Here is a 69,235-nt window from a genome sequence, read left to right as displayed (position 1 = left end):
AAGTGCTTACTGCTCTTCCAAAGGACTAGAGTTTGCCTCCCAGCAACCTTGTTGGGGAGCCCCTCTAGGAACTTCAGTCCCAAGGGATCTAACCTCTTCTAGCTTTCGTGAGTTCCCCGAATACATGTGGCATACACTCACACAGATACATATATACATAAAAATAAATATATAAACCGGTGGTGGTGGCACACGCCTTTAATCCCAACACTCGGGAGGCAGAGGCAGGTGGATCTCTGTGAGTTCGAGGCCAGCCTGGTCTACAGGCACCAAAACTACACGGAGAAACCCTGTCTTGAAAAACAGCAACAACAAAAAGCAGTGAATGAATATATTACTTCCCCCACCCCCACCCTTCTGGTAGAGGTGGTGGTGATGGGGGTGAACCCTACACCAGCTGGGGAAATGTTGTAGCACAACTACATCCCCAGCAGAGGATGACTGCAGCAGATGGATGGGAAGCAAGGAGGGCTCAGCTTGGGGGAATCAAGGTGTTACTGTAAGGTCAGGATTCAGGACCAGCCCACTGTGTACAAGCTGTGTGCACCTGAGACAGACATGTAAGCCTGGCTTCACTTGTGTGCATTATACAATTGGCTGCCTTGTCTACCGAGTTCTTATCCATAGACTCAATCACTCCCAGACAGTAAAATAGATGTCACTTTGGAATTTGGGAGACATCTGATGGTACAGTCCATATTGACCTTAAACACTACACAGCCTGGGCTGGCCTGGAACTCTCCACCCTCCAGATTGGGAGTACATATGTGTACCAGCACACCGATCAGAAAGAGATGAATGAGGCAGGTTTTTAGTTTTAGCCCTTGGGAAGCAGAGACAGGCAGATATCTCTGAGGTTGAGGCCATCTTGGTCTACATGGCAAGTCCTTGGATACCCAGAACTACATAGCGAGACTCTCCAAAAACAAACAAAACAAAACAAAAAAACAACCAAACAAGAGAAACAATTAGTTGAAAAAAAATCAGTGCTGAATATATTGACTTTTCTCATTACTTCCTAAATAACATAATACAATTATTCATGTACCATTTACATATTAAGTATTATGGAGATATTTGAAATATGCAAGAGGGTTATACAGGTTATATACAAAATCTATGGGGGGTGTGTGTGTGTGTGTGTGCGCGCGCGCATGATTCCCTCATGGACCCTGGGACCAGGTCTCTGGGTCTCTGAGGAGAAACTACACTGCACATGGGAAGGAATAATAACATGGTCTTCCAGGATGATTGTGAAGATGAAATAGCACCACATGGAAAAGCCTTTAGAAAAATGTTAACAAAAGAATAGCTGCATTTGGGGCACGCTGAGTGTATCATGCCATCAGCTCATTCACGTGCTGGGAAAAGTGGACTCAGGTCCAAGGGGAGGGGTCAGGAGCCATCCACAGAGACGTGACCCTTGCAGCTGTGCTGAGATGGGACTGTCCAAAGGAAGCAAGAGGTGAGGGAGGGGCTGTGAGGCTTTGGGCAACGGCTGGCCCTCCCTAGATGTACCTTCTCATCTGCATGTGATCCAGGCCTAGCAAGGCTGCTGCTGTGTCAGCACTGGAGAGCGGTTACCTGCCCAGGATTCAGCCCAGCAACATTCCACCCTGGCGGGGAGGGAGCACTCCGTCCCAGGAGGTGCTGTTCAAGGTCCTGCCCCTCCCTTGGGATATATAAGCCATTAATGGTTGCTGGGAGCAGAGGGCACTCTTCTTTGGTCCTGAAGCTGCCCGTACACTCCTGTCGGCTGACCTAAACTCATTGGGTCACCAAGCTAGGCTCTTGGGTTTGCGGCTGGTACCCTGTCTCAGGGTGGGCAGACATGTGCTCATATCTCCCCAGGGAAAGCTAGTGTAACCGACTGTAAGGGCATGGTAGCATGGATCCCACAGAGTAGCCATGAGAACAGTGCATCGGATTAACACATAGTGACAACATCATTGTCATTAACATGACAACATCATCACTAGATACAATAACATCGAGTCGGGGAGGAGAAAGACGAGCTGGGGGAGATAACCCATTCTATAAAAATGTTTGACACACAAGTACGTGGACTCAAGTGTGATGACGAGAACCCACATATAAGAAGCTGGACTTGGTGGTGGTGGTGGTGTGTGCACAGGCAAGCCTGAACATGGAGACCCTGGGGAGGGGCTCACTGTCCAGACAACGTAGCTGAATGAGAATGACCCCCATAGGCTCACGTGGTTGAATACTTGGTTCCTAGTTGGTTAGTAGAACTGTTTGGGAAGGGTTAGGAGGTACAGGCAGGCTTTGAGGTTTCAAAAGACTTGTGGCATTCCTACAGAGTTCTCTCTCTCTCTCCTCCTTCCCCTCCTCTCCCCCTCCCCCTCCCCCTCTCTCCCCCTCTCTTCCTCTTCTCCTGTTTTCAGGTCAAGTTATGAGTTCTGAGCTGCTCTGCCATCGTGTCTTCATCATCATGGACGCCAGCCCTCTGAAGCCATAAGCCCAATTAAACACTTTCTTTATATACACCTTTTTTTTTTTTTAGTTTCTCAAAGACAGACAGGGTTTCTTTGTGTAGTCATGGCTGTCCTGGAACTCACTTTGTAGACTAGGATGGCCTCGAACTCATGAAGCTCCACCTGCCTCTGCCTCCCAAGAGTTGGGGTTATAGGTGTGCGCCACCACTGCCCGGTTAAACACTTTCTTTTACGAGTTGCCTTAGTCATGGTGTTTTGTCACAGCCAGAGAAAAAGGTAAGACACTAGCTGAGTCCTCAAGCCCCACGTCCTCATGAGGAGCCTTCTTTCAAGAATGTAGACATCCTCTCAGGTGGGATAATCCTCATGTGTTCCTCCCTTCACAGGGCACATAGGGGATGATGGCTGGAAGTCCAGTGATGTGCGTTTAGTGTCTCCACATGATGAAGATCACTCCCAGATCACTCCCACCTGACAAAACTAAGGTAGACCTCTGGCCTCTGCATGCAGGTGTGCAGTGCAGTCATACATGAACACAAATAAGGAAAAGGTTCAGGTGCTAGGAGGGACGAAGAAAAGCCATGCAGAGGCTGGCAGATGTGGGGCAGCTCCAGTGGGAGCGTGTGTGTGTGTGTGTGTGTGTGTGTGTGTGTGTGTGTGTGTGATGCATGAGGCTCAGCTGGTCATGGTGTCCTCTAATCCCAGCACTCAGGGGGCTAGCGTAGGAGAATGACAAGTGTCAGGCCTGTACTGGACTACATAGTACAGTGAGTACTTTTTCTTTCTTCCCCCCCCCCCCTAGACGCTTTCTTTGTGTAGCTTTGGAGCCTGTCCTGGAACTTGCTTTGTAGCCCAGGCTGGCCTCCAACTCACAGAGATCTGCCTGCCTCTGCCTCCCAATTGCTGGGACTAAAGGCATGTGCCACCACCACCCAGCTTTTTTTTTTTTTTTTTTTTTTTTTTTTTTTTTTTTTTTTTTTTTTTTTGAGGTAAGGTTTCTCTGTGTAGCTCTGATTGTCCTGGAACTCCCTCTGCAGACCAGGCTGGCCTCTTGCCTCTGCCTCCCAAGTGCTGGGATTAAAGGCATGTGCCACCACTGACTGGCCCCAATAATTTTTTAAAAGGCCCTGGGTTCAGTCCCCAATACAAGAAGAAAGAAAAGGAGAAAGAGGAGGAGAAGAAAGGAGGAGGAGGAAAGAAAACAGAGATAAAAAGATTGAATTTAAGGATTAGGAATGAAGTGGAAGGGAAGCTGGCCCCCACAAAAGACACTTCCTAAAGCTGGGCCTGTTGACTCACACCTTCAGGAGGCAGAGGCAGTCAGATGTCTGAGTTCAAGGCCAGCCTGATCTACAGAGTGATTTCCAGGACAGCCAGGGCTGTTACAGAGAAACCCTGTCTTGAAAAAAACAAAAAGAAAAGGGAAAAAAAAAACTTTCTATAGTTCAGTGGTTCATAAGAAGTCCCTTTTGAGACAGGATCTCATTGTATAGCCCTGTCCAGCCTAGAGCTCAATATGTAGATCAGGCTGGCCCAGAACTCACAGAGATCTGCTTGCTTCTACCTCTCTAGTGCTGGGATTAAAAGAGTGCACCACTACACCTGTCTTTCTCTGTCTGTCTCACTTTCTCTCTCTGCGCACACATAAACACATGAGAGAGAGAGAGAGAGAGAGGGAGGGAGGGAGGGAGGGAGGGAGGGAGGGAGGGAGAGAGGGAGAGAGAGAGGGAGAGCGCTTCTGGGAGTTGGTTCTCTTCTAACACCAGTGGGTTCCAGGCATCAAAGTCAGGTCATCATGTGGTAAGCACCTTTTACTCCACCGAGCCCCGCCTCTGGCCCAGAGGTTTCTGTCTTGTTTACACTGTAGTCTAGTACAGGTTTGGGGACAGGGGCCCATCCTGTCAAGACACGGGGAAGCATGTCTTTTTTTTTTTTTTTTTTAAGATTTATTTATTTATTACATATACAGTATTCTGCCTGCATGTGTCCCTTCAGGCCAGAAGAGGGATCTCATTACAGATGGTTGTGAGCCACCATGTGGTTGCTGGGAATTGAACTCAGGACCTCTGGAAGAACAGCCAGTTCTCTTAACCTCTGAGCCATCTCTCCAGCCCCGGGGAAGCATTTCTTGATTCCTCTACTTCCTGAAGCATCCACATTGAGGGGTCAGCCTGGAGGACACTAACCCTGTTCCCATGAACCTTCCTTCCATGGAACAGAACTGCCACGTGGCCACATCTACAGCAAGGGAGGAAACACAGGTAATCATGAATAATTTCATACTTTAACTGTGTTCCAAATATTGCACAGGACACACTTATGCTGAGAAATTCTTGGTTGTTTATCTGAAATTCAAATCCTGTACTTTTACTTGCTAAACCTGGCAGTCCCTAGGAGGAAGTGAGGCTTGGCCCAGCGTTCAGGAAGACGAAGACTCAGATATTTGTCTGTCAGTGCCTTTCTGAGCCAAATACCTGTTTTTCCTGACCGAATACATTACCCCGAGTCCCATGTCGCCCTTGCACTGAGCAGTCTCTCAGGCAGTTGCTGGTGGTGATCTACAAGTCGTCTACACTCCACAGATACACCCAGCGTCCACCAGCAGGGGAAGAAAGGGTAAAGTCGGGTCAGACTTCATTCAGAAAAGGGAAGCAAGCGAGGGCGTGGCTTCTGATCAAACCCTTCTGAATTCTCACTGGTCAGGCACAGCAAACCCTTCCTAGGGTTAGGGCAAGTTCCTTGATCAGAGCCTGACTTTCCTTTGGAAGGACTCCTTGGTCCATTGTTGGTTTCGGCTGCCCCTCCTTCCTGGGACACTGAACTCTGGAAGTTTCTCTGTGCTGACTGTCCTCATGTGCACACCTGAGATGGGCCTTAGGAGTAGGGCTTCCTTGGGAAATGTTCAGCTTTCTCCACTGGCTTCCTATATGGGGGGTCCGCAGTTAATTGTAAGGCTCAGTCAGTTGGTGCCTTGTGGGGATCGGGGTTAAAACATAGCTTTAGGGCCAGCAAGATGGCTCAGTGGCCACTTGGCAGCCGAGCCCGATGACTTAAGTTTGATCCCCAGCACTCCCATGGTGGAAGAAGAGAAGCGACTCCTGACGATTGTCCTTCAGCTGCCACGCGGGCACAGTATGTGATATGCACATGCAGACACGCAATAAATAAGAAAATGTAGTTTTTCATTGCAAACATATGTAATTTTTAAAAATTTATTTAACGTGCATGAGTACTTTGCCTGCACGTAAGTCTGTGTACCATGTGCATGCAGTGCCCAGAGAGGCCAGAAGAGGGCGTCGGATCCCCTGCGACTGGAGTTACAGACAGTTGTGAGCCGCCTGGTGGGTGCTGGGAATCAAACCTCTGCTCTCTGGAAGAGCCAGCTGTCCAGCTCCATACACATATTATGAAGACCTCTCTGCTGTTAATTACTACGTTTTTAGCTCTGCTCTCCAAGTTCTTCTTTTACCCGCTCTGTTCCCTTTCCTGCTATGAGTGAGACACTGGAGCTCGGCAGAGAAAATCACGCAGCTGCCATCTGCAGCCTCAGTGTTTGGCTCTGCCAATAAAAGCCAGGAGAGGGCGATAGTGAGGCCAGAGGCGGAAGGGAGCGATTTGCTCCTTGAGCTGGCGTCTCCTGCAGCTGCTGTGGAATGAACTTTGGAGATGTGTTTCCCCAGCAACAGCCACAGAACCAGCCCCATAGCTTTCCACCACAGACAGCAGCGACCAGCTAGGTAGAATCTACTTCGAGGTCTGGGTCCACCGCAGGTGCAGAGACCAAGGGAGCAAGAGCACCGGACTTTTCCAAGGTCCGAGCGGCTCTGCCGGCCCCTTCAAGGGTCCCAGGTTCTGGAATTCCAAACTCGTGGCTTTGCTCTCTGGTCTAGACCTACAGAAGCTTCCGGCTCGCTTCTCCTTTGCTGTTCTTTGGTTTTGTTTCTCCGAGACAGGGTTTCTCTGGGTAGCCCTGGCACTCGTCCTGTAGACCAGGCTGGCCTCGAACTCACAGAGATCCGCCTGCCTCTGCCTCCCGAGTGCTGGGATTAAAGCTGTGCGCCACTATGCCCGGCTCAAGGAAAGGACAATTTTATCACCAACATCATTTGGAATCTCCAGGATATGGTGACGATAAAAGCCCCACCCAATTTCATTAAAGGGGGAGGCTATCACTGCCCAGTGACCTTGAGATTCTGATCATCTTGTTCTACCTTCCAAATTCTGGGGTTATAGGTGCGTGCCATCATCCCAGAACCAAAGCCTCTGAATGCTAAGCAAACACTCTACCAAGCGAGGGCTTCTAAATAGTTTTTCTCCTTTATCCATCTGTATAAGTTTTCAGTAACAGTTATTGATTTTTTTAGACAAGGTCTCACCATGTAGCCTTGGCTAGCCTGGAGCTCACTGTGTAGATCAGGCTAGCCTCAAAGTCACAGAGATGTGGGCCACCATACCTGGCTTATAGTTAACAATTTTGTATTTAATCAGTTGCTGTATTACATTTTCTGTGTAAATTACTGCTGTGGTTTCTGTTGCACTGACGAGGCCCCGATGGCTACGAAAATCGGTACTAGGAAGGGTCCCGAGGAAACAGACGAGAGGTGGAACCTGGCCTAGCGGTGTCGCGGAGTTTGAATGCTAAGCTCCATGCCAAGGCAGATTCAGTGCTCTCAGTTCCTGCCACGGAGCAGCACAAGGAACCAGGTGTCAGCTGTGGTTATCAGTGACAAGGTGTCAACTAAAGCAGGTGTGTTGCGCTGACAGAGATAACGGTGAGGGCCACTGACCGTCCTGGATGGCATCTGAATCTTTGCAGAAGAAAGAAGAAGCCAAGCATGGTGGTAACACGTATCTGTATTCTCAGCATTCGGGACACTGAAGCGGGAAGATCAGGAGTTCAAGGCCCACCTGGACTACACAGTTAGAGCATTGCTCAAAAGGCAGAGAACGAGAGGCAGACAGAGCGGCACAGTTCCCACTCCAGAAAACGGTGTTTTCTCTTCCTTCCCTCCCTCCCTCCTTCCTTCCTTTTTTTCTTTTTGTTTTGATTGTCGTTTGGGGACTTTGTTTTATTTTGAGATGGGATCTCTACATATCCCTTGCAGGCCTGCAATGTACCACATACACCAAACTTAAAACAATTCTCTTGCTTCAAACTTGTGACAGGGGCTGGTGGGATGGCTCAGTGGTTAAAGGCATTTGCTGCTCCTGCAGAGAAACTGGGCTCAGTTTCCAGCACCCACAAGGCAGCTAAAAAATCATCTGTAACTCCAGTTCCAGGGATCTGATGCCCTCTTCTGACCTCTATGACCACCAGGCATAAATGTGATGCACATACATACATGCAGACAAAACACTCAAAAGTCATACACGTAAAATAAAACAAATATTAAAAACTTTAAAAGCCCAGCACTTGGGAATCACATGCAGGTGGATCTCTGTGAGTTCGAGGCCAGCCCAGTCTACAGAGTGAGTTCCAGGTCAGCCAGGGCTACACAGAGAAACCCTGTCTTGAAAAAAGAAAAAAAGAAAAAGCAAAGTGTAAAAAAAAGCAGGAAGGAAATTGTAATTGAGTTTATTTATTTATTTATTTGCATGGGAACTACATGTGCCATTGCAAGCACATGGTGGCTAAAGGACATCTTGTGAGAACTGGGTCTCTCCTGCTGTCACGTGGGCCCTGGGCATCAGTCGCCTTTATGTGCTGAGCTATCTCACTGAACCAGAAGGAAACATTTTTTATTTACTTATTATATATATATATATATATTGTTTTGTTTTGAGACAGGTTTTTTTTTTTTTTTTTTGCATAGTCCTGGCTGTCCTAGAACTCACTCTGTAGACCAGAAAGACCTTCCTACCTCTGCCTCTCAACTGCTGGCATTGAAGGCTTTCACCACAACCAGCCAGCAAGAAAACATTTTTTTTAAAGATTTATTTATTTATCATGCATACAGTATATATGACTGCAGGGTAGAAGAGGGCACCAGACCTCATTACAGATGGCTGTGAACCACCATGTGGTTGCTGGGAATTGAACTCAGGACCTCTGGAAGAGCAACCAGTGCTCTTAACCTCTGAGCCAGCTCTCCAGCCCAAGAAAACAGTTTTAATGAATTCATGTAGCTTAAATACAGAGCAATGGTTCTCAACCTGTGGGTGGCAACCCCTTTGGGGGTCACATGACCCTTTCATAAGGGTCAAATATTAGCTATTTACATTATGATTCATAACAATAACAAAAATATAGTTATGATGTAGCAACAAAATAATTTTATGATTGGGGGATTACCACAATATGAGAAACTGTATTTAAAGGATCCAAGCATTAGAAAGGTTGAGAACCGCTGGGTAGTGGTGGCATGTACCTTTAATCCCAGCACTTGGGAGGCAGAGGCAGGCGGATCTCTGTGAGTTTGAGGCCAACCTGGCCTACAGAGCGAGTTCCAGATAAACAGAGAAACCATGTCTTGAAAAAAACAAACAAACAAACAAACAAAAAACCCAATAACCACAAAAAGATATGGCCTTGTGTAACCCAGGCTAGACCCAAACTTGCTGTATAGCCAAAGCTTCTGAGATCATGTTTCTCTGCCTCCCAAGGGCTGAGAAGCAGGCACGAACCAACCTTTGTATTTGCTGCATCTTTTCTGTGTCTAGTTGTGTGAAATACACAAACAACACTGTGTTGTATTTGCCTGTAGTAGTGAGTAGAGTTTTGGAGCCTAGGAGCATTACAAGATAGCTTAGATATGTATTCAGTTTTTTCCCTTAAGTTTTTTAAGGTTTTTTTTATTTTATGCACATGGGTGTTTTGCCTGCATATGTGTCTGTACCACATGTATGCAGTGCCTTTGAAGGCAGAAGAGGGACTAGAGTTTCAGACCATTGTGAGCCACTGTGTGGGTGCTGGAAATTGATCCTGCATCCTCTGAAAGAGCAGGTAGTATTCTTTTTTAATTAATTAATTAATTAATTTTTATTATTTCATGTGCATTTGAGCTGTGGTATGTCTTTCTATATGCTGTGAATATGTGTTGCTATGATTGGTTAATAAAGAAGCTGCTCTGGCCTATGGCAAGTCAGGTTATAGCCAGGAGGGAAATCCAAGAGAGAGACAGGAAGAAGAAAGGTGAGGCAGAGGAGACGCCAGCCTGCTGCCCAAGGAGCAACATGCCAACAGACCTGTAACCCACAGCCACGTGGCAATATATAGATTAATAGAAATGGGTTAATTTAAGATGAAAGCGCTAGCTAGGAAGAATTCTAAGCCATAAGCCATACAGTTTGTAATTAATATTAAGTCTCTCAGTGATTATTTTATAAATGGCTGCGGACTGAGGGTGAGAGAGATTTGTCTGGACTGCAGGGGTCAGGCGGGACCGGAGAAACTTCCAACTACAGTTGATGCCCACAGTCGGGCATTGATCCACATAGACCTGATAAAGCTTAAAAAGGATTGTTTGTTTTGTTTTTCAAGGCATAATTTTTCTGTGTAACTTTGGAGCCTGTCCTGGAACTCCCTCTGTAGACCAGGCTGGCCTCAAACTCGCAGAGATACTCCTGTCTCTGCCTTCCAAGTGCTGGGATTAAAGTGTGCACCGCTGCCGCCACACCACCACCACCACCACCACCCTCACCCCCACCACCGGGCTTTAAAAAGGATTCTGCACTGGGTTTCCTGGCCTTGCTGTCTCAGGGCAGCAGCTGTGCAGAGACATATCTGCCGACAGCCACCTGCAAGATGAAGCTGGCCACCAGCCACCCTGAGCTAAGTGGCACTGTGGGTTCCGGAAGTCTCTCCCACAGGTTGCAGTACAGAGAGGCTTCTCCCAGCCACTGCCACTGCCTGCTGCGGGCTTGCAAGTGCAGCCGAGGCATTTAGAGTACAGCTCCACGCTACTTAATACTGCTTCCCAGAGCTCACGATAAATGTAACTCTGCCATGTTGAAAAGCCGAGCAAGGGCTGAGCCAGCAGCTGGGGCTACAGTTTAAAACAATGGTCAGAGACGGGCGGTGGTGGCGCACGCCTTTAATCCCAGCACTCGGGAGGCAGAGGCAGGTGGATCTTTGGGAGTTCGAGGCCAGCCTGGGCTACCAAGTGAGTTCCAGGAAAGGCGCAAAGCTACACAGAGAAACCCTGTCTCGAAAAAACCAAAAAAAAAAAAAATAAAAAAATAAAAATAATAAAATGTCTTAAGAGGGCTGGAGAGATGGCTCAGCAGTTAAGAGCACTGACTGTTCTTCCAGAGGACCTAGGTTCATTTCCCAGCAACCACATGGCAGCTCACAACTGTCTGTAACTCTAGTTCCATAGAACCCTCATACAGACATACATACAGACAAAATAAAATGCACATAAAATAAAAATAAATAAATAAATGTCTTAAGAACTTAGACTTTTCTGGACAGTGAGACACATCTGCTCCTGGCAGCGCCAATTACTTCAAAGAAGATGATGGGCATCAAAGAAACCTACTAATGGATTTTGCTTTCTTTGTGGCAAAAGTTAGCCACTGGGCAAAAAAGTGTCCTTGCCTCGACTGCTTGACAGGATGTTGTATAAACTGGACATATAGGACCCATAGGAAAATAACCACTGAATTTTGCCAAAACAAGGTAAGGTGGTCCTTTAGGTTCCTTCTTTGCAGAGGAGACTGCCAGACATTCTACAGGACACAGAGAGAAGTGACTGAGAGACTCTAGGCCTGCGGGCTGAAGATGGATGCCCCACTGTTGCAGAGGAACTTGGGGTGACTGTCCAGGCAGCCGGCTGTCTCTGTCATTTCCAGAATTTTGGAAGTTGCTTACAATGCATTTCCTGTTTAGTTAGCTAATATTACATCCTTCTGGGGTCTTTGATGGAGTTGAATACAAGATAGTTATAATTGTCCTTACTTATGATAAAAGATAGATATGAAATTTTAGACTCACAAAAATAGGGTAGATGATAGAATGTTTTTAATTTTGCCAAATACAAATAGACTAGGTGTTGTAACTATAATTCTTGCTTAATAACTGTTCTATTATATGTAATTTTATTATGTTAAAACCTTCCTTTCTGATTAGACAGAAAAGGGGAAGTGCTATGGGATGTCTTTCTGTACGCTGTGAATATGTGTTGCTCTGATTGGTTGATAAAAAGGTGTTCAGCCAGTAGCAGGGCAGAATAAGATCAGATGGAACTGAAGAGACAGAAGAAGAAAGGGGAGGGGAGGAAATGCCAGCAGCTGCCAAAGGAGCAACATGATGCCAGCAGACCGGTAACGCGATGGCCCCACGGCAACATATAGATTTATAGAAATGGGTTGCGTTAAGTTATAAGAACTAAATCAGGAGGCGGTGGCACACGCCTTTAATCCCAGCACTCATGAGGCGGAGTCAGGCAGATCTCTGTGAGTTGGAGGCCAGCCTGGTCTACAGAGTGAGTTCCAGGACAGGCAGCAAAACTACACTGAGAAACCCTGTCTCAGGGGGGGGAAAAGTTATAAGAACTAGCTGGCAAGAAGCCTGACCCATAGGCCATTTAACTTGCAGTTAATATTAAGCCTCTGAGTGATTATTTTATAAGTAGCTGCAGGACCTTGGGACTGGGCAGGACTGGAGAAACAAGGGACCATGGGGCCAGGTGGGACCAGAGAAACTTATGGCTACACATTTATGTTTTGAGTACATGTATATCTGTTTGAGGGTGTCAGGTGCCCTGGAACTGGAGTTACAGGCAGCTATGAGCTGCCATGTGGGTGCTGGGAATTGAACCTGGGTCCTCTGGAAGAAGAGCCAGTGCTCTTAACTGCTGAGCCATCTCTCCAGCCCCCTCACTTAAGTTTTTGTTGCCAGTATACTTGATGATTATTGGTTTAAATATTAAGGCAACTCTACGCCACGTAGTTAAAAGGGAGGTTCATTTTGTGGGGTAACTTACAAGTAAAGGATAGGTAACAGGGTATAGGAAAGGTGAAGTGGAGTCCAGCCATGTTCTCTGGAGAACTCTGCTTGGTCTACCTCCAGCCTCCAGGATCCAGGAACCAAGAGAGCCGGCTCATCTGGATCTCGGGTCTTCAGGGGTCCTCTCTCAGTTTGCCTTGTAGGTGTGACAGTTACCGAAGCCTCAATGGGGGTGATACTTCCAGGTCAAAGCTGGACCGGCTACCCACTACAGATGATATTCACCATGATGATAAGATTACAAAGATTATAAGTTTTTCTTTTCTTTCTTTTTTGAGGCAGGAGTTTCTCTTCATAGCCCTGGCTGTCCTGGAACTCCCTCTGTAGACCAGGCTGGCTTCAAACTCAGAGATCTGCCTGCCTCTGCCTCCCAAGTTCTGGGATTAAAGGTGTGTGCCACCACCACCCAATGACAAATTTCTAAGAACAAGTTCCCATAATTAAGTGATAAATGACTACATTTAACAAGTAATCTATGGATAGAGAGGTAGCCCTGAGGTTAGGAGCACTGGCTGCTCTTCCAGAGGACCAAGGTTTGATTCCCAGCACCCACCTGATGGCTCACAATCATCTATATGTAACTCCAGTTCCAGGGGATCTGGCACTCTGTTCTGGCCTCTTCAAAGATGGCGCACAGACATTCACATCGGCAATATAATCTTATACATTACCACCAGCCCCCCAAAATTACCTGGTCCTTGTGATTCTGACCCAGAGAAAAAGGACCATATGGTAGGAACAACCAAGAGGATGCCCCCAGAACATGTAGATGGGACTAGCCAACCAGAAGTAAACTGTGTTCCAGAGTGTTACGGACTGAATTGTGTCTCCCACTAACTCATATAATAAATCCAAACCCTTCCGTGAGTGTCTAGGGATAGGTCCTTGAAGGAAGTAATTAAATGAGGTCTTAAGGAGGCACCTGATCCAATAGGCCCGAGACCCTCACACCAGGACGAGGCCCCTGGGGCGTGTGCCCAGGTCTTACGGAGACAGCCAGAGACACCCCCCCACCCCCACCCTCCACCCCCCATCCCCCACCCCCCACCCCGCCCCCCAGAGAGCAGCCCAGCTGGCACATTAGTCTTGAAGTTCTAGCCCCTGGAACTAAGGTAGAATCCTGCTGTTCAAACCGCGCCCCCTGTGGTATAGCAGCTCAAGTGCTTGTGACTAGGGGAGCTGCTAGGTGATGGAGCCGACAGCATCCATATTTAACCCACATGTTTGGTCTGTAGATGAGGCAGCTGGATCATGGCGACGACTTCAAACTGCCATGGATAATCAGGCAGTGACTCCAATCACAGACGATGTTTTGAGTGTGGTAGTACTCTTGCTGTTTGAGATCCGGCGGCTGACCTAACATGATTCTTTTCCTCAATATAAATTATAAGCCATGCCAGGAGCCATCTGCTTTTACCTTGAGGACCCAAAGCACGCCTTTGTACTCAGCACTCCATCAAGTCTTTGGTTTTCTGTCCTGTCACAGAAATTGGGGCTGGAGAGGTGGCTCAGCAGTTGAGAGCACTGGCTGCTCTTCCAGAGAATCCAGGTTTGATTCCCAGCGCCCACATGGTAACTAAAGGCTACTCTAGTTCCAAGGAATCTGATGCCCTCTTCTGGCTTCCTTGCGCATCACACACACACAGTGCAGACATACATGTAGGCAAAACACTCACACCCATACAATTCGAAAAATAAATCTGAGAGCCGGGCATGGTGGCGCACGCCTTTAATCCCAGCACTTGGGAGGCAGAGGCAGGTGAATCTCTGTGAGTTCGAGGCCAGCCCGGTCTACAGAGTGAGTTCCAGGACAGCCAGGGCTACACAGAGAAACCCTGTCTCAAAAAAAGAAAAAGAAAAAAGAAAAGAAAAAGGAAAAACAAAAACACCACCAACAATTCTGACGAGTCTCCTACTTTAGAGGACCCCTTGGGGGCCGCATCCAGGCTGGATTCCAAGCTGCTTTTGAACCTAAGCAGCCGGGAAACTCAATGGGATCCAAAGTCTTCCTGTCAAACAGAGAGCCTGTGTGGAGTCACTGGCAAGCCCCACTTGGTGAACCACCACACAGAACTCTCAGAATTTGGAACAAATCCGTGTCCTTTTCTGGAGATGACCTCTCTCTTCATCCTGGCTGCTGTACTGGTAGAGCTGAAAGCCTAAGCACAGGCTATTCCGCAGTCACGTGACCCGACCTGAGCTCCATGAAATAGCTCAGGAGGTAAGGTGCTCACTCACCCCCACAGCTGAGGAGCTGAGTGAGATCCTTGGAACTCACATGGTGGAAGGAGAAAACTGACTCCCACAAGGTGTCCCCTGACCTCTACATACATATAGGCTGCTGCATGTTCACACAGAATAAATAAGGAAGTGTTAGGGGATAAAATATAAAGAAACAAGGTGTGTGGAAGGTGAAGGCGTGAGCAAGCCGAAGGGCAGGTAATTTTCCTTTGCCCTCCATTTCCGACTTCGCACTTCCTCCTCCCAAGGAGTTCCTGCTGTCTCCAGCCTGGTTCCAGATGGCATGGGAGGGGACAGCTGACACATGACAGCTCCATGCAGAGGCACTACTGACGGTCTGCGGTCTGCGGTGTGCTCCCCCTGGAGATTCAAAGCCCTTCGAAAAGAGATTTGGATTGCCCTACCAGGGAAAGAATTATAAAGAGCGGAGATCCTGACAGAGAGCAAAGGAGATGTGGAATGGATAGTCAGGAAAGCACCAAATACCAACTAGCGCTGGTGACCAGTTCCAGACAACTGTTCAAGCAGCTTGTATCTCCTTCGTTTGTTGTTGTGTGTGTATGTAATTATGATTTATCAATATTAGAATGATAAAATAATTATAATTGTGAACATATAAATAATACACATCATTTTCTCTTCATATTATGCAAATTTTTGTTCAAAATTAACTTTTTTTTTTTGAGACGAGGCATCACTATGTAGACCAGGCTCTCCTCCAACTCAGAAATCCTCCTGCCTCTGCCTTCCAAGTGCTGGGATTAAAGGCTTGTGGAAGCCAGAGGAGGGCATCGGATTCCCTGGAACTGGAGTTACAGACCGTGGTGAGCGACTGTGTGGGTGCTGGAATGGAACATGTGGTCTCGGGAAGAGCAGCCAGTGCTCTTAACTGCTCTAGCCTTTTTCTCGTTTGCTGGTTTTGTTTTGTTTCTGTTTTTGTTTGTTTGTTTGTTTAGGTTGTTTTAGTGCTGGGAATTGAACCTAGGGCCTTACCTATGTTAAGCATGTGTTTGCCATTGAGCATGAATACCCTGCTCCTCTTGTTGTTGTTGTTGTTGTGTGAGTGTGTGTGAGTGTGTGTGTGTGTGTGTGTGTGTGTGTAAATCGACTCTATCTTGGTTTAGCATTGGATGTCACTATTTTGAGTGCTCCGGGGAGGACTCCCACATGCTCCAGCACTGAGCAGTTACTTGCATCTACAAAGAATGCCCTTCCTCTCAGCATCGGGCTGTGTAAAGTGGAAGGTCACAGCTTTTGGCTCTGTGTTTTGTTTTGTTCTGGCTATGTTGACCAGGCTAGCATTTAACTCATGTAATCAAGTCATCCTCTTGCCTCAGTCATCCAAAAAGCTGTTTTGTTTTGTGACAGGGTTTCCCTGTGTAGTCCTGGATGACCTGGAACTTGCATTGTAGACCAGGCTGGCTTCAAACTCAGAGATCCATCTTCCTCTACCTCCCAAGTGCTGGGATTAAAGACATGGGTCACCACCACCCAACTATTTTATTTTTAATTTGAGCATGTAATTGCAACCTCAATGAAAAGAAATTCATATAGGACAGGATGAGAAAGTTGGGGAGTGGATACAGACAGGAGACTCCCCTCTTTCTCTTTTCTGTTTCGTGCGCGCACGTGTGTGTGTGTGTGTGTGTGTGTGTGTGTGTGTGTGTGTGTGTATGTGGTGTGTTGGAACATGGTCTCATAAATGCTATGTTCTACCGATGAACTACATCTCCAGCCCCACATCTTTTTAGGTGAGCAGAATGGAGAGATGGTTCAGTGTTGTTTACCCCCACCCAGCTCCCAAATAAATGACTCGCGGAGGCTCATTATTAGTTATGAATGCCTGGCCTTAGCGTGGCTTGTTCCTTGCCGGCTTTCCTTAACTTAAATTAACTTGTCTCTGGGCTTTCCTCATTCTCTTAACTTCTGTAAAAAATCTTGCTGTATACCTGGGTGGCTGGCCCCTAGAGTCCTCCCTCCTTCTCTGGCTACCTGATCTCTCCTCCCTCTATTTATTCTCTCTGCCTCCCAGCTCCACCTATCCTTTCTCCTGCCTTGCTATTTGGCTGTTCAGTTCCCTTATTAGACCATCAGGTGTTTTAGACAGGCAAAGAATCACAGCTTCACAGAGCTAAACAAATGCAACATAAACAAAAGTAACACACCTTAAAATGATATTCTGCAACAGTTAAGTGGTTAAGAATGCTTACTGCTCTTCCAGAGGACCAGAGTTCAGTTTCCGGTCCCCACACTGGCCAGTTCACAACTGTCTGTAACGTTAGCTCCCGGAGGATCCAAAGCCTCTGGCCTCTCTGGGTGCTTGCACTCAGGTACACATGACCACAGGAAGACACAGGAACATGCGCATAATTAGAAATAAATTCATTTTTGAACAGATGAGCAGAAAGGCTGTCTGCAAATAGACATTATGATATAAACAGGAGGGGAACTGAGTAGGACAGTCTGGGCTTCTGTACAGTGACAAGGATTAAGATGGGGATTAGGGGCTGGAGAGGTGGCACCTTTAATCCCAGCACTCCGGAGGCAGAGGCAGGGAGATCTCTCTGAGTTCCAGGCCAGTCAGAGCTACACAGAGGAATCCTGTCAAAAAACAAACAACAACAACAACCTGTGCCACTATATTTTTTTGGTGGTGTGGTGGTGTGATAAGAGAGGGTCTCATTATTCAGCCCTGTTTGCCCTGGTGAGGGACTTGCTGTGCAGACCAGGCTGGCCTCATACTCACAGAAAGCTGTCTGCCTCTGCCTCCTGGTGTTGGGATGACATGACCACGTGTCTGGCTCCAGTTAATGACTGTGTGTTTGTTCGTAGACATGGTCTTGCTGTGCAGCCCCGGCTGGCTTCACACCTGCAATCCTCCTATGTCAGCATCCCAGGTGAAGAGATTCCCAGCGACATCCACCATGATCCACTCCATTGTGTATTTTGTCTTCCTTTCTCAGCTCTTCCAGTCTCAGTCCCTGGGTCTCTTGTCCTTGGGTTTTGCAGTAACTTTGGCTTGATGGACAGACTCTGTGATGACCACCAATGATCTCGCCTTCTGACACTCACACCTTTGTAGGATTCCGTCCGTTCGATTGTCAGTAACACCTGTGACTTGCTTCCAATCACAGACTAGAGCAAAGGTGACGACATGTCATTTCTGCTACACAAATAATAAGTGACACATGCTCTGGCTTGGGCACTGGAAAGACGGCCCTGTCGTTAAAAATACGTGAACAATCATGACTATCAGATTTTGGATCCTGGCACCCATGGAGCAATTTAGGCATTCTGCATATGCTCCTGGACTCCAGCCCTGAAGGATCTGATACTTTCTTCAGGCCTCCATGCATGCATGGGCCCACACACCCTGCCTCCCCATGCATACATTCACTCACACAAGCACAAATGCTCTGTCTTAGGGCTGGTGAAGTTGCCCAGCATGTGAGGCCCTGGGCTGGATACCCAAGTCACGCAAAACCAAATCAAGCTCTGTTTTAGCAAATCGAAGTTAAATTCTCCTTGTCAGGTTCATGAAGTACGAGGCTCCTTTAGAGAACTCTCCCTGGTGAGTCATTGGATAATCTCTAGTAAGTTTGGGTGGAGTTTCAACAAAACTTCCAGGCCTCAAGTCATGTCACAAGAAATAAGCTCTGCCAACTTCCTGAATGGCTCGCAAGGGGACTGGTCCCCATTTGACTCTCGGGATGAGAATTCAGTAGAAGCCCTACTAGTCTTGGGGCTGCATGTAAAAGAATTTGCTAAACTATTTCTGGACTCCTGACCTTAGGCATATGAGATAAAGTGTGAGTATGTGTGTGTTCATGGTCTCACTTGTAGCCCAAGCTGGGCGCAAATTCTCCCTGTGTCTTAAGTTGGCCTTGAACCCTCATTGTCTCAGTCCCCGGATGCTAGACTTACAAAGAACTGCCCCAGCCTTCCTGGCACATGGGCTACCCCACTCGATTAGGTGTGTTGTGAAAACCTCCACCTGAAAAAGCCTTGGGGCCCTCGGGAATGATCCCCGTTGAGGGGATATCTAGTAACCCAGGGTTGGACCTGCGTCCAGGTCTAAGACAGCTTGGAGGAAAAGACAGCATCTTTCACTCGCACCCCTTCAGACACTCGGAACTTTCAAAGCAAATTGTGTACCACCCTTACCAGGCTGCCCGCAGAGGTGGGCGAGCCTGGCCTTGGAGTTACCGTCTGGGCGGGCCCCCTGACTCTCCTGGCTCCGCCGAGCGCCTGGCACACCGCTCTGCTAACCCAGGGTCTCCATGCCAAGCGCCCCCCACCCCACCCCCGGGAGGGAGCCCGGGAGGCCGCGCCTGCAGTTCCCGTGCCGGTCGCGGGGGGCGCTGCGGAGCGAACCGGGGGCGGGGCGGCCGCGGACGGGGCCAACCCGAGCGAGCCCGCCCGCCCGCCCGCCCGCGCCGCGCGCGCCGCCGCTACCTCCGCTGCTCGGCCCGGTCCCGGAGCGGCGCGGCCGGCCCGCGGGGCGCGGAGCCGAGGCCCGCGGGGCGGCCGCATGAAGGACTGCGAGTACCAGCAGATCAGCCCCGGGGCCGCCCCGCCGCCCGCCTCCCCCGGGGCGCGTCGCCCCGGCCCCGGCGCGCCCCCCGCCCCGAGCCCCGGGCCCGCGCCCGGAGCACCGCGCTGGAGCGGCAGCGGCAGCGGCAGCGGCAGCGGGAGCCTGGGCCGCCGGCCGCGGCGTAAGTGGGAGGTGTTCCCGGGCCGCAACCGCTTCTACTGCGGCGGCCGCCTCATGCTGGCCGGCCACGGCGGCGTCTTCGCGCTCACGCTGCTGCTCATCCTCAGCACCACCGTCCTCTTCTTCTTCTTCGAGTGAGTGCCCCCCATCCCCGCTGCGTGCGCTGTGGCCCCCGGCCGCCGCTCCTTCCCGGCCCGCGGCCGTGTACCGTCGGGCCTCCGCCCGCCCTGGACCCCCGCACCCCTCCTCGCCACCCGGACTTGGGGTGCCCGGCCCCGGTCACCGGCCTTTGCCGGGTCCCTCAGGTCCGCCTGCCCCCCTAGCCTTGGCCGGTTCTTGCCTATCCCAGGCTCATTCTGACCCCTCTAGGCGTCTTTTATGCCTATCCTCAGACAACTAAGTTTTTGTGTCCCTTGGCTGTGGACACCTCGCATCTCCTAGGCGGCTTCTCAAGTCCCTCCAAGGTTCTGCAGGGTCCTGGCTCCCTCAGACTGTCCCCCACCCCCGCTTTCCCTCAGTCACGCTCGCCCTAGGCCCCAAGGCATCCTTTCTAAAGCATCTCTGGGCCTCTTAGACTGGCCCTTCCCTCTCCGGCGCTTCCCTTAGTTTCTCCGGAGCTGCTTCCTGACCCTCCCGTACCTTCCTAGAACCCCAGGTGTCTCTCCAACCTTGACCTGGCTCTCTTGCCCCTCTGGACACTCTGGAGCGTCCGTCGGTCCATTCCCCCACCCAGACAGCTGCACCACTCCTTTTCACGAAAGAGACCTTAGCACTTTCACATGACAGGTCTTTATTGCCCTTACGGGCCCTTGACCTTTTTTCTAGTGACCCAGGGCTGGCCTACACGGCATCTCCATCCTAGGACCCAAGGATGGAGGACTGGCTGCTTAGGGCTTTATCAGGGCCACTCATGCATCCAAAGTTCCCACCCCACCCTCAGCCTCTAGCTGGAGCCACCACACCAGCCATGTGACTTTTTGCACGCACCCCCCACACCCACACACGCATGCACACCCACCGGGTGAGCCCCATCTTCCCCTCCTGCTTCTCTCTGTTCTTTGGGGTTGAGCCTAGTTAAGACCTCCGACTCTGGAGCCAGGGAAGCTAGCCTAGCTCCACCTCCCACTAGTTGTGTGGCCTGGGGCAATCACTTCACCCACCCCCTCCCCACTTCCTCCTCGACAGAATGGGGACCCACCTCCGAAGGCTTTATTGAGATTAATACCCAGTCATGCATGTGAGCTTTCAGCTTTTTTCAAATTTATTTATCATTTATTTATTCTTTTGCATGCAAGCTTTTAGCACTTGATGTTGGCAGCTATTAATTCTCTGTTTGCCAAAAATCACTTCCTGGGGGGCATGCGGTTTTCTGAAAGATCAGTTCTCAGGTCACTTTCCAGGACGTGGATTGTGTGTCTGCAACCGCAAGGTGAAGGCTTCCTTCTTTCCCACTGTCCCCCCAAATGCTCTGCGTTTCATACTGGGTCAGGATGGGGAAAGGTCCGGAGTGGTTTACACAGAGAAGCGCTGGGCCCCCAGCGTGGCCCTTAGACAACCAAGTTTCATTTCCACCTTACTAATGCCTCTTGGGTGCTGTAGAAATGCTTTTTCCAGAGCCCTCGGGCCACTCTCCGTGGTGCTCAGGCCCAGGGTTATGGCCCAGGCAGGAGGAAGCAATGCTGGCTGTAGTTGCTCTGTGACCCTTCAGTGTAAGATTTGGATCACGCTTCAGAGCGTGAACTTCTGATGAATGTCTTCATGGCGGTCCTGAGCTGTTCCCAGCCTAGGAGGAAGGGAGGACCGACCATCAGTCAACTTGGCCTTCATCTCTTGTTCTCACTCTTGGGTGGTGACTTTGGGGGCAGGGCTGGGTTACATCCCATAGTCCTGCTGGGTGTTGGGGGCTTGGAGGACTCCAAAGAGGAGCCAGAGCGGTGGACAGGCTTTAGTGAGGACAGGGATGGTAGGAGGCGCTCACTGCTGAGACTGGGGAAGGTTCGGGTTACTCTTGGGGGAGACCCTTCCCGCTGGTTTTGCTTCCCCGTTTGGAGGGTTGTGACACAGCTTCCCAGCAGGCAGGGCTCCCCGCTTCTACCCCACTTCCCACGTTACACAGCAGCCACGGCCCCTTGACACCAGATTTCAGGCTCCCTGCTTCTCCCTCTCGGTGAGAGCCAGAGCTCTGATAATGGCCTCTGCTCGCTCTTAGTCCTCCGGCTCAGTTCTCTCTGCGGAGTTAGCCTCTCAAGCTCATTGACCTGCTGCCTCAGGGCCTGGGCACTGTTTGGAGCACCCTCATGGTTCACTCATTCTTTTCACTGTTTCCCCTTCTGCTAACACACACACACACACACACACACACACACACACACACACACACACACACACACGTTTGGTCATTTTGTGCTTGTCTTTTCCGTGAGCATAGTAAATATCCACACTGCTGTATATTTGGTACCTGGAGCCAGTGCACAGGAGATTCTGGTTGGATGAATGAATGGTCACATCACTTGCTGAGAGTCTTGAGATCCAGCTTGTAATTGGCATCCTGGCTGGATGACCTTGAATCCAGCTGTGGAACTCAGAGCCTAGGACTTGGTGTTGGTGTCTCCCAAGGGCTCTACAAGTCCCAGGCTTTGTTCCCCAGGCTCGCCTTCGCCTTGTACATGAACTAGGTGAGCTGTCCGTCCACACTGACACTGAGAGGGGCTGGTTCTTTTGGAGGCTTAGACATGAAGAGATGAGTGAGCAGAGGGTGGCCCACTTGGAGCCCTTGGCTTTGGCAGGCTCTGGTCCTTAGGGGCAGGCCGCTGCAGGCTTCAGAAGCAGTGTTCACATGCTCTGGCCCCAAGCCTCCCAGCAGATGCAGTGCCCAAGCAGCGACCCCACCCACCACAGCCCCTCTGGCTCCAGTGGAAAGGCAGCAGCTGGCTGCCGTTGGTCAGCGTGAACTTCTCGGTCACGTGAACACTCCTGACCTGTGCTGTCTAGGTTGTTTAAGCTTTCTCAACTTCCTCATGTGTGAAGTTTGGGGCATAAGGTTAGAGGGTCACCGTGAAGACGAGAATGCCTGTACAGTGCTCAGCAGCGTGTCTCGCACATGGTGATTGTTATGTACGTCAGGCATTTAATTGATTAGTTAATTTTGAAACAGGGTCTCACTGTGTAATCCTAGCTGGCCTTGAACTCACATAGACCCACCTGCCTGTGTCTCCGAGTGCTGACTGAGATTAAAGGCATGCCCCACTGTGCCCCCACAGAATTAATGTTTTTAAGATAGCATTCCCTCTGTAGCCCAGATGGGCTTCAAATTCTCAGGATTCTCCTTTCTCAGCCTCTCAAATGCCATGATATTGGCATGTATTTGATATTGTCATCATGACTATTGTTATTATTACTTTGTGCTATGGGGACTGCTGGGGATTGAACTCGGGGCTTTGTGCATGGTAGAGAGTGTTCTGCCACTGAGCTGTATCCCCAGCCTGTAGGTATTAATTATAATGACTTATTGACTAGGGCAGTATCTAGCATATAGTAAATCTTCAGAAGGTGTCAGGTGTTAGGGCTGGAGACAGCAGAAAGGCCAAGTGCTTTCCTAGCATGTACAAGGCAATGGGTTTGGTCCGTAGTACTGAAAAATAAAATATATGGGAGGTACTTTCTCTCCATGAGGGGTGCACCATTTATATGGTAGATATTTCCTGAGTAACATGTGAGGGATGCTGTCTGTGTCCACAGAGAAGCTTGTCACTTAACAGGACAAAGGCAGGTAACAGCCACACAAGCAGTGAACTTTTTTTTTAGATGAGATCTTACTCTATGGTCCTGGCTAGCCTGGAACTCAATGTATAGACCAAACTGGCCTCAAATTCAGAGCTCTGTCTGCTTCTGCCTTCAGAGTGCTGGGATTAAAGGGGTGCGCTGCCATTCCCTAAATTAGTTAATTTTTGTTTGTTTGTTTTGAGCCAGGGTTTGTTTGTGTAGCCTGGCTGCTCACTCTGTAGACCAGGCTGGCCTCGAACACACAGAAATCCGCCTGCCTCTGCCTCCTGAGCACAGGAATCAAAGGTGTGCGTCACCACAGCCCGGCTTGTTTATTTTATGTCTTTGAGTGTTTTATCTGCATGTATATACGTGTACCACGTGGGGAGTTCAGAAGGGGGCATTGGATCCCCTGGAACGGGTATTAGGGATGGTCGTGAGCTATCTATCATGAGGATGCTGACAGCTGAACCTAGGTCCTCTGGGGGGGGGAGGAGGAAGTGATTATAACTGCCAAGCCATCTCTAGTCCCCACAGCTAACATTTTTAATAAATGCTGTACAGAAAATAGTCCTGGGGGAGGACTGCTTTGTGTGAACTGTCAAGGAAGGTCCTCTGAGGAGGAAGAACATTCCAGAGGAAATGAGCAGTGAGTGCAAAGACCCTGAGGTAGGAAAGAGTCACGGCTGTGTAGAAACTGCCGGTGTGATGTTGGGTAGAGGGGGTGAGGAGAGTTTGTAGGTTGAGGCAGGGGAACCTCAGCAAATCTCAGGACAAGGCTGGCCTAGTAGGCTGATGGAGAGTCTGGATCCCATCTGAAGCCATCAGAGGGTCTCAGGCAGGGACCTGACAAGATTGATTTCCATTTGCAGAAGGTGGTTGGCTTTGGAGTGGACCGCAGAGTGACAAAGAAGACCGGCCATAGCGCGCCCCAGTAGGTCCACTTTATCCTGAAGCCATGCCCCCGACCATTACAGCCCTAAAATGGAAGTGAGAGCTTCAGGAGGCACTCGGAAGCTTGTGGTGGGCAGCCTGCCTGCTGGGAGGGAGGAGCAGGGCATCCCACAAGCTGTTTCTGGAACCATCCTGGATCAGCCTGGAGTTAGTGTCTAGGGTGGCAGGGGCAGGGGCATGCTGCTTTCCTTAGCCCTCTCCTCCTCCTTCTGGGTGTGGCTGCAGTATCATCTCCTTCAGGGATCTTTTGTTTGCAGTACACGTCACCACGTGTGGCAGTTCCCTGTTTGTGGGGCTCTCTTCCCCAGTCGACCATAAGCCACACGGCAGAGACTCTCGTCATGGTCATAGCCACGATTCCTGCTGTTTATTGAGAGTGTTGCCTGGCACAAAAAAGAACTCAGTAAATATTTGTAGAGAAGCTTTCTGAGTGAGTGAGTGAGTGAATGAATGAATGAATGACATTGCAACATTGCCATGGATGGTCATCTCAAGTAGCAGCCCCCTTAATTGGCAATGGCTTCCTGAAGTTCTGTGTCTACTAAAAGGACTGAGAGCTGAGGCTGCAGCTAAGTGCTGGGATAGGTCTGGAGAGTGATTAAAAGCACTAGCCGCTCTTCCAGAGGCCTCGGGTTCAATCCTAGCACCCACATGGTCACAGCCATCTCTGACTACCGTTCCAGGGCATCCAGTGTCTTCTTCTGGCCTCTTCAAGCACCAGGCATGCACATGGTGCACAGACATGCATACAAGCAAAACACTATCCATAGACAGGAAATACTAAAATGCTGGGTACTGAGCTGGACACAGTGTTGTGTTCACCTGCGGCCCCAACTCTTAGTAGGAAGATGCCTTGGGTCCAGGGGTTTAGAGCGAGCCCAAGAAGCCCCTGTCCTTCTCTGTTTCCATCTCTGTCTCTTTGTCTCTCTCTTTGGTTTTTAATTACATTTTATTTACTTTGTTGTTGTTTGTTTTTTCCAGACAGATTTTTCTCTGTGTAACAGCCCTGGCTGTCCTGGAACTCGCTTTGTAGATCAGATTGGCTTTGAACTCACAGAGATCTGCCTGCCTCTGCCTCTAGAGTGCTGGGATTAAAGGCGTGCGCCACCACCGCTGGTGGATTTTATTTATTTTGTGTATGTATGCATATGTGTTGCCATGGTGTGCATGTGACCAATAGGACACCTTGTGAGTCACTCTTCTTCTGTCATCCTGTGGGTTCCAGTACCACACTCAGGCCATCGAGCTGGAGAGCAAACATTATATGCTGAACCATCTCAGTGGCCTGGGTTTGTTTTTTGTTTTTTGCTGCCACAAAAAAAAAAATTGAAGGCTAGGTATGGTGGTGTGTGTGTGTGTGTGTGTGTGTGTGTGTGTGTGTGTGTGTGTGTATTCAGGAGGTGGAAGCAGTAAAATCAAGAGTTCAAGGCCAGCTTAGAAAGTTTCAGGCCAATTTGGGCTATCTAGCAAGTTCCTGTTGGAAGGAAGGGATGGAGGAAGAGGGACCTGCCTGCCAGCGTCGGGTGAGGGAGAGTATCTATTGACCTCATCTGACATTGGAAAAGGTCCAGGATTAACTAGTAATGTCTGCTCTGGACACTTACGGGGAGGGGCTGCACTCACCTCCCCTGCCCTCAGGGAGAGGCTCTTTTCAGGAACGAGGTCCCCGGGAGCCCTGGGTAATCTGCATCTCTTCTCTCCTAGCTGTCCCTACCTGGCCCGCGAGCTGACCCTGGCCATCCCCATCATCGCTGCCATCCTCTTCTTCTTCGTCATGAGCTGCCTCCTGCAGACCAGTTTCACTGACCCTGGCATCCTACCCCGGGCGACCATCTGTGAAGCAGCCGCCCTGGAGAAGCAGATTGGTGAGGCTCTTACTCCCAGCCCGTGCTAGCTCCCCAGCCCCACATCCCGGACAGATGTGAAAGGAGGCCTGGTTTTCCCTCCTACAGCCCTTTGCTAGGAATTAAGGAATTGAGCCATGAGCAAGGCAGGCTGGGGCTGACCTGTAGTAGAGGGAGACCAATGAGCAAGCAGGCGAATAAGTAAGCAAGAAATGCTGGCATCCAGGGTGCAGGGCCGCGCTTTGAGCTGCCCTTGCATGTGTGCCTACTGATAGGCCATTAGCCTGTGGGGTCAGTGTTATTACTCTTTTCCTGTTCATTCATTGAAAGGAGACACAGAGAGTTTAAGTACATGGTTCAGGATCACACAGCCGAAGCCAGGTGGCGGTGGTGGTGTGTGCCTTTAATCCCAGAGACAGAGGCAGGCAGATTTCTGTAAATTCCAGGACAGCTTGTTCTACAAAGGGAGTTCCAGGACAGCCAGAGCTACATAGTGAGATCCTGTCTGGGGGGGGCGGGGGGACCTAGCAAAAAAAGAGCGCACAGTTAGTCAAGACCTGTGATGCACCTCCAGGCAGCGGTTGGCCTGAGCCCACTCTTAGGTGTTCATATACCCTCCCCCCACACACAACAAGGTAGCATGAAGTCTAGGCTGGCCTTGAACTCACCATGTAACTGAGGATGGCCTTCATTTCTGATCTGTCTGCCTTCACCTCCTAAGTGCTAGGATTCTAGGCATGCTCCCCAACACTAGGCTAAGTGTCTGTGTACTCTTTACTCATTCAGTCATGAAACATTTATCGAACCCCTGCTGTGCGCCGTGAGCTATTCCAGATGCTGGAGACAGGGAATGAAGGAGACTGACAGTAATCTGTCCTCATGGAGGTCGAGGGGACATTCCAGGGTACAAGAAAGACAGTAAACAAATAAAAAGGATGTTCGGGAAGAGGCACGGGACTTGGGGCTGGCGGGGGTGAGGGGGGTGGGGGTGGGGTGGGGGGCGGGGGCGGGCTCTGAGGGAGGTGGTGTATGAGCGAAGAGGGAGGCATAGGCCTGGGCAGGGGACCAGGCTGGGGGGCAGCAGCATGGAGCATGGACTAGTTTAGCCTAGAGGTCAGGCCAAGCCCTAGATGCTATGTGAGGAAGGAAGGGGTCTGTCTACCGAGGTGAAAACCTGGAGGAGGGAACTCTGGGAGCCCAGAAAAGAACCTGCCCTCCCAGGACTCTGCGTGGCTAGCCCTTTATTCCCCCGAGGAGAGAGCTGTCTGCCCAGGGCCAGGACCTGCATCTCAGCTGGCCCCACCCCAGCTCCTTCCTGCTGAGAAGTGCCTCGGATGTTTGCACACCTCCAGGGTTTCCGGTCATGGCTGGCTCCTTGCCCTAAGAAGGCTGTATACACACAGGCTTTTAACCGCCTAGCTGGCCTGGTGAGATCTAGTGACCTGTAAATGTCAGAGCCCAGCCACATCCATCCCCAGGAATTGTTTTGCTGATTCTGGAGCAGCCAGGGAGGGCCCTGGAGAGGCTACCTCTCAGCTTTGCCTCTGCCTCGGCCCAGGAAGGGGGTGGAGCATGGGGGTGGAGCAACCACACCCGTGGTCTTTCTCTAGAAGCTTCCTTCCCCTTTGCACGGCTCTGGCCTCCCCATGCATCTCCTCAGTGTATGACCTGGGCTGCTCAGCAGCCTCTGGGTTCACGGCCACTTCAGTCAGGCTAATCCTGAAGCAGGATTAGTGTGCAGCTCAGCCAGGCCTCCGTGTCTGGCTGCCTGGAATCCCCTGGCTCCCGAGCTGCGTGACCAGTAACAACAGTAATCCCCATGTTTAGGGAGAGCTGGGGTCTGTGTGTCCAGCACTGTCCACTGTTTTCCCCACAGATCTTCACATCTGCAGAGGGTGACCCCAGATGTGTAACTGTAGACTCCAAGCAAGGGGTCACAGGGCCAAGGGTTGAAGAGAGGGAGGGAGTAGGGGGCCCTCTTCCCACACCCGGGCTTTGTGTTTCGGGATGGCAGCAGGGATACACCCCCTCCATCCTTTATCTCCACTTTAATGTGCTGTATCCTGGGCTAGACCTTCTATGACATTCCCACGGACCTACATGGTGGTCATGATGAAATTGTTCTCTGCTGGGGTGTTCAGGCAAGGGAGATGAAGACATGGGTGTCTGGTTTACCTTATCACCGTGCAGGAAGCTCAGTGGTGTTAGCTGAAGGAAGGGGTGGACGGAAGGATGGCTGAGGAATGAATGGGAGCCTCCGGGAGCTCTATTTGCTGCACTGGGGACATGTGAGAGGTTTTGGTGTCTCCCAGGGAGGACAGGGTGGGTTCATGCAGTTAAATGCCGGCTCTATACAATGCCTCCTGGCAGCCAAATGGATGGCAAGAGTCTTTTCCTTCCTTCCTTTCTTTCTTTCTTTCTTTCTTTCTTTCTTTCTTTCTTTCTTTCTTTCTTTCTTTCTTTCTTTCTTTCTCTCTCTCTCTTTCTCTCTTTCTCTCTTTCCTTCTTTCCCTCTTTCCCTCTTTCCCTCTGTCTCTCTCTGTCTCTCTCTGTCTCTCTCTCTCTCTCTCTCTCTCTCTTTTCCAACACAGGGTTTCTCTGTGTAGCCCTGGCTGCCTGCCCTAGAACTCACTCTGTAGACCAGGCTGGCCTTGAACTCAGATCCACCTGCCTCTGCCTCCCGAGTGCTGGAATTAAAAGCATGCACCACCACCGCCTGGTTGCTTTGAACTTTTTTTTTTCTTTTCAAGACAAGGCTTCTCTGTGTAGCCTTAACTGTCCTGAAACTTGCTTTGTAGCCCAGGCTGGCCTCCTCAGACTCCCAAAGATCCCCCTGCCTCTGCCTCCTGAGTGCTGGGACTAAAGGTGTGCGCCACCACTGCCGGGCTGGATGGCCAGAATCTAAAGATGGGGATCTGATAGGAAGCCTACACTGTGGGGTCGAGGCCAGTGTGAGGTGGAGAGGTCTGACCGGAAGAGCCTTTGGAAGCTAGTTGGGAGGAGTCAGGAGTGTGTTGTGTATGTGAGACTTGGAGAGGGGACGGTTGGTACCCTGTGAGGCTGCGCTTCAAGCAGGAGAACCTGCCTGAAGGGAGCCCTCCAGGCAGATGGCAGGGCAAGAGGCGGAGCAGGAGGGAGCGGGGCCAGGCCCGGGGCCACCGAGCAGGGCCCGTTAGCCGAGCATGCGGAGTGGTGCCGTTAGGAAGCTGTGCTTGAAAGGGTGGTGTGGAGCTGGGAATGAGACTCATCTGAGAACAGCAGAGTCTGAGAGTGGCATCATTGCCACCTGCTTGAATTGTTCCTAGATTTTGAAATGTGGCCAGGAAGCTTCTGTCAGAGTTGAGACACATTTTCTTGAAAGGGTCTAAGGTCCCTGAGCCCTTCTGGCTCTGAGGCGAGTGTTCAAAGGAACAGGAACTGGGGGGGGGGGGGGGGCAGGGCAGGGACTGAGCCTTGCTGCTCCACCAGGGACAGCAGGGGACCAGCTCCTCCCAGTTTGCCCAGCACTAAAACAGAATCTAAAGATGGGGATCTGATAGGAAGCCTACCTACCCTGTGGGGTCCAGGCCAGTGTGAGGTGGAGAGGTCTGACTGGAAGAGCCTTTGGAAGCTAATTGGGAGGAGTCAGGAGTGTGTTGTGTATGTGAGACTTGGAGAGGGGACGGTTGGTACCCTGTGAGGTGGCACTGCACTTCAAGCCTGGATATATATAGACTCAATATACAGACCAGGCGAGTCCCCCCCCCCCTTCTGTCTTCCTGGGTGCTAGGGTTGCAGGCTCCTAGCCCACCTAACTCCCAACTCTTTTGTAAATTTCTGAGTGTTTTGCCTGCGTGAATATATGTGCACCATTCATGTGCATGCCTGGTATCTGCAGAGATCATAAGAAGGTATTGGATCCCTTGGAACTGGAGTTTGGGTGGTTATGGGCTACCGTGTGGGTACTGGGAACTGAACCTGAGTCTCTTTCGAGACTAACATGGCTCTTACCTGCTGAGCCTTCTCTCCAGCCCCTCCCATCATCTCTTTAGTGTTTCCCTTCAGGTGGCTCACTTTGGTTGGTTTGTTTGTTTCTTTGTTTTTGAGATAGGGTTTCCCTGTGTGACAATCTTGGCTGTCCTGGAACTCACCAGGCTGGCCTTGAAGTGGTAGGGACCCACCTGCCTCTGCCTCTGTGAGCTACCACCGCCCTACAAATGGCTCATTTTTTTATGAGACTAGTCTACATAGCAAGTTTCAAACCACCATAGTGAGACCCTGTGGAGTCCCCTCCCAAAAAATAATCACTCTTAAATAAGCCTTATGCTATATAACAATGCTTTAGTCACTGACAAACTCCGTTTATAACTGAGGTCCCCATTAAGCCACCTAATGGAACCAGAGCCTCCTTAGTTTGAGAACTTTCTGTGACATTTGCATGGGGAAATCACCTACGGACACAATGACGTATTTCTTGAAACTACTTTTATGTGACATGTGACTATACATTTTAAAAGAGAAATTTATGTAGGCCCCGTGAGGACAAAGCCAGGCTTATTTGCTGTGCATGGACCGTGATCACGTAAGAGACAGCTAGGATGCAGGGTTCCTGGCCATTATGGCGGCCGTTGAAGCAGGTACCTGGAGGTGTGTGAGGTTCTCGGTGTAGGCGGAGATTTTCCCTTTGCTGGAGTAGAAGGATGGAGACTGGAAGGGGAAATAACTTTCTCGACCATGATTCTCAAGCCTAGCGCAGGAAACTCCCTGCGGGGGCAGAGCCACCAGGAGGCCAGCAGCAGCCTCCCCACTTCCTCCCCCCACCCCCATCCCAACGATGTGGGACCTCAGGGCCCCTGGGCCTTTTCCTTTGCTTGCCCTGTTCCCCTCCTGGGCGCCGCCCACCCATCCCTGCTGAGCTGGTGTCTGATTCTATCAGGTATATTGCCACTTTGTGTTTTATTTTAATTTGGGGGTTTTGGTTTGTTTTCGTTTTGTCTGGGGGGGGGTCTTATGTAGCTCAGGCTCACTAAAGATGATCTGGAGCGTCTGATGCCTTCACCCCCAGGTGCTGAGGTTACTAGGGTGGGAACCACTGCACCCAGTTCACATGGCCCCGGGGATCAGAGTCAGGCTTAGTTAGGCAAGCACACTACCAGCTGAGCTTACCTCCCCAGCCTGGGTTTAGGTTTTGAGACAGAGTCTGGGGTAGCTGGGCTGGCCTTGAATTCCCAGTCCTGCCTTCACTCCCCAGTTGCTAGGGGCACAGGTATGTGATGTCTTACCTGGCTCTCTTCTCTATTCCTGGTGGTGTTTGGGGTATTTTGTTTGTTATTTTTATTTTGTTTTGGTTTTTGAGACAGCATCTCCACCATGTGTTAGCCTGTCCTGGAACTCGCTCTGTAGAGCAGGCTGGTCTCTAACTCACAGAGAGCTGCCTGCCTCTGCCTCCTGAGATTAAAGCCATGTCCCGCCACACCTGGCTTTTCGGTATTTCCCTTCCCGTTAGATGGGTAATGTGCTGATGTGGTTGTTACAAGGTTTGTGGGGGGCATGTATTACACAGTGGCGAATAACCAATCATCATGCTCATGACATCCCCCCCCCCCAGAAAAAGAGCTCTATTCTTTGTTTGTGTGTTTGTTTTTTGAGGTAGAGTCTCACTGTGTAGCTCTGGCTGTCCTGGAACTCGCTCTGTAGACCGGGCTGGCCTCGAGCTCACAGAGATCTGCCTGCCTCTGCCTCCTGAGTGCTGGGATTAAAGGTAGAATCCACCACACCCAGTTTCTGTATTCTTTTTTTAAAAAATATTTTATTTTATTATTTTATGCACATTGTTGTGAGGGTGTGAGATCCCTTGGAACTAGAACAGACAGTTGTGAGCTGCCATGTGAGTGCTGGGAATTGAACCCGGGTCCTCTGGAAGGGCAGCCAGCTCCCTTAACCTCTGAGCCATCTCTCTAGCCCCGCTTCTGTATTCTCAAGATTATAGACACCAACATCGGAGTAGCTATGGGTTGAGCTTTAATAAAATGCCGTCTCTTGTTTGTGTACAGTCTTACAAGACTCCTACTGCCCATTTTAAAGCAAAGAAACTGAGGTTCTAAACGCTGACAGGCAGCCATGCCACGTTTCAAGAAGAAATCAAACTGGTCCCAAGTCACCCCATGGCGTCAGTGGCATTGACTCACTCCTTTCTCCGTGGCCACACAGTCACAGCCTCTGTGTCATCTTCCTGTGTGTCCCCCCCCCCCCTTGCACTAAGCTTGGTGGGTGGCAGGGCTCCCTCAACCTTAGGGATGAACAGAAGTGGTCATGTGGAGATTACAGAGACCAGAACTTGAAGGTTGGTTTATGGTTAGCCTTGAGCTGGTGCTGGGGACAGGTGCTAACAGCTGTGGTGACAGCTGGGTGGCAGGCAGGCAGGGCCTCCCTTCCTTAAGCCTTCTCTGGAGTTGAGACCAGTGGTAGACCACCTGTGTGTGAAGCCAGGGCTCCACCTCTAGCACTACGAAGGGAAAGCCTTTCCAGTAGCCCAGGCCCGCCCTGCCCTGGTGGAGTGAGGTCTTGGTCCACACCAGTACTGGCTCCCATTGACAGTCCCAGCCAAAAAAGCTACTTTGAAGGTGTGGTGGGTCCTGGCAGTACCTCAGGCAGGAGGAAGCTGTGGGGAGGTCATCTGCTTCTCACAGCCGTGCACACATGGGGAGAGGCGAGCCCCAGTTCTTGAAGTGACTTCCTCTAGAGTTTCCTGTCTAGAAGGTGCACTGGCCAGGGTGCTCACCAGTGTGTGGGCATCTGTTTGCTTTCCTGGGGAAGAGTTGGTCATACAGAAAGCTCTGAGATGCTTCTAGAGGCCCAGCCAGGAAGTATTCCTTTTTCTTTTCTTTTTTTTTTTTTTTAGATGGAGTTTCTCTGTGTAGCCTTGGCTGTCCTGGAACTCACTCTGTAGACCAGGCTAGCCTGGAACTCACAGAGATCCGCCTGCCTCTGCCTTCCAAGTGCTGGGATTAAAGACATGCGCCACCACTGCCCGGCCAGGAAGCATTTCTTAACCACTTCCTTCTTCCTTTAGTGAGTATTTTTTTCCCTCAGGTGGTGGCCAACCTTGCTGTGAAGCGAGGCCTTGTCTCACACCCTTGCATGAGGATGATTTGTCTGCATGTCTGTCTGTGCGCCATGGGTGTCCAGTGCCCACTGAGATTAGAAGAGGGCAGTGGATCTTCTGGGACAGGAGTTATAGGTGGCTGTGAGCCACCATGGGTGCTGGGAATGGAACTCAAGTCCTCTGGAAGAGTAGTCAGTGCTCTTAACCACCGATAAATATATATTACTGTGGTGTGCCAAGCAGGCATAGAGTGAGCAGACATTTCTGGCTCATCTATCTGTATGGGTCCCTTACCCACCACACCCAGGCCTGTACAGTATCTTGCATGTAGTGAATGCTTGTGTGTGTGAAGGAATGGATGCCTTGGGAGACAGAGATTCTGATCTCAGCCCCGCCTTCTAATCCGGGTTAATTTGGTTTCGCATCTGCAGAATGTGGCCTTGTGTCCTTGCCCAGCCTGCATACTCTGATTCAGGGAGATGGTCTCAGTGCACCTTGGTAATCATGTTTCCCTCTGGACCCTTGACAGACTGAGCTTTTGGTCCGGAGTAGCGGTGGACTGCTTCCCTTCTCTGTCACGGCTCTGGAGGGCAGGGAACCTCACTCCCAGAGACTGGAACAGGCTGCTAGGGCTCCTCCCTACCTTGTGGGAGAGACCAAGGTTCCCGTATGTCCTGAGGAGGATCTCTGGGATCTGGTGAGATTCCCAGGAGGGTCTCACAATACTGAAGAGGGCCTGGATGTGCCCTTCACTCCCAGAGGTTTCTTTATAACTCACTATGTGTCTGTGGTGTTCCTATAGCAACAATAGTAGTGTCAGCTTCTACTTACAAGGCTCAGCATCCCTTACCTGAAAATCCTAAATGCTTCAAAATCTGATACCCAACCAGAAAATTCCACAGCAGACCTCACCCAGCAGATTGCAGTCAGAACACAGGTGCACTAAAAATATTCCATAAATTACGTCTGAAGCCAGGTGAGGTGGCTCATACTTTAATCCCAGCAGAAGCAAGCTGGTACCGCTCTGCGAGTTCAAAGCCAGCCTACAAAGTGAGATCCAGACCAACCAGGGCTACCTAGTGAGATCCTGTCTCAAAACAATAATGAAAAAAAAAATTGCCTTCTGGCTATGTGTAAAAGACCTGTATAGACCCCGTATGTAAGAGAATTTCACGTGTGGCTTGCGTTCCACTCTCTATACATGCCATTATGTATATGTAGATATTCTAAAATCTGAAAAATGCCCAAATCTAAAACACTTCTGGTTCCCAGTATTTCAGATAGGGGTGCATAGCCTCCCCAAGGCTCTTGCTAAATGCTAGACATGGTGTTGACCCCACTTAGTAAATTCTTAGCTCGTTCTCCCAGCAACCCTGGGGGGTGGAGTCAGTTCTGTTCCGTTTTATTGATTTCTTTGGATCAGAGAAGCCGAATGGTTTGATCTGCCTACCTCAGTAAGTGGTTGGGCAGAGATGTGTAGCCATGTATCTTACCAGCTTGAAAGCTCCTGTACAGGACAGGGAGACAGCAGTGGGCAGCTGGCCAGCGCTGGAGCCCCGGGGCAGTGGTCAGGACCTGGGGTCTGGTGTGGAGCAATGCCAGGAACTTGGAAAGAGCTGGCCTTTTACCTGCTGGCATGTTCTGGCCCGTTGGTCAGGACCAAGGTCAGTGACTCACGGGCCACCAGCATTGTGCCTCAGGCGGCCTGTACTTCTCCCCGCCTCATCACGGCAGAGAGCATGGGACCACCTGGTCTCTGTTTTACTGAGGGAGAAGTGAAAGGACTTCCTTCGTAACAAGTAGAATTCCAGGCGGGATTCAAGCTCAGTGTTCTCAGACTTGTGAGCCCGGGCCTCTGGGTTCTCCTGTGAATATCTAAGTAGGTACCTCCCAACCGTCCAGTCTGGTCTTTATACCCTTATAGCCTTGGGCATTGTGGTGCTCATCTGCTTCTGTGAGGCAGCGGTTAAGTACCCAGAAGCACCTGCTCCTAAGTGGAAAGGTCAGGACTTGAACTCCCAGCCTGCCTCAACCTTAAAGCTTGTCTTCTTCCTCAGCTCTCTGCCTCCTAGTTCTTAGCCCCAGGACTGCCCTTGTTTTGCCTTGTTACAGTCTAGCTCGAGGGAGGAGCGCGCACACACACACACACACACACACACACACACACACACACACACACACACAGGTCCCACTACAGCATCACGCAGTGACAGGTGTGGTGTGAGGAGCAGGAGTCTACAAAGCCTGAGGTGGCTGCCAAGGGTCATGGAGAGGTTGGGCTTTGGTGAAGCCTGGTGAGAGAAGAAAAAGGAAGTGCTAGGGTTAGGGTGTCCTGGGGCCAGAGAAGGACATCCAAAGCAGCAGCAGCAGCCTGTTAGGGAAGGGGTGTGGGAGAAAGGCCCTGAACACCCCTGCAGGAGTTGGTTCTTTGGGCTGTGGATGTAGCTAGTGGCCTTGCAAGCACTTCCCTGGGATGTAAAAGGTATTGATTGGATTTGATTCTCCAGTACCCCAAAGAGAAAAAAGTGCTGGGTCCACACACACTTTTAATCCCAACACTTGGAAAGCAGAGGTAGGCAGATCTCTGAGTTCCAGGCCAGTTAGGAAGGGAGAGAGGGAGGGAAGGAGAGAGAGAGAGAGAGAGAGAGAGAGAGAGAGAGAGAGAGAGAGAGAGAGAGAGAGAGAAAAGAAAGAAAAGAAAAGAAAAGAAAAGAAAAGAAAGGGGCTGGAGAGATGGCTCAGAGGTTAAAAGCCCTGGCTGCTCTTCCAGAGGTCCTGAGTTCAACTCCCAGCAGTCACATGGTGGCTCACAACCGTCAATACTGAGATTTATAGCGTGCAGGTGTACGTGCAGGAGGAACACTGTCTACATAACAAATACTTAAATCTTAAAGAGAGGCGGGAGGATGGGCTGGGGGCGGCTCAGTGGGTAGAGCACTTGTCTAGCATCATAGGCTCTGGTTTTAATCTCAGCACCACAAAAATTTAGCGCTCAGGAGGTAGAGGCCGGCAGGTCAGAGGTTCGAAGCCATCCTGAAACACAGCAAGCTTGAGGCCAGCCTGGGCTACAATGAGACCCTGTCAAAAGAATAAAGCTTGTTTCTGGGTGGTGGTGGCACATGCCTTTAATCCCAGCACTCTGGAGGCGGAGATAGGCGGATCTGTGTAGCCTTGGCTGTCCTGGAACTCACTTTGTAGACCAGGCTGGCCTCAAAGTCACAGAGATCCACCTGCCTCTGCCTCCTGAGTGCTGGTTTAAAGATGAGTGCCACCAAGCTCGGCTGTTTATTGTTGTTGTTGTTTTAAGATTTATTTTTATTTTATGTGTATGGGTGCTTCACATACATGTATGTCTGTGTATCACATGCATGCAGTGCCCATGGATTCCAGAAGAGGGCATTCAATTTTCTTTTTTTCTTTTCTTTTTTTTTTTTTTTTTTTTTTTGGTGGTGGTTTTTCAAGACAGCTCTGGCTGTCTTGGAACTCAATTTGTAGACCAGGCTGGCCTCAAACTTACAGAGATCCACCTGCCTCTGCCTCCTGAGTGCTGAGATTAAAGGTGTGCTCCGCCACCATCTGGTAAGAGCATTAGATTCTTTAGAACTGGACTTACAGGTGGTTGATAGCCACCATGTGGGCACTGGGAACCAAACCCAGGTCCTCTCCAAGAGCAGCACATGCTCTTACCCACTAAGACAGCCCTTCAGCCCCTAGGTTAATTTATTTATGTTGTTGTTGTTTTTGTTTTTTTCGAGACAGAGTTTCTCTGTGTAGTTTTGGAGCCTATCCCGTAGCCCAGGCTGGCCTCGAACTCACAGAGATCCGCCTGGCTCTGCCTCCCAGTGCTGGGATTAAAGGCATGTATTGATGTAACCAACCGTCTTATTAAATAAGAAACACAGAAACAATGTAAAAGAGAAAGCCGAGAGGTCAGAGCTCAGAGCTAAAATCTCACCCTTCCGCCTGCGGTGTCCCAGCTTCCCGAAAGAGAGCTACTTCCTGTCTGTACGTCTTTTTTATAGTATTATTGTTCTGCCTTCTCATTGGTTGTAAACCCAAACACGTGACTGCCTCGTCACTGTCTGAATGTACAGCCCCCTAGGTCTTAAAGGCATATGTCTCCAATGCTGGCTGTATCCCTGAACACACAGAGATCTATGGGATTAAAGGCGTGTGCCACCACCGCCACACTCTGTCTATGGCTCTAATAGCTCTGACCCCCGGGCAACTTTATTTATTAACATACAATCAAAATCACATTTCAGTACAATTAGAATACCACCACAGGCGTGCGCCACAACCGCCTGGCTAAGTTTGTTTTTTTAATGGTTGAAGATGTTGAGACAGGGTCTCATGCAGTCCCAGCTTCCTTCAGTCTTGCTAGGTAGCCAAGGCTGAGCTTGAATTCCTGAGCCTCCTATGTCTACCTGCTAAGTTCTAGGATTGCAAAATGCTGCCTGGACAGTGTAGATGTAACCAATCGTATTATTAAAATAAGAAACACAGAGCCAAGGTAAAAGAGAAAAGCCGAGAGGTCAGAGCTCAGAGATAAAATCTTACCTCCTGCAGTGCTCCTAGCTTCCCCGAGAGAGGGAGGTACTTCCTGTGTCCCTGTTTAAATAATCTTTCTGTTCTGCCTTCTCATTGGTTGTAAACCCAACCACATGACTGCCTCATCACTGCCTGTAAGTACCGCCCTCCAGGTCTTAAAGGCGTATGTCTCCAATACTGGCTGTATCCCTGAACACACAGAAATCTACCTAGCTCTTCTAACCACCATGCTCTTACTATGGCTCTAATAGCTCTGACCCCAGGGCAACTTTATTTATTAACATAAAATTAAAATAACATTTCAATACAAATAAAATATCACCACATTTCCCCTTTTCTATTTTAATAAAAAGAAAAAAGGCAAGAGGTTATAACTAACAAAAGAAAAACTATATACAAAAGTACAATAACTATATACAATATATACAAGTAACAAATACCTAAACGATGTCTAGTCCATTTGTATTTGACAAATCAGAGAAAATAATTCCCTTATCTATCCTATTTTAGTAAGTCCAAAATGTATCTAATTCACTTTCTATCCTAATTAATCTTCAACTATAACTAACTAATCTTCAACTCCCTCAGAGACCCAAGAAGGAAATAATATTAGCTAACAAAAATAAAAACAGGAAGTGCACAAAAGCAACTTCCAAAAATTTTGTGAGTTGACAGAAACAGCCAGCTGCCTGGACAGTCACCTGAGGTTTCTCCACAGTGTTGGGGCATCATCTTCAGCCTATAGGCTTAGCGTATCTGACAGACTCATTTGTGAAGTAGGTTGTACACAAGGTCAACAGTTCAACCTCCATTTGGGTGAGAGCAGTCCATGTACCAGAAACACCTGAATTCCACTAGTGTCATGTCATGATTCAGGATTTTAAATTCTGGAAATTGTTGATGGTTTTTGAATTCAGCTGTCCATTCTTCTTGGCTGTGTATATATGGCTTCATCTAAGCATGCCCTTCTCCACATCCCTCTATTAAATGCCAGTCTACTATTGAGAGGCGTGAGCTTTCAGTTGCTGTTCCATTGCACAACAGAAGCCATCGGCCCACTGCCTGTTCAGCTGCCTTCAAAGAAAAGGGCACTGTACCTTTTCCAGATTGTGAAGGCCACTTCAGGGATGGTGCCATATTGTCCTGGCCTCAGAAGATGCCGTCTGATAAAGCCATAACCATACTTGTTTTGGCAGGAATCGGTAGTCCTTTGTTTCGTGTTCTGTCTGTCCATTTTGTCCTGTTGATTTGAGGATACTTTGTTGTCCAGTGGCTAACTTTTGCCACAATGAAAATTAACTCCATATGCAGTTTCTTCAATGCCCATATTTTCTCTGAAGTAGATTGGTACTGCCAGGAGCCGACATGTCTCAAAAAAGAAAAATTTCTAAGTTATTAAAACATTTTAAATGCCATATTCTGTAGATCTCTGAAGGGTTTGAAGATGACCTGTCTAAAATACATCTGCTCAATTTTTAAAACATATCTAATATGACTACAATTTCTATTGTAATGTCTAACTACTAACTTTCATTTCTTTATATCCTAATAGTTGGTAATAATGTAAAGTATTTAAAACTAGTAATTGTCTTTTTCTTTTCTTGTGTTTCTTGTTTTTTTAAGATTTATTTGATTTCTGTGTATGTCTGTTTGCCTGTTTGAGTCTGTGCGCACCATATGTCTTCAGGTGTCTGAGGAGGCCAGAAGGATGTCCGATGCAGGTCGTTGTGAGCTGTTCAGTGTGGGTGCTGGGAACTGAATTTAAGGCTCTTAACTACTGAGCATCTCTCTAGCCCTCCGTCTTGTCTTAAAAGGGCTCTGGGAAAGTGTTGGAGCTAGGAAGTAACTTGGAAGGGGCATTAGGAAGGATGTGGCTGTGTAGAGGGGTGGGAAAGGAAGTCTTCTGGAGCAGCTCTTTGTGATACGGGCCTGGCCTGCATCAGGGCGATGCGAGGAGGGGGCAGAGGGCTGGGGAGGACACGCAGACCGTTGACTGGCCAGGCAAGGATGAGGACAAAGAAGCTGTCTGCACAGAGGCTCTAGTAGTTACTTGTTGCTCCACAAATGCCCAAGAAAAGTAACTTAGGGGAGGAGCAATTTAACTGGAGAGATGGCTCAGCGGTTAAGAGCACTGGCTGCTTTTCCAGTGGACCCAGGTTCAATTCCCAGCACCCACATGGGAGCTCAGAACTGTCTGTAACTCCTGTCTCGGGGGATCTGATCCCTTCCTCTGGCCCCCATGTACACCAGGCACACATGTGGTGTACAGGCACACATGCAGGCAAAACACCCACACACATAAGATGAAATGAATTGATTCTTTTGTTTATTTGTCTTTTCTTTTCGAGACAGGATTTCTCTGTGTTATAGCTCTGGCTATCTTGGAACTCACTCTGTAGCCCAGGCTGGCCTCAAACGCAGAGATCTACCTGGCTCTGCCTCCCAAGTGCTGGGATTAAAGGCATGTGCCCCCACTGCTCCCCCCCCCCCGCCACTTTATTATTAAGACAAAGTTTTATGTAGTCCATGTTGGCCTCAAATTTGCCATGTAGCTGAGGGTAGCCTCAAACTCGTGAATCTCCTGCCTCTACCTCCCAAGCACTGGGCTTGCAACTTGCCCAGCAGGAATCTGGATAATTTCTATTATTTATTTATTTGGGGATGGTACTGGGGATTAAACCTGAGGATCTGGTATGCTGGTCAAAGTGCTTTTTTGAGCTGCAAACCTACCAGGGTGCTACAAATTGTATGAAAAGACCTCAAACCTGAACTTTGAAACCTGGGTTCAAATCCTGGTTTTGCTGTGTACTGTGTGGCCTAGGGCAAGTCACTTAATGTGTTGAGCAAGTCTTAGCTGTAAGGTAGGGATGCTGAAAATGATCTTACCTTTAAAGTATGTGTTGGGGTAAAGTAGATGTGTCTGCCTGAGTTCAAGACCAGAGTCTCAGAAACCAAACAGGACAAGGTGTGTGACTCAGTTGGTAGAATGTGTGTGCCCAGCCTCAGTTCCCAGCACCACATAGAGCCAGATGTGGTAGTTAAATGTCTGTAATTCCAACATGTGAGAGGTGAAAGGATCAGAGTCATCCTCAGCTACATAGTGAGTGTAAGCCAGCCTGGACTACAGGAGATCCTGTCTCACAAAGGACCAAAATGTATTCACCATTCTACCGGTGAATCCTCTTTTACAAATTAGAAAACAAAGACTCAGAGTTCACTTGACTCAGTCTCCTGGGCCCCAACCCCTGCCTTTTCGTACTTCCTCTTCTAAAGAGGAAATCTTTAGGTGCTTAATTGCATTTTAAACATGTGTGGTCAAGGTTATGATAAGAGTCTCTTTGGTGGTTGGAACTGAGATCAGAATGCATGTGCCTCACCAGTGCATGCTGGGTACCTGGACTAGTGCCCTCAGATACTACTCACTGGAGGTGAGCACTCAGACACTACTCACTGGAGGTGAGCACTCAGACACTACTCACTGGAGGTGAGCACTCAGACACTGCTCACTGGAGGTGAGCACTCAGACACTACTCACTGGAGGTGAGCACTCAGACACTGTCACTGGAGGTGAGCACTCAGACACTACTCACTGGAGGTGAGCACTCAGACACTGCTCACTGGAGGTGAGCACTCAGACACTACTCACTGGAGGTGAGCACTCAGACACTGCTCACTGGAGGTGAGCACTCAGACACTACTCACTGGAGGTGAGCACTCAGACACTGTCACTGGAGGTGAGCACTCAGACACTACTCACTGGAGGTGAGCACTCAGACACTACTCACTGGAGGTGAGCACTCAGACACTGTCACTGGAGGTGAGCACTCAGACACTACTCACTGGAGGTGAGCACTCAGACACTACTCACTGGAGGTGAGCACTCAGACACTACTCACTGGAGGTGAGCACTCAGACACTGTCACTGGAGGTGAGCACTCAGACACTGTCACTGGAGGTGAGCACTCAGACACTGCTCACTGGAGGTGAGCACTCAGACACTGCTCACTGGAGGTGAGCACTCAGACACTGCTCACTGGAGGTGAGCACTCAGACACTACTCACTGGAGGTGAGCACTCAGACACTGTCACTGGAGGTGAGCACTCAGACACTGTCACTGGAGGTGAGCACTCAGACACTACTCACTGGAGGTGAGCCCTCAGACACTACTCACTGGAGGTGAGCACTCAGACACTGTCACTGGAGGTGAGCACTCAGACACTGTCACTGGAGGTGAGCACTCAGACACTACTCACTGGAGGTGAGTACTCAGACACTTTCACTGGAGGTGAGTACTCAGACACTACTCACTGGAGATGAGCACTCAGACACTACTCACTGGAGGTGAGTACTCAGACACTACTCACTGGAGGTGAGCCCTCAGACACTACTCACTGGAGGTGAGCCCTCAGACACTACTCACTGGAGGTGAGCCCTCAGACACTACTCACTGGAGGTGAGCAGGCAAACTGGAGACTGCAGTAGACTGGTGTTTAGGAGCCCGGTTGATGAATGTCCCCAAGCTCAGCACCCATATCAACACAATAAGTAACTGGGCTGGTGGTTCCAGCACCTGGCAGGTGAGTGCAGGAGGATCTCTGTGAGTTCAAGGGCAACCTGGCCTACATAGTGAATTCCAGGAGCTAGGGATACATGGTGAGACCCTATTTTGTGTTTTTTTTGTTTTTTGAGACAGTGTTTCTCTGTGTAGCCCTGGCTGACCTACAACTTTTTCTGTAGACCAGGTTGGCCTTGAACTCAGATCTGCCTGCCTCTGCTTCCCAAGTGCTGGATACCTGGCTGGTTACACACTCTTTTTTTTTTTTTTTTTGGTTTTTCGAGACAGGGTTTCTCTTGTGTAGCTTTGCGCCTCTCCTGGAACTCACTTGGTAGACCAGGCTGGCCTCGAACTCACAGAGATCCGCCTGCCTCTGCCTCCCGAGTGCTGGGATTAAAGGCGTGCGCCACCACCGCCCGGCTGGTTACACACTCTTGATCTGAACTCAGATCACGTGAGTTCAGTTTGGAGACACTCATCCAACAGAACATGTGGAATGTGTAGACTTCGGGTAAACTTGTTATTCCTTCCATTAAAAAACAAGAAAACAGACAGGTGGTTCTTCTGTTACCTACTTCTGTCGTACAGTGTGGTCAATAAACATCTTTTTCTAAAAAAAGAAAGAGGAGGAGGAGGGAAAGACACATTGTAGTCTAGGCTAGCCTTGAACTCACAGTTTTCCAGTTTCACAGTGTCGGATTACAAGCACGAGCTACCATCCCAGCTCTGACATTCTGTTGATGTTGTTGTTTTGTTGTTTGTTAAGATTTTGTTTTTAATTATGTGTGAGGCGAGGGAGGTGTGCATGTGACTGCCAGAAGAGCTGAGCCGCCTGACATGGGTGCTGGGGACAGAATCAGGTCCCCTGGGAGGGCAAGAAGCATCCTTCACTAACACTGAGCCGCCTTCTGTCCAGCTCTTCTCTATAAGTATCATTGGCTTTGGTGAGCGGTCAGACCAGTGGGTTGTAGATGTCCAAGTTCTAGATCCAGTTGCTTCCCTGGGGCGCTCATCTTGTTCCTTTAACTGGGAAGTTCTCATGGATTAGAGGCACATGACCTCCCTAAACCTTCCTAGGAGCTCTGTCCCTGATGGCCTTTCTCAGGGTGAAGGCTGGCCCGCGGGTATGTGAGCAGATGTGTGAGATATGAGCACAGTCCCAGGCCTGAATGGAGTGCTGGGCCTGTAAGCAGTTCATAACGTTTGACCCTGCATTAGTGTGTCGTCCCCCCCTCCCATCTGGGCATCCTCTTTCTCTCTCTTCCCACCCCCAGACAACACAGGCAGCTCCACATACCGACCGCCCCCTCGGACCCGGGAGGTGATGATCAACGGGCAGATGGTGAAACTGAAGTATTGCTTCACCTGTAAGATGTTTCGGCCACCCAGGACCTCACACTGCAGTGTCTGCGACAACTGTGTGGGTGAGTTGGAGGCCTTGGGGACCCCTGAGAGATTGAGTCTTGGATGCAGGAAGTCACATGTAGGGCAAGACGGGCAACATCTGAAATACTTAGGGCTGAGCCGGAAGGCTGGCTCTCCCGGATTGGCTGGGACACCTCTTGGCCCAGGGTTGGTATATCCTGTCCCCCAGTCCCCAAGTATTTCGGCAGACAGAGGCCTTGAACTTGTCTGGAGGCTTCAGTCCACTCCTCAGTAGGTCCGTGATCCCTGAGGCCTGGACAGTAGCATGGAAGACAGAGAGAGGATGATGGAACTGAGAAAGAGGGCGGGGAGGGTGAGAATCTGGAGGGTGAGGTGGAGAGCCTGGGCCAGAACGGGCAGGTGGCTCCTGACCACCCTCCTCTGCTAGGTCTGTTCCCTCACCCTGCTCCTCGGAGGCTCTACAGCTTGATGAGGACCCAGGATGGTCCCTTGGGAGGGTGTCATAAGGGAGAATGTATATGACACCCAAGTGAGCTGAGCGATGGTCACAGTGCGCAGTTCCCAGGGCAGTGACTTCATCTTGCCAGCTCAGCACTCCCTCAGGAGGAGAGCTGGGGCAGCAGCAGAGAAGTGGGTGACTCAGTGGGTGTTATTCATCCCTACCAGTCTGCCCCACCCACCTCCTTAGAGGGCACCAGCCTTGGCATAAGGCCCAAAACGGGCTTATGACCCAGATTCCCACAGGGACTTTCTTCATCAGTTGGGTGTGACTCCCACCCCCAGGGACTTAGCGCTGGTATGAGCTCAGTCCCTTGCCCTGGCCTCTGGTGCCAGCTCTCCGTGAGTTACCTAGCGGCCCAGCCCTCTCTGGGCCTTAGGCCCAGAGTTGTGGGTATGGAGCTGGTAATAGGCCATGGTCTGTGAATCTGTGAACCAGACACTCTCTTGGATCCTGGAGATTTCAGGGGTCTGAGGCCAACCATGTCTTGCATGAATGTCAACACTCAAGGGCAAAGCTATGTAAAAGAGAGTAACAGAGCAGATGACAGAGGACCCCTACCTAGTTTGAGGCCACAGGAGACCTTTTAAGGGAGTGGCTTTGTAGTTGACATCTGAAGGAGTTACTATGGAGCTAAAAGAATAGAGGGAATGTGTCAGGCAGTGGGTGGGATCTGATGATCAAGGACTACAAGTAGGGTGTGTCCAAGGGAGGGACAGGAGTCAGCTGCTGTCGGGGGGAGAGGATGGGACAGTGCCAGCCTGGGGGGGGGGGCTAGCCACCAGTGCTGACTGAGACCCACACTGACTCCTTTCCTTTCTAGAACGGTTTGACCATCACTGCCCCTGGGTGGGCAACTGTGTCGGGAGACGGAACTACCGCTTCTTTTATGCGTTTATCCTGTCCCTCTCCTTCCTGACGGCCTTCATCTTCGCCTGCGTGGTCACCCACCTGACTCTGCGTGAGTGGGGGGACAACAGGGGCAGAGGAGGCCTGACCGGTGAGCTTGGCCCTAGCAAGGGGCGGTGGTCACCACCCTGAGCTAGGTCTCTGTCCTTCCTTCCTAGGTTCTCGAGAAAGCAACTTCCTGTCCACTCTGAAAGAGACACCAGCAAGATATCTTTTTCCAGTTGTCGCCCTGGGTGGGAGTTGAGGCCTCTTCATGGGGCGGGTCTCCAAGTGGGATGGTAGGGCCATGCTCCCTAAAATCCACTCTGCCAGTTACTGTGTCAACACCCGGCCTAGAGCTGATCCTGAATGGATCGTCATGGGGAGGGGCTGAGCAAGCAACCTCAGGAAACTGTCCCTGTCTATAAAGGCCCGGCAAAGAGTGCATTTATTTATTTATATATATATCACACACACACACATTGTTTTTGTCTGTATGTATGTCTGCGTGAGGGTGTCAGGAGTTACAGACAGTTGTGAGCTGCCATGTGGGTGCTGGGAATTGAACAGGGGTCCTCTGGAAGAGCAGTCCATGCTCTAAACTGCTGAGGCATCTCTCCAACCCCAAGTGTGTTTCTTAATTAAATCTTTGTTTATTGTGACTTGCGTGGGGCAGTAGAGAACACGTGTGTGCCACAGCACACAAATGAGGTCCGAGGAACTCGAAGTTCCAACTCCAGCCAGCAGGCTTGGCGACAAACGCCTCTACCCCCTGAGTCATGTCACCAGCCTGCATGTTCCTTGGGGTGCCAAGCTCCCTAGACCATGTCGTGGCCAAGAGCCTGTGGTTAGAATCCCCCGGGCCATCCCTAGCCAGATCTTGACTTGCTCCTCAGGACTCCCATCCTGTTTTGGGGGTGCAGAGGTGATCCGCTGAGGAATGATGACTGGATCACAGAAAGGTTAGAACACCTGTGCTTTTCAGGGGTATGGCTCCAGGGAGGGGTGAGTGGGGAAGGGTGAGCACAGGTCCCAGGGTCTCCACCCTCCCCCACACATGTGTCCTTGATGGTCCCACTGTGCTGGAGTTGGTCATCTGCTTCTTCTCGATCTGGTCCATCCTGGGCCTCTCAGGGTTCCACACTTACCTCGTCGCCTCCAACCTGACGACGAACGAAGACGTGAGTAGAGCTGGGCAGGGCTGGGGAGCCTGGGGTGGTCCAGGGCAGCCCTGCTGGGAGAGCCTGGGCAGAGCCCAATGTCAGAGCCTGCGTTCCCACACGCGGCAGGTCCTGTGCTTTGAGAGTCAGCACAGAGCAGCGTGGCTCCGCTGATCCCTCCTACCAGCCAGCACTGTCTGAGCGCCCGCTGTCCCCAGTCCAGACATGCCCTCCCCTCGCTGTCCTTCAGCCCACAAAGAGAAAACAGCAGTGTGTGTTCCCGGGGTTGCCACATAACATGGATCCTCTAGAGACCCACCATCCAAGAGAAATGGATCCATTGCGGACTGGGTATGGTGGTACATCCCTGTAATCTCGACACTTAGGAGACCGAGGCAAGGCGATCCTTGGTTTGAGGCTAGCCTGGGCTATGTGGGGAGATACTGACTTGGGGAGAAGTAAAAGGGGGGTTGGGAAGAGAAAGAACAGGAGCTTGGTTAGTCTGGTGGCTCAGGCCTGTAATCCCGGCTGCTCTAGAGACTGGGACAGGAATTGCAAATTCAAGGTTAGAATGGACAGTCTGTCTCAAAAAGTAAAAAGAGAGCCGGGCGGTGGTGGTGCACACACCTTTAATCCCGGCACTCGGGAGGCAGAGCCAGGCGGATCTCTGTGAGTTCTAGGCCAGCCTGGGCTACAGAGCAAGTTCCAGGAAAGGCGCAAAGCTACACAGAGAAACCCTGTCTCAAAAAATCAACTCCTCCCCCCCAAAAAATCCCATGACCTCTCACACTCTCGTTTGGGAAAACAAAACTGAGCACATTGATAAGGGCGGAAATGACGTCCGCCCCAGCCCGGCCCCCACCCCCACTGGGTGTCCTCAGGACTAGTTCTGCAGGTGTTACTGAAGCCTGAGCAGAAAGGGCTGTTTGGCCCAGCAAGTGGGGAACTTCCTGCTGAGCCCCTCCATGCCTTCCACAGAGGGCTTCCCGGAGGCAGACTGTCCGAGGTCGGGGAGTGGAGTGGTGGGGCCCTCCATCCTGCCCCCTCTCAGTTGGTGACCTAGTCAGGGTTACTACTGCTGTGACGAATCACCACGACCAAAAGCAAGTTGAGGAAAGGGTTCATTTGGCTTACACTTCCACAGCATTGTTCATTAAAGGAAGTCAGGACAGGAACTCACACAGGGCAAGAATCTGGAGGCAGGAGCTGATGCAGGGGTCATGGAGGGGTGCTGCTTACTGGCTGGCTCCCTCATGGCTTGCTCAGCCTTTTTTATAGAACCCAGGACCACCAGCCTGGGGTGGCCCCACCCACAATGGGCTGGGCCCTCCCCCATCAATCACTAATGAAGAAAATGGCCCTACAGGTTTGTCTATACCCGGATCTTATGGACATTTTCTTAATTGAGGGTCCCTCCTTTCAGATGATGCTAGCTTGTATCCAGTATGTAAATCTATCGGCACAGATGAGCAGCCAGGGGAGAGGTGGTCTACCCAAGCATCCTCCTCTAGAGACTTCCTTTTGGTTCTGTCTTCTGTGCTAGCTGGAGCCTTCTAGTCTCTACTAGAGAGCTCCCTACACCCGGAAGTCCCCCATCTTCATTGGAGGCCTCCTCTGAAGACTTGTTCCCTCCAGTAGTCCAACCAGAACTGGTTTCTGTGGACTCCCCGGCCTCTGGGTCCCTTTTCTAGATGGTGAAGAAAAAGGAGGCAGGTGTGACGGGAGTAGGTTCCACGGGAGTCTCCAACTCTTCTCCAGGGAGGGAGGCTGGAAGAAGGGAGCTTACCCAGGCTTCTTCCTCTTTCTAGATCAAAGGGTCTTGGTCCAGCAAGAGGGGTGGTGAGGCGTCTGTCAACCCCTACAGCCATAAAAGTATTGTCACCAACTGCTGTGCTGTGCTCTGTGGCCCTCTACCTCCCAGGTAAGAGAGGGCTCGGGGAGGTGGCCTTGAGTCTGGACCTTAGCAGGCCTTCTCCCTGCACGTACATGGATTCCTTGTTTGCTGTCCTCTGCTCTCCTGGATGACCCAGAAATCCTGAGGAAGGCTGTTAGCTGTTAGTTTTAGTCACATGTACTCATTTGCAGAATAAGAATAAGTACAACCAGGCATAGTTGTACGTGCCTGTAATCCTTGCACTTGAAAGCTGAGGCAGGAGGATTGCTTCATGTTCAAGGCCAGCCTAGGAGACACAGTGAAACTGTTTCGAAGGGAAAAAAAAGTACAACATAGTAAAGATCATAGGGTAGTCTGTGTAACCCTACTTCTCAGAGATACCACAGTGACTGTCATGACCACACTGGGTGACATGCTCTTCCTGCACGTGGTGAGGTCACCACCCCCTCCCGGAACCTTAGTGGCTCAGCCCTGCCAGGAGGCTCCATGTCGGTGCTGACAGCAGAGGGCACCAGAGCTCCAGAACAGGCCATGGGGACGGAGGGGACAGGACCTTCCTTCAGATGTGCCCCAACTAGGGAGACAGAAGTAGGTCTCCCACTGCCTCCGAGTAGCTGTTCCTTCTTTCTTTTCTCTCACCTGCAGCCTGGCTTCTTGGCACCCTGACAGCTGAGTCAGTTTGAAGTAACAATGAATAAACTTGGGAGGTAGAGGCAGGCCTGTCAGAAGTTCAAGGTCATGCTCAGCTACATCCTCAAGGAGCAAGGCCATTTGGGGGTCCTAAAAACATTCTGGCATGATGGCACTACTGCATGTACCCACCTCTTTTTTTTTTTTTTTTTTTTTTTTGAGACAGAGTTTCTCTGTGTAGTCCTGAAACTCGCTCTATAGACCAGGCTGGCTTCGAACTCACAGAGATCCACCTGTCTCTGCCTCCCCAGTGCTGGGGTTATTAGGCATGCGCCATCTCCATCCAGGGGCACCTGCCTTTTAAATCTGAACAGAAACAGGCAGATCTTTGTGAGTTCAAGACCAGTTTGGTCTATATAGTGAGTTCCAAGCCAGCCAGGGCTGCAGAGTGAATCACTGTCTCAAAAAATAATAAGCTGTGCATAGTAGTTCACGCCTTTAGTCCCAGCACTCGGGAGTCAGAGGCAGGTCGATTTCTGTGAATTCAAGGCCAGCCTGGTCTACATCATGAGTTCCAGGACAGTCTACAATCTACAGAGCTACATAATGAGATCTTGTCTAAAAATAGTAATAATTATAAAAAAACAACAAAACCAAACTAGTGAATGAATTATATGGAAAAAGCTAAGTGTCCAGAAGGTCTTATTTTACATGTATTTACATGTGTGTGTACACACATACAGTGGTGCGCATATGGAGGTCATGAGTCCTTGGGGTTGAACTCAAGTCATCAGGTTTGGTGGCAAACACCTTCACCCACTGAATTATCTCACCAGTCCCAGAGGGAGGGTCTTGAACTCCTGAATGGGAAGCAGCTTCCATTTGCCCAGCTTTCCTAGGGCTGGATCTCTCCTGGAAGACATTGTCTGTGTTGTGACACCACCTGGCCTTTGGCCTGGAGCCGTATCGGGAATTCATGTCCTGTCCTTGTGTTTTGGAAGCCTGATTGACCGGCGGGGATTCGTGCAGTCTGACGCTGTGTTGCCCTCGCCCATCAGAAGTGACGAGCCACCCTGTGGGGCCAAGCCAGACGCCAGCATGGTAGGAGGCCACCCCTGAATGTGACTCAGTGCTTGCCACCTGCCGCCCTCCACGCCTGCCGGGACCCTCCCCATACCATCCGAGGGAAGCAGAGCTGCCAGAGACTCCAGTCTTTTCCTATTTATTTCCCATCCTGCGTGGCTTTCTCTGAACTGTCCCATAGCTGGGCCCTCTGCTCCCCAAACCCAGGTTCCCACAGTTCGGACCCTAGGTTCCTGAGCTGATCAGTGGCAGGAGAGGAGAGCCACAGCCTCGACAGGTCACCAAGGGGACCATGCCAAGTCATTGCCTGTGCCCAGGGAGGCCCAGTGTGAGTGAGGGTGAGAGCCGAGTGGACGGCCTCCCAGCTGGAGGCTTGCACGGGCCCAGGGGAGTCAAGAGCCTTCTGGAAGCGGGACTGTTGAGCACCTGGCCCTGAAGGACAGGTGGCCACAGGCCAGCGCCCGCCCTTGAACTGCTTTGTTCCGGGGCTCCTGCGTTCCCTTTGTGATGATCATGGTTATTTTGGTGGGCTTTTTGCGGGGAGGGTTGTATGGAATTGGCCAATAGGATAGAGCTGGGTACCAGTAGAGAGAGCCTGGGCCGAGGGTGGGAGGCAGCCGGTGTCAGAGGCAGTCAGACCGGCCATCCAGGCCCCCAGAAGTTCAGCTCCTGCAGAGTCCTGGGCAGCACAGTAGAATGGGGATCCTACCTTCCCCAGCCCACGGAGACGCTAAGGATCCTTTCCTGTGCCCCCCAAGTCTCTTCCAAGTCAGGGTTAGAGGTGGGTGGGTTAGATCATGCTGGCAATACTTGAAACGGGTTTATTAATGCTGGGTATTTTGCACAATTTTATAGACCTCTTTTTTACATACCCTTTTTTAAAATAGAAGTTAGTGTGTTACTATCTGTGTAGTGCCAAGTCAAGGGGTTTCAGAAGGCTAGGTGGTTTAATACATTTTTTTTACAGCAGATCTAGCTGTGAGTGATTGAGAGTGTGTGTGTGTGTGTGTGTGTGTGTGTGTGTGTGTGTGTGTGTGTGTGTGTGTGTGTCCACCTGTGTACAAATACAGCTGACTTCCATATTCCCTGGGCTGTTCCCTTCCCCTCTTACCCTGTGTTCAGGAGCAGCCTGAGGCATGGGGACTGGGAGGATGTGCATTAGTCACAGGAGACCCCTGGGCTCCTGCCCTCTTCCCTTCTGCCACAGCCATCAGACAGACAACCAGTGGCTAGGGACTCTGCCACCCAGCCCCCAGGTCAGGCTCCCAGCTGTGTTCTGCCCCAACAGGCTGAGGCTAGGTGTGGTGGGTGGGGTGACGGGTCTGGGGAAGAGCTGCCATTCTGCAGAGCCACACCCCCTCCTTGGTGTTCTGCTCTGAGTATGGGCCCCAGTGCGAGGATCTAGGAGACGATGCATTTCTGCTGATTAGAAATGAAGGAAGAAATAGACTAGGCCAGGAGGCATGTGGGTTGGCCAGGAGCTCATAGCAAATCCTCCTTCTGCTGGGAGCTGGAGTTTCTAATCAAAATAGAGACTTGTTCTTCTAGGCCCCGCTTTGGCCCTTCAGGTGGGTGAAGCCCTTGGGTCATAGCTTAGGAAGTCACTTAACTTCCATTCCTTGTTCCTGAGGCCAGTGGGTCCCGGACACGGGGAAGTGGTGGCTGGGAGAGATAGCTTCAGAGTCCTAGGCCATCCTGCATGGCCCTGGGAGGTAGACAGGGGGGCTGGAGGAGGGCTCCTAACCTGCCTTTTGTTTAAGCCAGTATTCTTTGTTCCCGCTTGTAATAAAACTTGTGTTTTTAAGAGCTGCTTTTCTTTGGTTTGGTTTTTTGTTGGCTTTTGTTTTGCTGAGTCCCTGGCTTGCAGCTTATTAGCTCTGGGTTCTTTCAGACACACTTGGGTCTTCCCTGGGAAATGAGAGGCAGGCAGGCGACTGGAGGCACTCTGAGGCCGAGGAGCTGGGGCTAACCCCCCTGACTGCCTTCAGCATGTCTACCTCCTTGGGCCCCAGGGATTGGTACCTGCTGAGCTCTTTCCTGCTGACTTTCCACCCTGATCCCATGATCGCTCAGCCAAAACCATGTGGAGACAGTGGGTCCCAGTTGGAGCTTCTCTCTCTCTCTCTCTCTCTCTCTCTCTCTCTCTCTCTCTCTCTCTCTCTCTCTCTCTCTCTCTCCTTGGTTTTTCGAGACAGGGTTTCTCTGTGTAGCTTTGGTGCCTGTCCTTGCTCTGTAGACCAGGCTGGCTTCGAACTCACAGAGATCCGCCTGCCTCTGCCTCCCAAGTGCTGGGATTAAAGGCATGTGCCACCACTGCCTGGCAGCCAGTTAGAGCTTCTTGTCCCTGCCCCAACCCAACCTCCTAGGTAGTCAGGACAGCAGATGCTAACACAGGCCGACCTCTCTGGTATCTCCTCCAGGAGGACACTTGTCAGGACTTTGCCATCTCCTGCACAGCCTGAGGGGAGCTAACAGGCCTCTCTGCAGAGGGTTAGCTGGTAAGACCATGTCTCACCTGTCAGCCAGCTCTGCCCACTCCCTCACACACCATCTCATCCTCATCGCATGCTCACCAACCCATGGAGCAGTCCATCCATCTGTCTGGTGTGTGGTGTGGTGTGTGTGCTGGTGGTGGCAGGTCCCCAGGGGTCCCCCAATCAGAAAGCTCTTAGTCCTGCCCCATCCCTCCTTGGACTGGAGCGTCCGTCCTTTCAGAAGAGGAAGGGTGAGGCTGGGGAGGGCAGCACACGTGCTGTGAGGGCCTGGGCCTGTGCTGGCAGTGTCTGTCGTGGTGTACAGGGCCCTCAGTCAGGTCACTAACACCTCTGCATCCTGCTCTGTGTCCCTGCCAAGCTCCCTCGCCTGCCTGGTTTCTCTCCTGCCGCCTGCGCTTTGGCCCTTTTCTGGGAACGGGGCAGCTGCTGTGGTAGCCTCTGACCCCACTGGGGCCCCTGCAGGCTACCTCTTTCCATCCGTCCATCCGCTAACCCTCTCTCTCCTCCTCCTCTGCCATCCTGCGGGATCGTCCAGTACGTTCAGGGGCTGAAGGAGCTCCTGAGGACCGCCATTCTCTGCCTCTTCAGGAGCGGCCTGGGGGGAGCCGGGCACCCTGTACCTTCACCTGCCTAACCTGTGGCCCATCGGCCACCATCTGTGCCTACAGGGTCCATCCCCCAGCCTGTCCTACTTGTGAGCTCTCTGGAGCCCCCCACAGTGGGCAGGTGCTGACCTCTTGGCCCCCACCCCGACTCCTTGCTGGCCAGAGTGTACAAAGCCATACTGCAGCCTCAGCCCAATATTCAATACTGTACCCCTGCCGAACCTCGCCCTCCCCTCCTCCCGCCATGCCCCTTCCCCAGATTTGTGAAGTGTCAAGACTCTTCAGGAATCTTGCCTTACAGCCCTCCCCCCCCCCCAAGTCAGCAGAGCCATAGGCAAGCCAAGCAGGTTTCTTCGGGAGCTATCTGGGTGTCCCGACGCTGCTGAACAAGTTTGGCGACTGTTCTGAGCACAAGGCCTCAACACTGTTCCCACGCCCCCATCCCCCAGGAGGACGTGAAGTGGGAGCCTGTATCCTTGGCCCCGGGCACCAAGGGCTACACAGCTCCACGTTCTTCCAAGGACCCAAAGGGAAACGGGCCAGACCTGGGGAGATGCGCTGCGCCCAGCATGGGGGCTGCTCACCTGCTGTCCACCACCTTTTGTAACAGAAATAAAGACCTCCCTCTTCTTGCCATAGCCTGGAGTGTCTCCTGTGTCTCCTGCCACTTTCCTTCGGGGCCGTGGGTGGGGCCTGCTGTGGATGAGTGAGAACAACTGTTTGCCTCCCTTCCAGCCCAGCTCTGGCTGGACAGTGCTGCTCTGGAGACAGAGGCCAGGAGGGACATGGGGAAGTGACCTCTTGGCTCTCTCTCCAGAACTCATTCCTCCCAAGAGACCTTCAAGGCTTAGCTGAACTCTGAACTTGGAAAAACCCTGCCTAGTCCAAAACGAGGGTGTGGGGGGGGGCTGCCAAACTCCAACCTGAAGCTCACATTTCCCAGTTGAGCCCAACCCAAGGTAGTCCATAGTCTCCTTCCCATTCCCCAGGTGCTTTCCACAAGGACACACATGGACACACAAACACACAGTATGTAAACATAAAAGGAAATTGCCGGGCTGGAGAGATGGCTCAGGGGTTAAGAGCACTGGCTGCTCTTCCAGAGGACCCCGGGGGTTCAATTCCCAGCACCCACATGGCAGATCACAACCATCTGTAACTCCAGTTCCAGGGGATCTGACACCCTCACAGACATACATGTAGGCGAAACACCCGTGTACATAAAATACAAATAATAAATTATTTAAAAAAAAAAAAAAAGCCTAGGCGACGGTATTGCTGCTACAATTTATCAGGGCTTGCTAAGTATTAGGCTGTTTTTCTCCCGTAACCAAAGAGAAAGGTGATCTCAGCTTTCTTACAAATGAGAGAGCTGAGACTCAGGGAAGGTCACCTAGCCAACAGTGCTGCGATACCACAGCAGGAAGAGGGAGGGCGGTTGGAGAAGCCCTAAACTTGGAGAATGCCATACCCAGGACGGGGCTGCCAGCCTCCTGTTACTGGTGGGGAGGCCTTAGCCCAGGAGGGGCAGGAAGGGACCTGCCCAAGGCCTCTCATGACCCAGCTGGAATGCAGTTCTGCATGCTGACCTCATTCGGGCCTGTTTCTATGAATTCCACACTGTCTCGTACCCTGGACTGGTTTAGCAGAGGGGGCCACCTCGAACAGCAGCAATACTTGAGAAGAAAAACAGGCAAACAGCTGAATCACCTAAGCGTCCTCCATTGTCCCCTTCCAGAGGCTTCGAGTATTCAGCTCTCAGCTCCGTAACTATTCTTAAAACCAATCACGAGGACCTCTGGTCAACTGCTGAATTTGATCATTCCAAAGCGAGAAATTACCTAAGAAATTGTTTTGCCAGTTGTGGTAAATTCTTTCTAGACTAGTAAGAATCCCTCTTGCTGCCAGCCACTCTAGAAAGGTGGCCAGTGGCCACCAGGATGCGGAGAGCCCCCTGGACTGGACTGTAGCCTCGTCTCCCGTCCTGCTGACTCAGGCAGCCGCTTTGGAGCCCCATGCTCTGCCAGGACCTGCAGCCTCTTGCCTGCCTGGGCTTCTGGACTTGGGAAGTGGAAGCCTGGAGGCAAAGGGTGGCGACTGAGACAGGAACTGAGTCAGGATCTACAGGTCAGAGCCGGCAGGAGTGTCGAGCAGCCTGGCTTCAGTGGAGGAGAAGGAGGAGGAGGGAGAAGCTTGCCGAGGGTCCAGAACCTGGCTCTAGACACCCACCACGTTCCTGGCTTAAGAGGCGTGAGAACACTCCCTTCTTGGACTTACAATTTTGCCGGGCCCTGAGGTCCAAGCTCTTAGTGCCCTGGGATCTCCAAGTTGCCCCCCAGGACTTGGGGAAGCCCAGGCTAGATGACTAGGGCCAAGGGAAGCCTTTGAGCGCTGCAAGGAATGTTCCAGAAGGAAAGGGAGGAGTCAGTGCTCATCACACCTAACCGTTTGTCAGTCTGGAGAGGGAAGTCTGGGCACAGGACCCCTTCTCTACCTGGCTGGGCCACACGGTGTGGATAGTTTGTGATCGTTCCTCATTCCAGAGAACCCAGCTAGAAAAGAAAGACAGGGATGGGAGCTGAGGGTGTAGTTTAGCTGACAGAGTTCTTAGGACCCCTGGGGACAATCCCAGCACCACTGCATAAACCAAGCATGGCGCACTCTGTATGTAGACCAGACCGGCCTCGAACTTGAGATCCTCCTGCCCCTGCCTCTGCCTCTGCCTCGTGTTGGAATTACAGATGTGCAACAGTCTCTGCGGATCCCCTATACTGGGGACCCAACTCCAGACATAGGCAGGAACACCACCCACCCAGCTACATCCCAACCTTTTTTTTTTTTTTCTGGAGGTTGGAAGCTGGGCAGCGAGTCTCTTTGTAGCCAAGCTGGCCACCAACTGGAACGTCTCCCACGTCAGTCAGCCTGAGCGCTGAGATTCTAGGTGTGCACTGCCATGGCCTTCCCTAATGTGACGTTTTAGTGTAATTTCATTCCATCCCTTCCTGTGTCTGTGCTCCCAGTTAGGCAAAGCCCTCGGGATCTCAGGAGGGAAATCCCATCCGCTTCCTGGGAAACCCCGTAGAGTTAGCCAGGATCTGAAGAGTCTCTCCTCTTGTGGTACACAAGCACACGCCATCGTGTCCTGAGGCCTATGCCTCCCTCCCAGAGGCAAGGAGCGTGATCAGGCACTGGGTGGGGGAGAAGACTGGCAAAGCTGTGCAACTGTCCTGGCTCAAGGATTAGATTGGCTGGGTCCCAGGGAGAAGGTTCCTTAGAAGGGACCCCGGAGTCCCGCCTAAGCTTGGGGGGTGAGGCAGATAAGCAGGAACCTACCCTACCCTCAGTACCCATACTCTTGATAAGGCTTGAAGACAGGGCCCAACCAGACAAGTAACAAAGTGGTCTCCATCTCTGAGGAGGCTTCTCTCCAGTTGGAGGCGGGGCTTTGATCGACGAGAGGGGACTGGAACCTCTGGGAGTCAAGTGGGGTATCTCCCTGAGCTGGAATTGCTGCCCCATAAAACAAAATGGTGTGTGTCATCACTGGCTCCTTCTCAAGCCTGTCTTCCTCCCCAGGTTGCTAGCGTCCCCCCTGGGGGACCAAACTGGACTGAGCACCCCGTGGCCTGCTTCCCAGCCTCTGACAGGGCTGTCTGAGTCAGGCAAGCGTGGGACAGTCAGAGAGCTATGCCCCCGCCCTCTGGGAGCCCTGCTCATACATGACGGCAGGCAGCTCGGAAGGGACAGGTGACCTGCCGTGGGGAACCGGAGAGTAAGGCCTCAGACAAGTGTCAACAGGCCACCAACTTGAAAGGGAAAATGGTGCTGTCATGGGGAAGGTGGCCAACACACCGACTGGGTGACTAATTACCAAGGCTGGGCTGAAGCTTCAGAGGCCACTCGTTAAACACTCCATTAAGTGGCACCCTGAAATGCCACCTGCGCGTTCTGGGTGTTCAGAGGGGACCTCGAAGGAGAACAAGGACCAAGGGATGGAACCGTCTTTGGGCGGACTCAGGAAGAAGTCTAGCTCTCGATTCCAGATAATGGGACCCAGGCCAGAGGCCTCAATGGGAGAAAAGTCAGAAGAAACAGGGAGCTGGCAGCTTGTGACCTTAAAAGCAGTTTCTCCTCTTGAGACTTGATGTTTCTACCTCCGCAGCCCTACAGAGCCGTCAAGGGGGTTCTTCTATCAGATCAGGGCTGCTGAAGTGTTTGGGAAACTGTCTAGTCCTGTCTACACATGAATTCTCACCAGAACCATCCCAGCCCTCGGTACCAGCTCATGGGGCTCTGCCCAGGCTAAAGGAGCCCAGTGGCTGAAGCCATCCTTACGCCTGGAAGGACCCCCTGAAAGACAATCTGATTTTGGTGATCTAGAATGTTCCTGCAACTCCGCTCTGAACAGCAGGGGGCAGTCTGGAAGCAGGAAGGATGCCTGTTCAGGTGGGACCCATGGCCAGGTTTCTCCTGCTGACTGTCCTGATGACTCACCCCATCCCATCCCAGCCCTTTTACCTTTAAGGAAGAGCCGGAAAGGGTGTGGAGAAGAGGAGGAGGCAGGGCCCAGGCCCGCCCAGGCCACTCCCAAACCCTCTCCAGGCCCTGCCACCCCAGCCAAAAGGCAGGACCCAGAGCAAGAGAGGCACAGAATCCAGCATTGGTCTCAAGGCAGCCAGTTCACCCCCCTGTCGGTCCTCGGAGTCATGGAGAGAGCCAGTCTGATCCAGAAGGCCAAGTTGGCCGAGCAGGCGGAACGCTATGAGGACATGGCAGCCTTCATGAAGGGGGCCGTGGAAAAGGGTGAGGAACTCTCCTGCGAGGAGCGAAATCTGCTCTCCGTGGCCTATAAGAATGTGGTGGGCGGCCAGAGAGCGGCCTGGAGGGTCCTGTCCAGCATCGAACAGAAGAGCAACGAGGAGGGGTCGGAAGAGAGAGGCCCCGAGGTGAAAGAGTACCGGGAGAAGGTGGAGACGGAGCTCCAGGGTGTGTGCAACACCGTGCTGGGCCTGCTGGACTCCCACCTCATCAAGGAGGCTGGGGAGGCAGAGAGCCGCGTCTTCTACCTGAAGATGAAGGGTGACTACTACCGCTATCTGGCCGAGGTGGCCACCGGAGATGACAAGAAGCGCATCATCGATTCTGCCCGGTCGGCCTACCAAGAGGCCATGGACATCAGCAAGAAGGAGATGCCGCCCACCAACCCCATCCGCCTGGGCCTGGCCCTGAACTTTTCTGTCTTCCACTACGAGATAGCCAACAGCCCCGAGGAGGCCATCTCGCTGGCCAAGACCACCTTCGACGAGGCCATGGCCGATCTGCACACTCTCAACGAGGACTCCTACAAGGACAGCACACTCATCATGCAGCTGCTGAGAGACAACCTGACGCTGTGGACAGCGGACAGTGCTGGAGAAGAGGGTGGAGAAGCGCCAGAGGAGCCCCAGAGCTGAAGCCGTCTGCTCCCTCCCCGCCCTGCCTTGCCCTCCGGTCCCCAGTCTGCAGAGAGGACTAACAGGGAGTGAGAGCCGGCCCTTCCCAAACCCTGAACGTTCTGCCACACCCTGAAACGCGCCCTGGAAGGGGTGCAGCCAGGCTGACGGGCTGGAGACCCCACTCTTCATGCAGCTGTCTGGTGGGTGTTCCTAACACTGCCCACCCCCCCACCCCCGCCCTCTGCACCCCAACTTCCTTACAAATGCTCCGGAACCTGTCCTCCGCCCTGTGCCTCCTTCTGTACCCGTTGCTTCTAGAGCCTAGGAATGGAGGAGGCTCCCACCACTGTGGCTGAGAACTGGACTGTGGCAAGGGCTGTGAGTGTGTGTGTGTGTGAGTGTGTGAGTGTGTGAGAGAGAATGAGAAGGAACACATGTTTGCTGGGTGTGACCATGTTTCCTCTCAATAAAGTTGCCCTGGGACACTCCCGTCTTCTCCAGTTATTGGTCATGGGCTGGGAGGGGAATTGAAGGGAGTTAGAGAACCGGACTCTAGAACACCGAGTTAGGACCTCAAGTTCCCCCGGGTCTGGGTCGGGTGACTTCAGGTGAGAGGCCATCGGAAGCCCCCACAGCGCACTGGTTCAGACCAGTGAGCACAAAGGCAGATCAGGCGAGGAGAGGTGAGTAGGTGCCGTGGCCGGGAAAGCCGTGAAGCTCAGACGTAGCGGGAGCCACGAAGCCACTGAAGACAGCATAGTGGCCCTAGAGACGCGCTTCACGGGTGGCACTGAGCGCTTCAGATCTGAAAGCAGGGGACGGTCACATCAAGTGCTCAGATCGGAGCCGAGGGGCGCACGATCCGAGGGAGGCAGGGGCATAGGGACTCCACTAAAAACCCAGATCTAATAAGGGAAAGCTCTCCAAGGCCCGGCGATTCTAGGTGGGGACAAAAGGAAAGCCGCTGGCGAGAAGCCGGAGCGAGCAGGGTGGGAAGGGCCGCGGGGAGTCGGGCTGGACCAGCCCACGGCCGCACACCTAGCAGGCAGCGACACGCACCAGCCCGCCGCGGCGCTCCGCCGCCTTCAGTCTACGGCCCAATCAGAGGACGGGGCCTCCACAGGGTCCGCCCCCGGACCCCGATTGGCCAATGGGAGAGCGAACGGCCAGTATTCCCGCCTCCCGCCCCGCCGGCCCGGCTGCCCATCGCGGAAAGACGAAGCTGCGGCCCCGCGGCCCGTGGAGCGCAGCGGGGCGGCGCCTTCCCGGTTTCACTCCGACAAGTTGTCACCCGCCCGATTCCGGAGCTCGTCCCCCACCCCCGGGAGCAACGGGACAGGGCGAGGCCGTGCGTAAAATTTAGTCTCCGCCCTTTGAGTCATCGGCTCACCTGGCGGTGTCTGGGCCGAGCCCGCGGCTGAGTCGGCTGGAAAAAGGCCAAGACGCTCCTCTCGGAGCATCAGAGGCGAACCAGCAGGCTTAGGTTATGTCCCTGGTTGGCTTTGCTGCCGAGAAAAACCATGACACCTCTCTGCGCCTCAGTTTCCTCTCTGTACCGCTGAAGGCTCTTCAGTTACGCAAAGTGAAAAGCGGGGGCCCTGCTTGGGTGTAAGGCTTCCGCTGCCCCGCTTGAGGCTCTTAATGTTTGTGTCCTCCTTTGAAAACGATTAGGAGTGGGAATTTAAGAAGTTCCTTCCTAGGTAGGGCACCGTGGGCCATGCCTTTAATCCGAGCTCTGTGAGGCAGAGTTCCAGGTCAGCCTGGTCAATAGGGCCAGCTCCAGACCCAGACCATCCAAGGCTACATAGTGAGAACCTATCTAAAAAAACAAAACTACATAAATAAAAATAAAAAGTCCGATTCTAGGCAGGGCATGGTAGCTCAAGCATTTGCTCCCATTTGGGAGGCAGGAGCAGGGAGATCTCTGAGAGTTAGAGTCTAGCCTGGCCTACATAGGAAGTTCCAGGCCAGCAGGGCTATATAGTGAAATCCTGTCTCAAAATAAAAAATGAAAAAAGATATGCACTAGAGTAGTGGATGGTACATGCTCAATAAACATTAATCCTTCCAGGAGCTGGTGTTTGGCTCAGCTTATCAAACGTCCAAGGATCTGGCTCAGTCCCTAGCTGAAGGAAACCAAGAAAAAAAAAGGGGGGGGGACCACCTTCGAAATGTTAGTGGTTGAGTGTTCCAGCCAGTATCAATTCATCTGGGATTTATCCAGTATTTCACCCCAAAGCAGAATAAGCATCAGGCCCAGTCACTGTCAAAGGTGACCTGGGTGCTCTTTGAGCCACCTAAGAAAGCTGGCTTGGGGCTGGAGAGAGTCAGCTGCTAAGAGCACTGACTGCTCTTCCAGAGGACCCAGGTTCAACTCCCAGCACCCACATAGCAGCTCAGAACTGTAACTCCGGTTTCAGGGGACCTGAAACTTACCATGGCAAAACATAAAATTAGAAAGAAAAGAAGAAAAGAAATCTGGCTTGGGGGCAAGAGGACTCTCTCTGGGAAAGTTCAGCGAGCTTAGCCCAGACCCACTGGGTTCTCCAGAGTCCAAGTTTGGCCACACCTATGGTACCCGGCTCTTGTTAGAGCTCCTAACTCTTCAGGGAAGCTGCAGGACCTCTTTGGGCTTTCCTGGTCCTCTCTTTTCTCATTTCCTGGTGACGTATGGGGTTTCAGGGTTCCCAAGCCACAGAGACTCTGGGCTAGGGCAGGCAGCTCCCTTCAGCTCTGGAGGTGACCTGGTTTCTTTCCACCAGACAGGTCTGGTGACTTTCTCTTAATGGGATAGGTCCTGGGAAAGGGACTAGTGTCTCTCAGCTTCTGCCTTCCGTGTGTGGTGTGGTGTGGTGTGGTGTGTGTGTGTGTGTGTGTGTGTGTGTGTGTGTGTGTGTGTGTGTGTCTCAGCTCCAGACTACGAAGGGCTGCCCTAAGGTAGTGTGCTGGTCAAGGAGGTCCAACAGGAGATGCCTGAACTGAAGACCGTGAGGCCCGCTGTTGATTAGCACCAGATCATAGCTGTTGAAGGCTGTAACCTCTCATCAAGGTGGTCTCAGAACTTTCTGTCTATGACATCTTTTTTTAAAAAAAGAAAATATGAAGCAGAGAGGCGGAGAGATGGTTCAGCAGTTAAGAGTGCTAGCTGAGTTTGGTTCCCAGCATTCACAGTGAGGTTCACAACTGTCTGCAACTCCAGTCCCAATAGATCTGATGCCCTCACTTTTCTGACCTCCATGGATACGGGCACAGGTGTGGTACACACGGGCACATGTGCAGATAAAACGCCCATACAAAGAAACGTGAAGTTTCTTTTTCTTTTTTCTTTTTTTTGAGCTGAGGATCGAACCCAGGGCCTTGTGCTTGCTAGGTAAGCACTCTACCACTGAGCCAAACCCCCAACCCACATAAAGTTTAAAAAAGTTAAAAAAAAAAAATATTGCTGTCTTTTCCTAGTCTAGATTTGATATTTAAAAAGTTTCAGTCGTACTGGGCGTGGTGGCCCACACCTTTAATCCCAGCACTCAGGAGGCAGACGAGGTATAGAGCCCTGTGTGTTCAAACCCTAATACCAAGGACAGCAAAAGAGTGCCCCAGACAACCCACAGGAAGTTGGAGGTGGCCATTCCTCTCTTTCATGTGGATCATGTTCTTTTTTTTTTTTTTTTTTTTTTTTTTTTGGTTTTTTTTTTTTGAGACAGGGTTTCTCTGTGTAGCTTTGCGCCTTTCCTGGAACTCACTTGGTAGACCAGGCTGGCCTCGAACTCACAGAGATCCGCCTGGCTCTGCCTCCCGAGTGCTGGGATTAAAGGCGTGCGCCACCACCGCCCGGCTGGATCATGTTCTTTTAACTTTCAGGAAATTACAAAGCCATGCTCAGATCAGATTCCTCTCAGAGTTAGTTTCCTAACACTCAGGCTTTGTCTTGTGTGTTCTCATTTCCTAGGGTGACTTCAGCAACGTTTCTATGAAAGGACTGAGAATTAGGAGTGAAGGAGATTCCCGCACAGGGGGGGCTCCCTTCCAGACCCCAGATTAGGTGTAAACCACACCCAAACACCTGTTTTCGCAGGGAGAGCCTTTATTAAGTGGGGAAGAAAAGTTAAAGTGGCTGCTTTCTGACTCGGGCAGAAACACAGCAGCAAATGACCAGAAAAGGTAGTTTTGTTGTTGTGTGTTTTGTTTTGTTTTGTTGTTTTTCAAGACAGGGCTTCTCTGTAGCTTTGGTGTCTGTCCTGGAACTCACTCTGTAGACCAGGCTGGCTTCGAACTCAAGGAGCTCCACCTGCCTCCACCTCCCAAATTCTGGGACTAAAGGCCACCACCGCTTGGCGCAGGTGTCATCTTAAGAAGTGAGAAAGGGGAGGTCTGTGTTAGAACCTGCTAGAATGTGGTGGTAAAGGAGATAGGGGGCGAGGGAGAAGGGGAAGGGGACAAGGGATATTTGTCCCGAGGGGACAGAGGACTGCCTCTGGACAGAGAGGAGACAGACGTGGCACATAGGCAAATGGCGGTTTATAAAGGTGAAGGGGGAACCTCCTGGTAGGATGAGGTGTTTCATTTTCATTGGTATGTTAATTAGATGAACCAAAAGGGCTTCTGGTTGCTGGACTTTGGTGGTCATTCCTCAGGAGGAAGAAATGGCCAAATAAGGGAATAGACCTTGGTGGCTCACTTTGGGAATGTCATCTAACTGTTTTCAGCAAGGCTGGGGGAATGGGGAGAGGGCCAGGGCCTGCCAGAGCCACATGCTCCAGTGGGCCAGTGTCCCCTCAAGGGGTACAGCCATTTTTTTTTCCAGCTTGGCATAGTGACAACAGTTTTTATACCAGCACTGGGGAGTTGGAGGCAGGAGGATCAAAAAGTTCAAACTTGTCCTCAGCTACAGTGGGAGTTTGAGGCCAATTTGGGCTACATGATATTCAATCTAAGTAGCAACAATTGAGTGGTACAGGAAGAATTTGCGATATAAAATTATCTAGAAAATATACCTACTATTTTCTATGTTTCAGCTTTTTTTTTTAAAGATATCTTTATTTATTATGTATACAATGTTCTGCCTACATGTATATATGCAGGTCAGAAGAGGGCACCAGATCTCATTACAGATGGTTGTGAGCCACCATGTGGTTGCTGGGAATTGAACTCAGGACCTCTGGAAGAACAGTCAGTGCTCTTTACCTCTGAGCCATCTCTCCAGCCCTGTTTCAGCTTTTTTGAAGTAAGGTTTCACCCAGAAGCCTGGGTTGGCCTGAACTCACTATGTAGCTCAGGCTAGACTCCAAGTAATTATTCTCCTGCTTCAGTCTCCCAAGCGCTGGGATTAGAAGTGTGAGCCATTAAAGCCCGGTTTCTTTCTTCTTTTCTTTTCCCCCCAGACAGGGTCTCATTAGCCTAGGCTGCCTTGAACTTGGTATGCAGCTGGGGGTGACCTTGAACTCCTTACCCTCCTGGCCCACCTTCCAGGTACTAGAATGAAAAGTGTGTACCAACACACCAGAGCTGCTCTTACATGTCCCTGAACCAGCAAGAAAACCAAACTGTAGACCCAAATGTTCAGGCGACAGACACCAACATTAACTCAGAACCAAGTAAGCATCTTAGGGAAGCCAAGACCTTGTTAGACCACTGTGAGTTCTTCCAGGAAAGCAAAGTGCTCTTCCCCAGGAACACACACACACACACACACTCATACACACATACATATACACATTAAACACACACTCAAACACACATACATGCATTACACAGTACACATATACTCACACACATATGCACAAACATACACATACATACACATATACGTATACACATATACATAACGCTCACACATATACATACACTCACAGACATATCCACATATGCATGTGTACATGCACCCACTCCCACACATGCACCAACACACACACACACACACACACACACACACACACACACACACACACGAGAGTGTTTAACATCAAAACATCCCAAGCCTTTCCAGGAAATCTGAATTTCAAATGCTCGCATCAAGATGGCTCTCTGATCAACACCCGCTACCCCGCTACCCCATCTACCCACCCCCTCCCCGCATCCGGATCCTTCTTAGGGAGTAGGATGCAGAAATAGCCACTGTTGTCCTGATCAACCTGTGCCAGCAGGCATGCTCATGTCTTTATCCTCATGGAATCATATATGTTTTACCCATGAGGCAACCAGGGCTCACTGTTTCACTTAATAGCCAAGGTTAGACCACTGCTTGTGCTGGGCGTGGGACAGGATCTGACTCTTGGAACTACCCCAGTTATTTTCAAGCTGTTCGGAAGCTGCCTCCAGGCAGGACCCAGGTGGCTGGGGTTTCCTGTTTCCACACACTGGAGCTAAAATAGCCACACATATGTCTGTTTTGTGTGTTGGGGTTTCGGGAGTTAAAAATACGTTCGAGAAGCGTGCATTGTGTTGTGCTAGCCTGCTCCTGCTTTGGACTTTCTACAAACCAAAAAAAAAAAAAAAAATCCTTTTCCTGGTCGCCATCCATCTCCTCCACCCCAGGCCCCAGCGGAAAGGAGCCCTTCTAAGAGGACTGTGAGAGGGGACCCATCGCCAGCTCGCTCGCCATGTTTAGGGGTCCTTAAGCTGCCTTGCTCCTGCATCTCGGGGCCCACACCGTCCCCACCTCTGCTCTGTGTGGGGTGAGGAAGGCAGGTTTCTGCAAGGTAGGTCTCCCTCCCAAGAGCCCCCCTCGCTCCGCCTACCTCCTGAGTCAGGAGCCAGGAATGTCTGTGGGGGCAGCAGACAGGTATGCCACCCCGGGGCTGTCAGGGGCTGATTCATCTCCCCTTCCACCCAATCTTCTCCTTACAGGGCTGGGAAATTGAAGTCTGTCTGGAGATAAGAGAGCCAACCCCGGGTTCTCAGAAGCGAGGAGTTAGCCCTGTGAGTAGGGGAGGCATTAGGGCTGAGCGCTCAGGTGCAGGAAGGGGGGGCACACTCCCCACCTCTCTCTCCCAGGGAGAAGCTGACCGAAAACCTCTCTCTCTCTCTCTGAGACAGGGTTCTCTGTGTAGTTTTGGTGCCTGTCCTGGATCTCCGCTCTGTAGATAAAATCTCTTTATCTGACTACAGGGACTTTCAGATCAACAAGATGACTTCTGGGGTGACCTCTAAATTGGGGGAAATCTTACATGTCAATCTCTGCTCTTTCTGTGACCCACAAGGCAATGTGGACACTAAGAGACTGAAATACTGGAAGAGTGCCTGGGAAGATGGCTCCGTCTAGAGGCCCTGAATTCAGATCCCGGTTCCCACATAAGGAGCTGGGGCAGCACATCTGTCATCCCGGGCTGCAGGCAAGAGAAGAGTTCTCGGGACTTGCTGGCCAGTCTGCAGAATCAGCGTGCTCCAGGATAGTGAGAGACAGTTTTGAGGGCCGGCAGGATGGTTCAGTGGGTAAAGGCACCTGCTGCCAAGCCTGAGGACCTGAGTTCGATGACCGGAACACACAGAGCTGACTTCTGTAAGTTGTCCTCTAGCCCCGACCTGTGCAGTCACTAACACATAAATAAATACATAAACACAATAAAATGTCTGTAAAGTTAGAAAGGCTGGAGATAGCTCCGGGTTAAGAGCGCCTACTACGCCGGGTGGTGGTGGTACACGCCTCTAATTCCAGCACTCAGGATCTCTGTGAGTTCAAGGCCAGCCTGATCTACAGAGCGAGATCCAGGACAGGCTCCAAAGCTATACAGAGAAACCCTGTCTCAAAAACAAAAACAAAAACAAATAAAACAAAAAAACAAGAGTGCTTACTGCTCTTGCAGAGGACCTGGGTTCAGTTCCCAGCACCCACATAAGGTGGCTCACAATGACCTGTAAATCGAGTTCCAAGGGATCTGACACTCTCTTCTGGCCTCTTCAGGGACGGCATACACTTGTGTACATTTATCACACATGCATAATAAATCAATCTCCTCCTCCTCCTTCTTCAGACAGGACCTCTGCCTCTGAAACATTGAGATTAAAGGCATGCGCCACCAATGTCCTTCCTACTTTCTATTTAAAAAAAAAATTTTTTTTTTGGTTTTTTGAGACAGGGTTTCCCTGTGTAGTTTTGGAGCCTGTCCTGGAACTCACTCTGTAGACCAGGCTGGCCTTGAACTCACAGAGATCTGCCTGGCTCTGCCTCCCGAGTGCTGGGATTAAAGGCATGCTCTAGCACCGCCCGCCTGGCTTTAATTTTTTTTTTAATTTATTTATTTTTATTTCATGTACATTGGTGTTTTGCCATGGGTATTGGGTCTCAGGAACTGGAGTTACAGAAAGCTGTGAGCTGCCATGTGGGTGATGGGAATTGAACCAGGGTCCTCTGGAAGAGCAGTCAGTGCTCTTAACCACTAAGCCGTCTCTCCAGCCCTAAATTTTTTAAAATTACATTTATTTATTAATTTGTGTGTGTATATATATGTGTGGACACTATGTGGAGGTCAGAGGACAACTTGTCTGAATCAGTCAGCTTGGAGGAATCAATTCCCTCCTTCCACCCTGTGGGTTCTGGGGATCAAACTCAGGTTCCCAGGCTTGGCAACAGAACCTTTACCTACTGAGCCCCCTCCATTTCTGTTTTCACTTCCAGCTGTTTCAGGGTTTCCCTGTGTGGCCCTGGCTGTCCTGGATCTCGCTCTGTAGCCCAGGTTGGCCTCGAACTCACAGAGATCCGCCTGCCTCTGCCTCCCGAGTGCTGGGATTAGAGGCGTGCGCCACCACTGCCTGGCTAAAATACTGATTTTATGTATTTTGCTGGTATATATGTCTGCACCGTGTGTGTGCAATACCCATGGAGGCCAAAAGGGTGTCAGATCCCCTGGAACTGGAGTTACAGACAACTGTAAATTGTCATGTGGGTGCTGGGAATGGAACCCAGGTCCCGCAATATTTTTATCCAGTGTTTTTGCCTACTGCAGTGGCTCATGTGTATAATCTCAGTTCTTGGGATGCTGAGACAGGAGGATTGATCCAAGTTTCTTGTCTGTAGACCAAATAAAAGCATTTTACCCATACTAATCCTTTCCACCTCTGTCAGCCCCACATTCTCTAACGAGTCAGTTTTAAAAATGATTTATTTCTTTTTATGTGCTTTGCTGTTTTGCCTGCCTACATATAAGTCTGTGTGAGGGTGCCAGTTCCCTTGAACTGGAGTTATAGTGTGAGCTGCCATGAAGGTGCTGGGAGTTGAACCTGGGACCTCTGGAAGAGCAGCCACTGCTCTTAACTGAGCCGTTTGTCCAGCCCCCCAGCATGTGCTCGTAACTGCGGTGCCGTCTCTACAGCCCTCAGTTATCCTGAGGCACCGTCTCCTACAGTCCAGGCTGGCCTTGAACTTGAGTGGAGCTGAGGCCTACCAACCCCTCAATCTTTTTGGTTTTGTGGTTTGTTTGTTTGTTTTGTTTTGTTTTGTTTTTCTTTTTTCTTTTTTTGGTTTTTCGAGACAGGGTCTCTCTGTGTAGTTTTGCGCCTTTCCTGGAGCTCACTTGGTAGCCCAGGCTGGCCTCGAACTCACAGCGATCCTCCTGGCTCTGCCTCCCGAGTGCTGGGATTAAAGGCGTGCGCCACCACCGCCAGGCCAATTTGTTTTGTTTTTTGAGACAGGGTTTCTGTGTGTAAGAGCTCTGGTTGTCCTAGAACTCACTTTGTAGACCAGGTTGGCACCTGCCTCTGTCTCCCGAGTGCTGCTGGTATGCCACCACTGCCCAGCTTTTTTTTTTTTTTTTTTTTGAGACAGCGTCTCACTGTGTAGTTCTGGCTGTCCTGGAACTATGTAGCTCAGGCTGGCCTCAAACTCATGAGATCCACCTGCCTCTGCCTCCCAAGTGCTGGTACTATACCCAGCCCTAATTTTCATAGGAAAGTAAAACATAATCTGAAGGTTGGCTATCTATATGGCATACATACTGGAAGGTGGGCATTCCCTTATCGGCACATTTCACGCCAAATGAGCCAGACAGACACCTAGTCATGTCCCCCTGTGTAGTTTTTTGTTTGTCGTGAGACATCTTACTGTGTCTCACAACACCTGGCTGGCTTGGAACCCAGATCCACTAGACACTGCTGGGGTTATGGGCACAAGCACCATCTCTCCCTTTCTGTTTTTAATGTCTGTCTTAACCCTTAATCTAAGTACACGGACCAGAAACTCCATTTGTAGCCAGGCAGTGCTGGAGCACACTTTTAATCCCAGTGCAGGCGGATCTCTGTGAGTGAGGCCAGCCTGGTCTACAGAGAGAGATTCAGGCAGCTAGGGTTATATACAGAGAAACCCTGTCCTGAAAAAACAGATACTCCATTTATTAGTTTATATGTTTATTTAAGATAGATCTCGTGTAGCCCAGGCTAACCTTAAACTTTCAAAGTAGCAAGAGCTGGCCTTCGTCTAATCCTCCCACCTCCAGCTGCTGGGACTACAGATGTGCACCATGGAGTCTGGATGAGAACTACTTCAATTTGTTGAAGAAGAAAAAAACATGCTTGCTGACACACCGAAGTCTCTAAGCTGGAGCTTGCTATGTACCGCCACTCTAGAAGCGCAGTGAATGCGAGCTGAGGTGCACAGGTGAGCTGTAAAACTGGAAACGAGGCCTTCAGCCCCTGCATGTGGTTTGTGTGGTGAGTTAGGGCCTGTGATGGTCCAGCATCAAAACCCATGACCACGGCTACTGCTGCTATTCAAAGACAGAACCCACCCTGCTACCCAGACAAGGCATCTGCCCAGCAGCCTGGGCGTCAGGATTCCTGGGCTCCAGGCCCCATGGATGACTCACAGGAAACCCCAGGCTGTGCCTCCTGGTCTCAGTTTCCCTGAATTGCTCTGTTGGTACTGCCCACCTACTGCGCGGGTATTAATAGGGTGAGGCGCTTTGAACTCCTCAGATGAAAGAGGCTGGGCAAACAGCACCCGGTTATTAGCCCTCCGCGGCCCGGCGTGGGAGCCGAGGCCCGCCGCCCCTCTTCTGCTGTCGGCTGGGGCTGCCCACACTGGCAGCAAAGCCACCTGTGTCCCTACCACTTCCTTCACTC

The 69,235-nt window shown here is 51.0% G+C and overlaps 2 protein-coding genes, 1 long non-coding RNA gene, 1 other non-coding gene and 1 pseudogene across 10 annotated transcripts; 4 read left to right on the top strand and 1 right to left on the bottom strand.

Annotated features, from left to right (window-relative positions):
- Window positions 1-2,801: 2,801 nt before the first annotated feature.
- On the top strand, window positions 2,802-2,932 carry LOC121827733 (U8 small nucleolar RNA). The gene has a single exon (XR_006070038.2). It is a non-coding gene; the product is annotated as a U8 small nucleolar RNA (small nucleolar RNA).
- Window positions 2,933-19,107: 16,175 nt separating this feature from the next.
- On the top strand, window positions 19,108-53,476 carry Zdhhc18 (zDHHC palmitoyltransferase 18). Of its 6 annotated transcripts, none has more exons than XM_076565352.1 (10): window positions 19,112-19,494; window positions 25,781-25,941; window positions 43,386-43,535; window positions 44,820-44,957; window positions 45,064-45,112; window positions 45,963-46,065; window positions 47,853-47,965; window positions 49,570-49,669; window positions 52,072-52,149; window positions 53,201-53,389. In XM_076565352.1, exons 1-9 carry the CDS (start codon window positions 19,178-19,180, stop codon window positions 52,111-52,113), a joined length of 1,173 nt encoding a protein of 390 aa, XP_076421467.1. In that variant the 5' UTR covers window positions 19,112-19,177; the 3' UTR covers window positions 52,114-52,149; window positions 53,201-53,389. The 6 variants fall into 6 exon arrangements, with proteins under 6 accessions (XP_076421464.1, XP_076421465.1, XP_076421467.1 ...); XM_076565351.1 differs by having other exon boundaries at window positions 52,682-53,389; XM_076565349.1 differs by lacking the exon at window positions 52,072-52,149 and having other exon boundaries at window positions 19,108-19,494; window positions 53,201-53,476.
- LOC121827781 (small nucleolar RNA U13) lies at window positions 31,400-31,515 on the bottom strand (annotated as a pseudogene).
- Window positions 53,477-57,340: 3,864 nt separating the features above from the next.
- On the top strand, window positions 57,341-58,671 carry Sfn (stratifin). Its single transcript, XM_006975629.4, has one exon. The coding sequence runs from the start codon at window positions 57,458-57,460 to the stop codon at window positions 58,202-58,204; it is 747 nt and encodes a 248-aa protein (XP_006975691.2). The 5' UTR covers window positions 57,341-57,457; the 3' UTR covers window positions 58,205-58,671.
- A 3,211-nt stretch (window positions 58,672-61,882) lies between these two features.
- Window positions 61,883-66,378, top strand: LOC121827402 (uncharacterized). 2 transcript variants are annotated; one of them, XR_013049378.1, is made up of 4 exons: window positions 61,883-63,407; window positions 64,718-64,881; window positions 65,030-65,101; window positions 65,383-66,378. It is a non-coding gene; the product is annotated as an uncharacterized LOC121827402 (long non-coding RNA). The 2 variants fall into 2 exon arrangements; XR_006069683.2 differs by having other exon boundaries at window positions 61,883-64,881.
- The last annotated feature ends 2,857 nt before the right edge of the window (window positions 66,379-69,235 follow it).

This window comes from Peromyscus maniculatus, chromosome 2 (assembly GCF_049852395.1).
Source record: "Peromyscus maniculatus bairdii isolate BWxNUB_F1_BW_parent chromosome 2, HU_Pman_BW_mat_3.1, whole genome shotgun sequence".
NCBI lineage: Eukaryota > Metazoa > Chordata > Mammalia > Rodentia > Cricetidae > Peromyscus > Peromyscus maniculatus.
The sequence above is the reverse complement of the archived record's forward strand: the minus strand, read 5'-3'. Positions and strand labels throughout refer to the sequence as shown.

Coding starts and splice junctions, on each gene's coding strand:
- Sfn (XM_006975629.4), top strand. CDS start 57,458: ATGGAGAGAGCCAGTCTGATCCAGAAGGCCAAGTTGGCCGAGCAGGCG.
- Zdhhc18 (XM_076565349.1), top strand. CDS start 19,178: ATGAAGGACTGCGAGTACCAGCAGATCAGCCCCGGGGCCGCCCCGCCG. Junction 45,113..45,962: donor CTGAAAGAGACACCAGCAAG/ATATCTTTTTCC, acceptor TGATGGTCCCAC/TGTGCTGGAGTTGGTCATCT. Junction 46,066..47,852: donor ACCTGACGACGAACGAAGAC/GTGAGTAGAGCT, acceptor TCCTCTTTCTAG/ATCAAAGGGTCTTGGTCCAG.